This window comes from Corapipo altera, unplaced genomic scaffold (assembly GCF_003945725.1).
Source record: "Corapipo altera isolate COAL_440 unplaced genomic scaffold, ASM394572v1 133, whole genome shotgun sequence".
NCBI lineage: Eukaryota > Metazoa > Chordata > Aves > Passeriformes > Pipridae > Corapipo > Corapipo altera.
Window position 1 is genome coordinate 1,605,984 of NW_020884939.1, and position 69,627 is coordinate 1,675,610.

The following is a 69,627-nucleotide window of genomic DNA, read 5'->3' on the forward strand; positions in this document are numbered from 1 at the left end:
TGTAAATGCCTCTTCCTGCTCCCCCTCTGCCCCCTGCACACACCAGCAGCACAACCTTGGGAGGAGCAGGCTGGCCAGGTAGAAGGGCTGGCCAGGTAACCTCTGGACTAGAAACTACCTGCTGGAATGACATAAAATTGTGAACTTTTCCAGAAGGGCATACAGCCCTGGGCTCTATTGTCCCATTAGTGGGACAAGTTTGTTGGGCCTCTGCATAACATTATTGTTCTCCACAGCAGCCAGAGAGGTGGGGAAGTGGACAAGGAAGATATATCTACTGGTTTCTGTACTGAAACAGGCTTGGGAAAATCATATCCCTGAGTACTCTTTCGGTTCAAGCCGCAAATCATTTCTCTGGATTTACTGCAGAATTTAAGCCTGGAAGCACTTTGTAGATTTACTTTCACAGAGCAAAGGGGAATATTTGAGATAATGATCTTGTTGACATTATAGGAGCTTTTTAATCACTAAGGTTTGGCTCTGTGATATTCTTTACAAACCATTTGTGAGAGGTGAAGGTGATTGTGAGGTGCTACTTATCACACCAGTATTAAATGCTGTATTACTTTTATATAATATTTATATTTCAGCTCCTCCTGTTTTGCATGCCTGCACATAAATGCCTCAGGCTTGGAAGATTACATGTTTCAGCCTTTATTTTCATATCTGAGAAGAGAAGAGCAGTGAGGATAAATATGGGGTAAGTCTGGAAAGAGAAGATGAAGGGACTGTCTGGGAAAAGACAGTGATGGGTCAGGCTGCTGTTAGGACTAAAAGGAGGGGAAGGATTCAGAATGGATCCATGAGCACTGACCAAAACAGTGGGCAGCCCACACCTGGCTGCTGACTCTCCAGAGAGCCTCACTCTCCAAATTAGGCTCCATAATTAACTATGTGAAGGAGGAATCCCTTGTTAATAGGAGTTTAACAGTTTAATAGGAAAATGACATCGTATTTTGGTACAAGGTTATAGAAATCCATGCAATGATGACGTCTTAAGGAACTGTTTCTCTCTTTTTTAACTCATGAGAGGTAGTGCTGGGGAAATTGCAGGCATGAAAATTCCAGAACTCAGAAAATTTTCAGGGCAGGCCTGATTTTTCAGTGTCGAGGTGTTAGTATTTGCCTTTGATATAAACAAGCTTTGATCCACAGTCTTACCTGCCTTGGGGCTGCTGAGCCATGGGACTTAGCTGCCCACACAGCCCTGGTGGTCCATCCAAACTGGGCCAGATGAGCCCCAGCACCTCTGCTGCTGCTCCAGCACCTCTTTTCCAGATTTAAGTGTCTTGGTGGAAGAGAAGGCAGGAGATCACTATGTGGAAGAGAATAATTGCTGTTCCACTGATGGGCACTGCCTCAGGTCTGCTGCTCTTCTGACCTCATGGGCATGATCTCTGTTCTGTATTGCAGTTGTTGATGTATGGGAGAGCTAAACTTACATCCATAGCTGGGTGATATTTGGACCTACATGGACACAAGTATTACCAGCAGGCTGCTTTTAATGCTGATGGCATCTAAAGAAGTCTTGTAGGAAACAGTTGCCCCAGAAAAAACGATCTGCCTTGGGCTTCTGCAAATCTGCTGCCCTGACATGGTGTGTGAGGATAGAGCCAGAACCAGGAGGAGGAAATCAGAGCTTTAGTTGGGTGAGGGTAAATGATATCTTCTCTTTCTCATTCACCTGAGTTCCTGTGTCGAAACTGCTTGTTCTTGACTTCCTGTGGGTTGTCTGGTAAAGGGATGGGGACGTAAGTTTAAGTTTGTCTTTTTCAGTTGCTTTTATGCACGGACACCACCGGAAGGCCAACTTGAAACCAGAACGAAACCTGTCAATGTGACAAAAGAAATTAAGTGGTGAAATGACCTTTTTAATTGCACAGAGAATGAACAAATTCATGACTTGGTTCTACCTGTGGATGACCATGGAAGTAAAAAATTTCTATTGAAATCAAAGGAGAGAGGTAAAGAGCTAAATGTATAAAACCACAGAGGGAGGTGCAATAGGAGTTTATGATCAGATTTCCATATATTTTAAGTAAATATATAAGATCAATGAAATGGCAGGCTGTTTGATGTGCTCAGTAGATGATGCTGACCATGCTGGTAACAGCATTTGAGAGCATCTGAGGAAAATACATGTGTTTACCCACTGGAAGCTTTTTTAAAAAAACATGAATTATTAAATGAAGAAGCTGTCTGCTTTCTGAGAAAGGAGGGAGAGAATGTGTTTGGGTGTTACATGTTAAATGCAGGTTGGCTAGATGGGCTGCAAAACCGTCTTCTTTTGCAAGCTTACAGGCAGGGTGCTGTTTGAAACAGGCCTCTCAGCGTCCCTCTGGAGTTAAGCCTTTGGTTACCCTCAAACTGCATGCAGCCAGGCTGAAGGGAGAGGCGGGCTAGGGATGCAGGACTTGGCATGGAGATCCACGGGCAGCTGGAGCAGCTCCCACGCTCTGCATCCCGACACACCAGCACAGAGCAAGAGGGACATCTCTTGGCACGATGGGGTTGTGCTCTCCCAGCTGCTCCCTCGTGGGGACTCCCTCGTGCATGCCGGGATGGGACCTGCAGCAGGATGCCCCCTGGACTGCTCCTGCTTCCCCAGGACTGTGGGGGGCTCAGGGCTGTGTTGAGGGGCTGGCCTGGGAGGAGCAGGTGGCTGAGCCAGCCCAGCATTAGCTCAGCAGATGCATTGTAGGGATTACAGATTCCTCCCTTGGAAGTAGGATAGTCTGAGTGTGGAACTGGGTGCAAATGTGGCTGCACTGATTTTACATGTGCTTGCCTGCATTTTATTCCGAGGCAGGAAATCTTAAGGGCTGACTTAAAATCTCGCTCAGAGGGTGCCCCATCTCACATTATCAGCAAAGTGTAAATTAAGTTATCCACTCAGCCTGTGGACTGCAGTTGAAAATCACAGCTGTTCTCTCCTCCAGAGATTTATGCTTTTTCAGACTGAGATTTTCATTTTCTCTGTGCACACACAAGCACACTACTCACCTCTGGTTAAGGCAGCAGTATATGATGGGGTTGTACATGGTAGAGCTCATGGCAAGGAGGAAGACTGCAAGATACACCTGCTGAATGTACTTTTGCTGGTAGATGTCTTCCTTAAAGCTCCCCAGGATGAAGTATATGTGATAGGGCAGCCAGCAGACAGCAAAAATGATCACCACTACCACCATGGTCTTCACAAACTAGGAAAACAAAGCCAGGGGTTTATTCTGGGGCCTCTGGGTGGTTGTCTGAGCTTTCTGGGGCAATGGGAAGTGCTGCATTTGTTTTGGGTCTGGTTTACCCTCACGAAGTGCAATGTATGGAATGTAGAGCTGGGCTGCTATGGCAAAGAAACTAGCTGTGGCGTTGGAAACTGGGAACAGGGAGGGAGTTAGAGCAAATGTTTCCTGATACACCAAGTCCTGCAGAGGAATTGCTTGCTTCTACATCAGAGAGATGTGCAGGGAAATGAGAACACTGCTGTTACTTTGAAACCTCTTCACCCTGTCAAGAGTTTTACCCTGGTTTATCCTGCAAGGTGTGGATTCACTGGGCACCAGGCTTTACTCTCTAAGGACTGCTGGGAACTGGACTGCTCCTGTGAGCCTTTGTTCCTTGCAGGCTGGCTGGTGCATCTAATCACCATTTTCTTCAAACTTGCTGGGGGATGCTCTTTAGCCCTGGCCCAAAATATTTTGTTAACTTTTCATGCCCAATCCCACAAGATTTTTTACCCGCCCCAAGCTCCATTTTGGAACTGGAGCCAGCAAAGCTGGTGTGCTGAGGGGAATGATTTTTAAGTTTCACTTCTGACCTTTCTTTTGGCATTAACTTGGTGTTCATAGCGGACTCGGTGGAGGTGGTTGCCTGGAACTGCACTGCTCCACAGAGTGATTCCTATAATGCTGTATGCAACAAACATCACCATTAAAGGCAGCAAATAAATCAACACGATCACGGCAATGTGGTACCTGAAAGAGAAGAACAAGCAGGTTTTCACAGTCGGTATAGCTCTCAGAGGGCTCTTTCAGAAATTGTCTTTTGGACATGTATGGCTGGCTCCCATCAACTTCAACCACAAAGCAGAAATTTTGCCTACAACCGTTGTAATAGAGACTTCTGTAAACAGCAAAACCTCATCTCTCTTGTGGGGCGATGAGGAGTCCTTGGGCTGCTGGATTCACTGCTCTTTCAAGACAGAGTAACATAATTTATCTTTTATCGGAAGGTTACAGTCCGTGGTCATGTGCACTGATCTTTGCTATCTCACTGCAGTCAGGAGAGAGATGGCTGAGACTCTCAGCCTTTAAATCACAGGAATGGAAAAGGAATAGTCCAAAAATTATACAGTAATTTGATGAATGCAGTAGTGGCAACAGTGGAAAAAACCTGGATTGGGGACAGCAAAAGGCTGCTGACAGTGTGCACAAAGATGCAGAGAGTGAGGAAGGAATATTGCCTCTCTTTGTGTAGCTGCCTGTTTTTATTTGTGTGTACAGTTACATATCACCAACAGGCTAATGGTTACTGCTCCAGCTGAAAGGACTGGCATTTCCTGCAGCTGTATTTTACCTCAGCCCTCCCCAGCCTTCCACGTTACCCCACAAACTTCTGCTGGTTCCCTCGTGCTGGGGGTTGATTATTTTAAGCAAGTACCATTTATGGGAAGGGAACAACCTGCTCACTCAGTTACAGCAGCTGTCAAATTAACATAAACAGTATGAAAACCAGGATTAGGCAGGAGGGCTCTGGCACACGCTGCTGGCAGTGACCCCAAAAGGCTGGGTGGGTGGAAATGGTCTTTCTCAGTATGACAAGGCTCTGGGGTTACTCCCACATCAGCTGCTTTGAGAGCACTGTTGAAATGGGTGTTGGGGCCCTCGGTGGTGTTTGCTCCTTGGGGTGGCTGCAAATACCACAGCACTGGCTGCATATAGAAAAATACTGTATTTGTGAAATGTGGCAAGTTTGTCCCTGCCTGTCTTCCACCTTTTCCAGTTGTCCTCAGAGCAGTGCTGGTTTTGAAGGTCTAATGATGTGTGGAGTGCAGCAAAGCCCTTTTAGGGTTCCCATCCAGGGAAGAGGAGAGGATATAAGCTAAACATACATCCTATTGCTAAGCTTGAGCACATGCAAAAAGGAACTTTTAGTCTTGTAGCTTTACTGCTTCACTGCAAAGTTAACCTGTCACCAGAAAAAAAAAATCCTCTGTTGTTAAGGTTCTTCATTCTGGTTAAACTTCTGTGGATTCATTCCCTTCATATCCAATATTTCTCAGGCACTGGCAGTCACAGTGCATTGTTTGGGGTTTTTCTTACTTGTTTCTAATCATAATTACACACATTTTTCCCACAGAAAAGGATTTTCCTTTGCTCTGTTATCTAGAAATCCCGAAGGCTGATTTTACTCAATTGCAAAGGATTTGGAGGACCCACAGTCAACAGTGGAACCCAGTTCTCCATTCTTTTGGGTTTTCTTTGGGTTCTTTAGTATTTCTGTCCCTCATTATTTGGACTAGCACATGAATGGCTGCACACAGCTTTTTCTCCATGGTCTGTGTTGCAGGCATCTGTCCCAGCAAATCCATCACTCAGTATGATTTCTGGGGAGCAGTGCTTCCAACTTCCTTTCTAGGAGAGATGCTGAAACCCGCAGATATGAGGCTGTTCAGGGAGAGTGAGTGAGTGAATGATGTGTTGTGGTCAGGAGCTGCTGCTCTTCAGCTGGGGATCCCAGAAAGAACCTGCCCCTGCTATTTGCCATGTTCAGGACCAGACTTTCCAGCCCACAGAGATTTCGTTGGCATGCTGGGAAACTTGTTTCAATCCTTCCCAAACCATGGATGTGGGAGAAATAAACCTCACACTGTTCATCTGAATGAAATAGCCATCAGTGACTCATCTATTAGTGATTATCTACTCTCCCACCTTCTCAGTTGGCTGGAGCCTTGCACACTGTGCTCCACACCATGTCCCAAGGGGTACCAACCAGGAGGAGCATCACCCAACGTGATGTGAGCCTGATTTTGCTCTTCTGTGACTCTGGAGACTGGCTATCGGTGTTTGAATATGCTGCAGCTTGGCCAAAATTATGTGAAGCTCCTGGAACTTGGCACATATTAGTGTGAAAACCTGTTAGTTTGGTAATAACTTAACCTTAGAAGGCATCCAGCTGTCTGCCAGAGATTAAGACTGAGCAAGGAAAAATGTGCATGGAGCTGGGCAAAAGGATTCAGAGTGCAGAGTGAACTCAGGGAGTTTAGCATGTGGTTTTGGTTTGAAAAATTGTTTCCACTTTATTAATCGATTTGTTCCTTTTCCGCAGTTCTTCCATTAGTACTTTGCATAAATATGTTTTGCTTGATAAATTTCTCAGACTGCTCTGTGTATCACATGCTTTGAATAATGAGTAATCACAGCAGATCCCCTACATGTGGGGTATGGGTTGTTTCATCTGTTTGAACAATCTTGTTTAAAAGCAGGAGGAAATCTCTGTGAGGCTTAGGAACTTCTGGGGGCGCAGATGTGTGCTCAGATAAATCAGGCTATAAAACCTCAGGATGTTTGAAGCATGCTCCTCTCAGGTTTTATTTTCCTTTTCCCCCAAAAAAGAGCAGCATAATTTTTAACTAATTACATGGCTTATCAGCATTAAAGATACCCAGTTTCCTCCTACCCCAGGGAGGAAGAAAATCCAAAATTTTTGCAACCAGCATTTATTGCTTGTTTAGAGACTTTTCACACTCCTTTCTCTTAAATCCACCAAGCTCTGCATTTAGGGTTTCTAGACCTTATGACCAGTTTTCAAAGCAGGGCAGGATGGCACATGGCCTTTCTTTATCCTGAACCATGATCACCTAGGAGCTTTTTCCACAGTTGGCTTAAATTGAGCATAGGTTGGCTGCCCAGCCCTCTATTCCCCTGCCCTCTCTCCCAGCACTCCCCATAACCAACAGTTTGAGATGAAATTAATTTCCTTAGTTAACTTCTGCCTGAACTGGGGGTTTTATTGTTTCTCTTACGTGAGCTGGTGCTTGGATCCAGCGTCGTCAGGCCAGACCACGATGCATTTCGTGGTTCCGTTGTCCATCAGGATCTCGGCGTAGAAGCACTGTGGGAATGCCAGCCCAAATGCCACCAGCCAGATTATCCCAATGATGACTCTGGTGCTTGCAGCAGAGAGCCTGGGCTTGAAGGGGTGAATTATTGCCACATACCTGCAAGAAACACGGGTAAGGCTTTTACAGTTACACTGGTAATCTATACAGCACATAGAGCAACTGTAAAAACTCAGCAGGACTGTATAGTGGGCTTTATTAATACAGAAATTTTGATAGCTTCCAGGCCATAAATCATGTAACTGAATCCTTTCTGAAGAGAATGACTGCAAGTCTTAGGGCAGGATATATTAAACCCGTGGGGATGGACGCTTCTGGTCTGGGGAGGAAGCAGTCATCTCTATCTTCTGCATATGGTCTTTGCAAATATTCCCCGTATGGAATTTTTCATAGAACGCCAGAATGGTTTGGGTTGGAAGGGACCTTAATGACTACCTAGTTCCAATCCCCCAGACATGGTCAGGGACACCTGAGCTGGGCTCCAAGCCCTGTCCAACCTGGCCTTGAACACTTCCAGGGGTGTGGCATCCACAGCTTCTCTGGGCAACCTGTGCCAGGGCTTCACCACCCTCATAGGGGAAGAATGTCTTCCTAATATCCAATCTAACCCTGCCCTCTGTCAGTGTGAAACCATTCCCCCTTGTCTTGTCATGCCAGGCCCTTGTAAAAAGTATTCTCTCTCCGTTTTTTTTTTAAATTAATTTTTCAAATTCTTTACCAAAAAAAGCACAGTCTATTATGCTGTTTCCTCCTAAGTATGCCAATCTCTGATGCCTCATATTATCACAAGAGCAGACGGGGGTCTTGAGTATCCTTTACCCTGAATTTTTTCCCACTGATTTTTAGCTGTGGAAAACTTGTGTTATCCACCTCCATTTGTAAAAGCCCGAGCACTTGTGCTTGCAGTGGAAGGGAAGTGCTGACCCCTCCTTCCCACACCTGCTCAGAGCCCTCACAGCACTTCTGACTCTTGGATTACTCACGAGCCCGGGGCACTCTCTGGTTTTAAGTTCCCTGTGTGGAAACACACGGTGTCGTAACAAGTACATAATCAATTATGCATTTCTTGTCATGCTTCCCCTGTTCTTTGTCATGGTTGTTACAAAGCCAAAATAGAGTGGCAAATGCCTATTGCCTCCTAGTTTTCATAGCAAAAATCATAGCAAATTGTTCTGTCCCTTGGCCAGGCCAGTGAGAGGGAGCTCTGCAGAACAGGGAGTGATCCAGGGCCACACGGCAGCAGAGCCTTATTTAGCTATAAAATTTTCATGTCACCTTGCTTTTCATTAGCTTACTGTAGGCAGTGTTATACAGTGCTCAAGTCTGGTCAGGAAGTGGTGAATATTCTCCAGAGTATTTGCCCATAGAAGTGCCTGAAATGATGATCTGTGGCTCTCGGTGAACGACAAGTCCTGGGAATAAATGATGCCAGTCCCTGTGCTGTCATAGCCCACGTCAGAGGTGTTACAGGGCTGCTGGGTGGAGGCTTTCCACTCAGCCAGGGGTGCACCCCTGAGGTGAGCTGGGATTTTAGGCGAGGTCCTGCAAGTTGGGAGATTTACCAAACCTGCTGAGATCTCCTGGTCGCTTTTGCTGTGTGGCAGCACTGCCTTTGCCCCCCTGCTCCCTGTGCTCTCTCTCTGTGCCCTGCTCCACGTGACATCCCAGGATGCTGGGACCGCAGTAGTGGCACCCTTTCTCTGGTCCTCATCCCATATAGACAAAACACAATTTTGGGCACGCTTGCACACTTTCCAGACAGGTCCTAGGAGCCTTTGCTAACTGGAATGGGAAACCAATAGGCTACTTTTGTGCCTGGAGCACTGCAGTGGAAAGAGCTGCTCCAGGACGGGGAAACAGAGTAATCCTAAACCCTAAACAGCTTGGAATGGGGAAACAGAGCGATCCTAAACCTAGTGGTGAGCAGTATCACCAGGGACTTTTCCACAGGGACAAAGATGACTTAGAGCTGTCACTTCTTAGCCTTCTTCCTTACAATAAACTGCTTCAAAAGACATTGTTTTATCGAAGTTAAACACTGGAGCCTGAGTGGGCAAGTTCTCATAACAATAAATGGAAGTGGCGAGTTTCCAGGAGACAGTGTCAGGGTCTATTTTAAGGCTAAGGAAAGAATAGCTAAATATGGTTTGCAGTGAGGTGCCAAGTTTTCTTTCTGGTCTGTGCCATGTGACTAAAGAGATTTTGGCTGTATAGGTGCTTTCACTAAAAATCCCCAAGGAACAAGAGCAGGGAAGCATGAGGACAGGTTGAAATGGCTTTTTAAAAATAATATCCTTTAGCAGACAACATGTATAAAAAGCAGCAGTTACCAACAACCCTCGATTTAAAGCCAGGAGCAGCAAAAGTGTATTTGAGTCTAAAAGTGAGTTGCCATTGATTCCAAATAGGGATTTGCTTTCATCTGGACAGCTGCAGACTGACAAACACGTCACTCATCCCTATCCCTGTGCTTGTGAGCGCTCCTTCCAGCGGCCGCAGGGGCCACTGTCCTGTCCCGTGCCGCGTCCCCAGCTCCGGCGCGGGTTTCAGCAGGAATTAACCAAAGGGGAAAGCCCTCATTCCTCTCCCAGTTTGTTTGTCTGGTGCGATTTGTGTATTGATTTTTTCCCCGAGGCTGGGTATGCCGGTGTGAGCGAGCTGCGAGCAGGGCGGGAGTTAGGGAAGCGACCCCGATAACTCAGAGAGCAGCGCTGTTTGGATGGCTCCACAGGGACACTGGCTCCCCTCCCGAGGGAGCTGGAAGGGGCCTGGTTGATAAGGAACAGAGGAAACCTGAAGGAAACTGCAAAGTCAACAGCAGGGCTTGATAAAGGACTGCCAGTGTTTCTCGATGCTGGGTTTGGCTGTCCCAGGGAAGACCTTCACCCGTGGGGTTGTGGCAGGGACACAGTATGGAAAAGATAGAAATATTCCTGGCGCCAGGCAGAGAGTGGAAGTAACGGAGGGAAGACAGGAAGGATGGAAGGAATGAGGGTAGAAAGCCTAGAAGGGAGCTTAACCTCCTCTACTTCTTGTACACACCATTGCCTGTAAGGGAGGAAATTCCCACGAACTTTTGGCCACTTTCTATTTAAAAGAAAAACAGCTCCATGTTATTTAACAATGAGCTGTAAACACAGTCAGACTCCACAAATTTAAGCTCAAGTAAAAGTGACTTGGCAGATGGAAGAGAATATTATGGAAGTACCAAATTACCCCAGAAGTCAAACAAAATCGCTGTTATTACTCCCTCTTGGAATAAGTCATTCTAGTGAACTATGGGAGCAGACTGCCATTTCTGATCTAATTCCCATTATTTCTGGTGTTTTGCTGGGCTCACAGCAGGACTGAGGATGCTAATACTTTCAACGTTCCACAGCGTATCCTCATTTCTCTGGAAATATCCTTCTGATGGTTTAAAAAAACGAACAACAAAAACCCCCCACCCCAAAGCCACAGAAGAGTTTGCAGGATGGCTGGGAAACAATTTATGGTCAATAATGTGGGAACAACAAAATACCAGCCACTTCCCCTTGTTACAGATTTGTGTGTGATTCAGGCCAGGGATAAAACAGAAGATCACATCATAATTAGCATCAAACCCCATAGTTTGGTACTTGTCCCACTTTGCTGATAAGACATCTGACACAATTGCACAAATTGTGGGCCAATTGCACAAAATTGGGGGCCAATTGCACAAAATATTGCAGTGATTTTTTATGACTTACAGGGGATTTTTGGACCTTATCTTCTCCATTCTCCTCTTACCTCTCTGCAGCCACAGCTGTCATGGAGTAAATGCTCACAAACATTGCAGTGATGGGGAACCAGTTCTGAAACCTGCAGAATTCCTCGCCAAAATACCAGACGTTGTGACTGGCATAAATAAAATTGAAGATGGTGTTGAAAGCAGACATCAGCAGATCCGAAAGAGCCAGATTCACGATGAAGTAGTTGGTAGTGGTCCTCATTCTCCTGTGTGCAAGGATAATCCAGATAATGGTGACGTTTCCAACGATGGATGTGATAACGATGAAGGAATAGGTGATAGCCCACAAAGCAATTCTCCATCCTGGCTGGGTGAACTGGGTCACCCACGTCCAGTTGCCACTGTCCTCGAGGGAGTCAGCCTGTGAAACGTTGCTGGCATTAAAAACAGACAACATGCCCGTGGTTTTCTTCTTCGTCTAAGTGTAAAGGAAAATCTTCTGGCATCTGCTCATTTTCTTGCAGTAGATGGTGGTGGTATGAATTTCCATGCATGTAACTAAGGGCTGTTAAAAAGACATCAGGCTGAGGTGCCTCATCCTCTCATCCTGTTTTCCAAGTGATGCAATGCAGTTCCAGGAGGAGATGAGTGATGCCAAGGGCGTCCTCCTTCTTCCCTGGCATTTTAACCTCCACTTGACAAGTAAAACCTAACAAACAACTCTCTCCCTTAAGTTTATTTTTCCTCTAAAAAGGAACTAAAAAGATGGAGGGAAGGAAGGTGTTTTCCAGGTCGGTGACAAGCGGTGTCTTCCTTTAGATTACTTTTAGGGTCAAGAAAATATAAGTAGAAGTATCAAGCCATAAAACACTTCAATCCAAGTGGAAATCCTTTTCCAGGGCAGGGATTTTCCAAAGAACCAGGTGTCTGAATCCTCTGCAGCGGGACTGAGGACATTTGCTTTTCTTTTCCAAAGAACCAGGTGTCTGAATCCTCTGCAGTGGGACTGAGGACATTTGCTTTTCTTTCCCTGTGTAACTACTAAACGCGAGGCAGGAGTCGCGCTGGGATAAAATCTCTACAGGTTTTAAGGGGACTTTGAAAGGAGGTGGAGTCTCTTCTGGGGAAAAACTAAACAACCAATTTGACATCAAATGAAATGTGGCAAAGTGGTACTTGAAGTTTTACCCCCTGCCCCGCCCAGTTTTGAATAACCTCTGAAATGGTCTCACTGCTGTATCAGGATTTTACAGGCGTAAGTGCAAGGGTAGTGACTTTGCCAGGTTTACCAGTCCTGCAATCCTTGAGTTTCCAGGACCCTTCCTTTGTTTTCCCACGAGCTCTCACAGCAAGAGAGAAGCTACATTTAATACAATTCAGCAAGGTCCTTCTCTTTGGATGGCTGCATCCCCTTTCCCAGGGTATGCTCTAGAAATGTAGTGCAGAAGTTTCGGGTCCTCACAGGGAAGAGGAACCCCTGACTCTGCTCAGAGCACACACTCTTGCTCGCTGCCAGCTCTAAAGTTCAGAGCAGAAACATAAGCAACACACTGAGGTTGAGAATTCCAAGAGTACTTGGCACTGGCTCGTGCCTGTTCTCCTGGAAGCTGAAAGTGCTTCAGGTATGAAAACCTGCTTTCAGGATTCAGGAAGCATGCAGGGTGCTGGGAGGGCAGTAGTTTTCGAGCTCCTGGAGCTGCAGCTTGTGCCAGCCTCTCCTGTAACAGGGCAGTATTTATCCATTCAAGATCCTCTCAACCAGCTCAGCCTGGACTCTTCATTAATTTCTGGAGGCAACCTTGAGATTACCCATCACCTAACACCTGCAACTCTTTAAAGCAGATATGGTATTGCCCAAATGTTGTTTTTTTAAGAAATCAATACCTGTAGTACTACATATAATATCTCCTTCTCTTCACAGTAGACTTCCTTGCAGGCAATCCCACTCACTTCCCTGCAGGCAATTCCACTCACTTCCCTACCTAGAAACTGCAAAACCACACTTGCCCATATCTTCCAGCATGCATTGCAAGGCTGTTCCAAGCTCTCCTTCAAAGTCTTCCGCTGACACCTCATTAAGCAGCTTATGGACCTTTCACTTTCTGTGCACAGTCCAGGAGGGCTCTTCCTGATTTGCAACATGAATTCAACAGCTAATAGTGTTCTTCAGATTATTTTTTTTCTTCATCTCTCAAATCTCTGCAAATTCAAAGGAGAATCTGAGCAAAACCCTCCATATGTTTAGCTGGGAGCGCAGTTTAAGTGCTTTATCAGTTGTGGAAAGCAAAACATAAGCAAGCACTTGGAAAAAGGGCTGTACTTATTGACCTTTCAATGGTGAAACCATAACCTCTCTTGGCTGACTTTGAAGACAGTCAGAGTGCCCAGGTTTCCTAGGAACCTTCTTCTGAACTGTCTGCCCTGCTTCCTGATCTGTTACTCAGGTGATAATCGGAGAGCAGTCACCCTTTGGTCAATATTTCATTGTACAAGTCAGGAGGGATTTGCTTTCCTTTATCCACACCCACACCTTTTATTCCTTTGCTGGTTGTGCATTGACAAGGTTATCATCCTGGAGCCCTGCCAGTGACTTAGTGTGTACTATCAGCCTTTTGACTTGAAAACTGGAGTGATTTTTGATAAAGGTGGGCCCCAAATTCCTCAGGGAAGTTGCATGTGCCTGGGACTGTGGGTAAAACCCACCTCTCCAATGATTTTGGAGTTGTACCAGAGAAGGAGACTATCTGGGAGAAAGGTTTTTGGGTTTGGCTGTTTTCACAGTTGTTTTTATTATGGGCAGGATTGTTCAAGGCCAAACGTTCCTTGTGCTGAGTCACTGATCCCAGGTCTGAGCAAAGGGTGAGAGGTGCAAACAAAAGATGCAGGTCTGCAAGATTGGGAAGGGTGATCGAGGGATGTTTTGTGTTTTGGAAACATAATACAAGGTAATACAGGCAGTAGAGGCTTTAATTGTATTGCAAGTTGAACTCTGTTTTGGGAGGAAGAACCTTTGTCCAGGGAACAGGTCTGAGAGCAGGACCGTGAGCATCTACTTTGGGTGGGGGAAAGTGAAGCTGGCCTGCAGCTTTATCAGCCAGGCATGGGCTGGAAGAAAGCAGAAAAATGCCTCTTGGTAGCTCTGAAAAGCTTTGTGTCTTTCTGACACACTTTCATGCAGGGCTAACTGTGGGTTCACTTCCTCTTCTGCAGTTCTCCTAATTCCCTGAGTCAAATGTTCTGCAGACTATGGCTTTTTATGACTGTCCTTAGGACAACCCTGGTAGCCCTGGAGATGAGTGAGGACATGTGGAAGTTACTGATCCGTAACATGAACAAAACCACCACTAGCTGAGCTATTGGATGGTCCCGGGAGCAGATGCTGTAATGCAGGATCTGCCTCGATGCTGGCAGAGATGCCAGACTCCTTGTTGGAAAACTGCAGTTCTGTGCTGCCTTGGGCTGAGGGGGAGAGAATGCAACCAAGAAGGACCCTCAGCACCACAGGCAGTTCATAATATCTTACTTTTAACCACTGTTTGCTGCTGAACTGTACTAATTGTGTCCAGAAATCTTGTCATTTCAATATACAGATGAAGTCTGGGATTCAGCAAAGAATTAGTCAATTATTTTCATACAGTTTCATAACAGGAACCTGTTTTGATGCATTGGCTCTGTTCAGAGCGAAAACAACAGGAAAACGGATGCTCCTTTTAATCAGCTTCCCCATCCAGCTGGACGTGCCCTGAAATTTTATTTGCAGAAATCAGCACAAATGAACAGGCAAGGCATTAAGAAAGTCATACCAAAACTATTAATTTAATTAAATACTCAAACAAGGAAGATGTCTAAGTGACAGGAACATGTTTGGATGTGAACGACAGCCATGAGACATGAAGAACCTGTGGCAGACTCTAATTCCCAGCACCTACACGGTATGTGATGTGATTTCCAGCCTGCACACCGCTGTAAGTGTCACGGATATTTGCAAATCTGTCTGAAAATTGAAGTTGTGATATTTTAGAGGATGAATGCTCTAGGGCATTGAATTTTCATCAGAAACGTTACAGGTGAAGAGCTACCGGTTGGGTCCTGGGATGGATTATTTATTTTCCAGAAGCAGAATGTAGCACTGCATGGAAAAACAGAATTTTCCAGGGATATTGTTTAGCCTTTATAAACAAGGTTTTGGTGTATTGTATGACCCAATGAAATGATGTGTGACTGACTGCTTACACAGTTTTACGTGCACAGCTCGGAGGTTTTCCAGTCGCTTTCCTAGGTAACTTAAGGACAAATGCTGCCTCACTTCATCTCCTCTGACACCAGACGCTGATTTTCAACGCCATCTGTCTCTGCTCCGGGCCAGGATGCAACAACCAACTCTGTGACAGTTGTCTGCCACTTTGAATGAGACTTTTTTCCTCGGGGGAAAAATAGCCCTTTGTGGGACAGGAGTGTAGCGCTGCGGGCTCGAAAAGGCTTATTTCATCTCGGAGGCATGAATGGCGTTTTGCAGTTCACGATCGCTGCGTCAGACCCAGCGTTGTCCCACTGTCACAGCAGCGGGACGTGGATAAACCTTGGTGCAGGCAGAAAATGTGGCCAGTGCAATACGCCCATTAACTGTTGTTATTTGCAGGACGTGCTGGACAATCGCGTGGGTCTCACAAGGAAAGGTAAATGCCCTGGTATTGCTCCACCGTGCCGGCGTAGCGCCCAGGGATCCTGCTTTGCCGTGTTTACGGATGCTCGACCCAAAATCCCGGCGCCCACGGGCAGCAGGAGCTTCCCACCGAAGTGTTTTTGTCCGGGCTGTTTCAGTGGCGACCGCGGAGGTTTTGGGGGTGCGCGCGTGGCTCTGGCAGCGCTGGAGCAGCCGGATCTGCTTTTCCTGCCGTCTCCAGCTGCGGGGGGTTAACCCCGGCCGAGCGGCCAGGCGTGTTTGCCGGGGGAATTGAGAAGAAAAAAAAGCGAAAAAAAAAAAAAAAAGAAGCAAGCAGCCGCCGCAGCCGGAGGTCCCCGCTCCCTCCCCGGCGCTGCCCGTGTGTCCCCGCCGGTCCCGCTCCGGAAGCGGCGGCGCCCCCGGGCCCGCCCCGCTCCAGCCGGGAAGGGGCGGGAGCGGCGGGAGCGGCGGCAGGTGCCGCGGGGCGGGAGGGAGGATGGCGGCGGGGGACCCGGAGCAGGCGCGGTACTGCGGGCGGCTCTCCTACCTCTGCCTCAAGCTCACCCTCATCACCTACTCCACCTTCTTCTGGGTGAGCGGCGGGCGGGGGCGGGCGGGGCTGTGCGGGGGGCTGGGCTCGGAGCGGGGAGTCCCGGACCGCGGTCCCGCGAACCCCCGGGCAGCGGGGTCCCCCCGCGCCAGGCCCCGGGCTTTGGCAGTCGGTGGATGTTTCCGCGGCTGAGGTGGCGGGTGTCACACCCGTGGCAGCGCCCCGACCTTCCCTAGGGACTGGCGAACTGGTTTTGGCGGATGGGGAGCTGCAGGAGTTGGAAGTTGGGCAGGTAAAAATCGTCCGTGCGCGTATTAAAATGCGGCTCTTTCCTCCAGGAGAGATGGGCAGATAGAGCCTTTGCCCTACGACGTCACTCACCTGTGTATGGGATAAGCCCTCTCCCGAGCCTTGGCAGGATGAGGCTGCGAGGCTGTAGAATTACAGGTGTGTGGCACTTGCTGTCCTCATCCAGGTGCTGGATAAAGCCATTAAGTCGCAGAGGCCAGGCTACGACCACTGACTTCTGACATGTGGCAAATCCACCCAGACCAGGCACCACCCGGGCTGGAAGGAGCCCTTGGGGCTGTTTTAAAGTACTTTTTGTAAGCACCGTGATTTTAAAAGGTGCTTTTCTGGGCTCTGGGATACTGGGGTGATGCCGGCTCCAGGCTGTACTGATGTCGGAGGTGCTCAGGCGGGGTTTCTTTCTGGCCCGTTCAGTTTAAACGCTGCTTAAGCTCTTGTTTGGCTGGTCTGTTTCTGTCTGACATGGTATTTGCCAAGTGGGATGGTAAAGCTTTTAGTACACTGCGTGGGAGGAGACCTTTAGATCCACCAGGTTTGATAGTAGGTGTCTGATTAGAGATATGATTTAATAAAAAGAGATTGAAACACGAAGCGTTTGGGTGCAGTTCAGGCTTTTGGGGATATTGAATATCTTTTGTCTGTCTTAGCAGACAAGCCAACCCTTGGGTTTAGGCTTCTGACACTTTCCTGCATTCCTCCACAGCGGCTATTCCACAGGTGCGAGTTTCAGGAGAGAGAAATTTGGTGTGTTATTTTCCCACCCGCGTTTTTGCAGCGAGTCCTTTGCGAAGGGCCGCGCGCGTTGTCTGCTCCGCGTTTTCTGTGGGCACCAAGGGCCCTGGGTGGTGGGATGTGAACATTCATCTGGTGGCAGAGAAAGGGCTCTTCTGAAGCGATTCTCGGGGCGTCCGTGGAGGACAAAGCCTCTTTCAGGCAGCCCGAGGATTTTATTTACTCTTTGTAGTTGCTCGCTGTGGGTTTTCAATGCTCTGCCCTTGTTTATAACCAAGAGCTTCCATTTGTCGGCTCTGCCGGGGAGATGGTTTGCTCCGGGAGGGGGAGGGATGGGGGCTGCAGGAGGGGGAAGGAAGGATGGGAATGCTGGCCTTTGCTCGGGGGAAGGAAGGCTGGCGCTGGGCATCATCCCAGTGCTGGGGCCGAACACACCCTGCATTGTGTGAGGGGCAGCCTGTGGGCTCCGCTCCGAAATTCCCTTTTATTCCAGCTTAGCCAGGCAGATCTCATCAGCTGTAAATGCCACTCGCCTGGTTCTCTTTTCAGCTGTGTGATTCTTGCTGCGTTTGGGTGTTCGTTGGGGTTTTTTGTTTGTTTTGGATTTTTTGTTTTCAGGTTTTTTTTTTTTAATTGGTGTAAGTGGAAGTAAAGTTTGGCTGTGCAGTATTGGCTTGCTTAAATTTTGGGTGGTTTGTGATGTTCTGCTGCTGTCTGGGGCTTTGACCTGCTGGATGCTGAGTTCATTCAATTCCCTTCCTGCTGTAGCTGTTTCTCTGGTACATTACGAGTGATGAACGCCCAGATTCGAATCCCCAGGATGGTTTTAAACCACCAGGAACTAAATAATCAGCCTTATCCAAAGCAGAGAGGAAATTAAAACATCACTGGGAGTGTTGGAGGGGATATTTGCTAAAGGCCCTGTGTCTTCTCGTAGGTCTTACCCAGCACTTTTTAAAAAACTTTTTTAACTCTTCTGCTGGTGCATGAAGCTGTAATGTAATTTTTCTTGCCCAGCTGAAAGAGAACCCAGCATTTTAAACAGAAGGTGCTGTTGTTGAGTGGCTGCTTTACTTAAGAATAAGTACTGTATATACAGGGTTAAAACCTCTGCTTATAAATAAATAAATGCTTTTGCTTTCTCTTGGGAAAGCAGCTTCTGTGCATGCAAAAGCCCCAGAGAAATCCCCTGATATTTGCTGGTGGATGCTCATTTAATGTGAGTCAAGGCCAGTTAATTTTCCTGCATACACAGCTGGAATTGCCAAACTGGGAGCTGTTAGGAAGGATGCAGGATGTAAACAGCCCCTCTATCGGTGGGTTCCCTACGTAAGAGTTGTGTTTCCAGCCCCAGTCACAGGAAGGGAGAGCACAGGTCCGAGAGGAGACTCTCGGATGTGTGATGACTGCTGAGTTACCACATCTGCTTGTCATAAATAATTGCTGCTGTTGGCTTGACCATGTTAAAGGTTCAAAAGATTTTTATTAAATGCATAAAAAAAGTAGAAGATAATAAAAGCATAGATCTTGGAGGTTGTGTGAGCAGAAGTGCAAGTGAAAAGGGGTGAGCATATATGTGTCCTAGAAGATGTTATATGTGTCTATACATCTTAAGCTCTTAAAGTGGGAATGTGTCTTGTATTTCACTCACAGGCACCTTTGAATCTCTAAAACAACCAAAAAACTCTGAAATTTAATGTTTTGATGAGAAAACTACGGTTAAGAAAAAGGAAGTTTGATAAAAAGTTCTAGTCTTGAAACAGTGCTCTTCTGAAATTCTGATAATCCTCTTCAAGCTTTAATAGCTGTGGTTTATGTCCAATATTTGGGGTTTTTTTTACTTTTCTAGGCAAGAGTTAGTGTTGATTCTGTTAATGGTATTTCAAGTTTGCAGGAGAATCCAGTTTTGGTTCTTTAAAATAATTTTTTAAAAAATAACAATAATAATAATAGAACTCCCGAGTCATGTGTACAAGTACAGTCCCCAGTTTTATAATCTGTATTAGGTTTGTATGGTGCTGAGACTCCTTCCTCAACTGTTAGAGCTGCATTTAAAAGTTTCTAACTGATTTATTTTGTCATCTGCTTGAAAAGAAATCAATAATTTATTACCCAAATCACCACATTTTTTTAAAACACGAAGCTGACACTACAAATGGACCATTTAGTAATAAAAAAACCCCCCAATTACAGTTTTACAGTAGAAGCATATAAGTGGTAATTTTATTACCTGTTATTTGTCCCGCATGTTTTCTCTTCTGTCATCATTACAGCACAATTTCTGCATTTGTCAGAGGGGGAGTTACTCTCAATTTGCTCCTGTCAAATTTTAAGTTGCTTTTTAAATAGCTTCAGTATATTTATTTTTATGGCTGAGCCCTTCTGAGAATTTTCTTTTTAAATGACAACTTGGTGGCATGCCCCACATATTGTCCTTTGGGGATATTATTCACTCCCTTAGAAAGTAAAGAATTTCCAGTATGTTGTTAATTATTTTAAGATATCCCATAATTAAAAAAGTATTTCAACTGTTTGGCTCGTGTTCTTGTAAATCACGTTGTGTGTTCACCTAGCCCTTTGCCTGGGATATACTGTGTCATATCCAAAATTAAGAAGTGAAATTAAAAATGAAGAAGTATAATTAAGAAGCATTGGTGTGCGGGGAGCAGACCCGTGGAAATGTCAGGTCAGAAAAGGGGAATGTTGTTTATCACATTGCCAAAATGATTTGTATCTGGTCTCTTCCCTGAGGATGTGTCTAACTGTTGGAGTCGGCAGGAAAGTTTTTCCACTGCAATTTTCATGATTACGTATTGTGGGCTATTTTTTATTTTAATTAATTCAGCATAATTCAAAGTGATTTGCAGCCTGCCATAGGCTTAGTACCAAGTGATTTAATGACTTAACTAATTATTTTGGTTGAAATATCTTTACCTTTTTAAACTAAATATGTTTCTTCTTATTTCACTTCTGGCTTTATCAGGTACTTGCTCAAGAATGTGACATAACTTCAGACTTGGATTTTTTTTGTTTGTTTTTAATCCAGTGCCTCTCTCCTGATGGCAGGAGTGGAGGTACAGGATATACCTGGCTGTGTTTACTGAGCCTAAATACAATAGGAGCTGGTATGAAGGGATGGATAAGCTGTTTGCAGATGGGCTTAGAAACTGTGTTATATTAAATATATATATATTTATAGATATATATTCATACACAGAGAGAAGGACAGACAGACACGCAAAGGAGGATCATTAATGCCATGGCAGTTGCTCATATATGTCATACATGTGATCTCAGATGAGTAATAAATTACATTTCAACCAGTGCTGTATGTTTCAGTTTGTTTAACTTCTAGCATGCTAAAACATTATGAAATATATTTTTGAAATAAACAAGTTTGATTTGTTTTTTTTCTACCACAGCTCCTTTTCTGCCTTTGTCTTTGAGTTGTTTTTTTTTCCTTTCTTTATCCAAACTTCTGCTTTGTGCGTATCGCCGTTTATAATGTATCCTGAAGTGAGCAGTTCCAGGCCCCTGTGTACTCACAACATGTCACATCAGTGTTTACTGGGAGAAGGAGTAACATCCGTGCTCTCCTGTTTCTCTTCCAGCTCATCGGAGCCCTCGTCCTCGCTGTGGGGATTTATGCAGAAATCGAAAGACAAAAGTACAAAACTCTAGAAAGTGCCTTTCTAGCCCCAGCAATTATTTTAATACTTCTGGGTGTTATAATGTTCCTGGTATCCTTTGTGGGTGTGCTGGCTTCCTTAAGAGACAACTTATGCCTTCTGCAAGCAGTAAGTGCTGTGATTTTTATTCCTAATTTCCAGTGCTTGTTGCTTCCGCTCTTCAGTGCCCTCTGAATTCACACCCCATAACTATGTCTGCATTGAAAAATATTTTAATGAAGTTGCTTTATTTTAATTAAATCTGAATTTAATGGCAGTGATCCCTCCATCAGGGAGCAGTAGCCAGTGACAGGACCGGCGAGGGTCTGACCCCTGTGCTGAGAAAACCAGCTTCCCAGTAGTTAAGGTTTTTATGGAAAATACCCAGGAATGTTTATTATTGTCAGTCAGTGTGTATGTTGTGCAAACTCAGCTGTTGACATACCATTTGACACTGGCTCGCATTTGGACCTGGAAGAAGGAAACCCTGGCTCAGGCTGATATCTGATGGTGGCTGGAGTCTGACTGTCCTCCCTGGGAAGCAGAATGTAGGGGTAGATGTGGAAATGCGTGGTACAAGGTTAGCTGAGTAGCTTGTGGCTTTGAGAGAAGGGCCCTGAGGGTGAAATGAAAGGGACAAGGTTTTTCTCTCCAGTGCCTCTGAAAGAGTAAATTTTAGGGGAATTCCTGGATAACGCTGTGGTTGCAGATGGAAGTTGAACATGCGACTAATTAAAAATAAAGTGTGAAAACGTGTTTTTCACCTCCATAGAATCATAGATGGTTTGGAAGGGACCTTTTAAAGGCCATCTAGTCCAACTCCCTTGGAATGAGTAGGGACACCTTGCACTAGACCAGGTTGTTCAAAACCCAATCCAGCCTGGCCTTGTCATACCAGTTCAGTCTAATGAAATGCTGAATACATGGTATGTTGTGGGGGACCACAACATACAAAGCCAGAAGTAACGGTGGATTCTGAAATTATGCTGGAATTTTGCTGAGATCCCATCCTTAAGCTTCTCTCACACTGAGTGTGGTGATGTGTCTGATGCCAAGAACATTTTCTGTTCCCATTCTGGTAGCAAACCCAGATGGGTATTTAACAAAGCCAGTCCCTGATTCCTGCTTCTCAGGCTGATTCCAGATTTAGCAGGAGAAAAGATACCTGTCTGGTGAATTCGTGACACTGATACTGGGCATAGAGGTCATAGAAGTTAAACCAGCTTTCACAGGGGAGCATTGGGGGTTATTTTCAGACGAGGGATCAAAAAACTCCGCTTCCGATGAAGTTCATTGTTCCACAGCAGACCCAAATTCACATAACAGCCATCTTTTATGCCTGAAGCGTTGGAAAAACATTTCAAGTGCTGGTACCTTGCAGCCATCTCATAGTGCTGTGGATTTCTTCATGTTATTTGTATTTTGCACATGCTTTGATGAGCAGCCACGAGTGCACATGTTGTGTGAGTGCATCTGTGAGTATCTGTAGGTACACACACAAATACATGTGTACAGCAACACACTAAAAGGTACTGAGCCTGGAACTTTGCTTTGATTTAGCACTGGCAATTTAGTAGAAGGTAGTTTGGATTATCTTAAGGTGCTGTTTCACCCACTAATTGAAAGCAAACAGGCAAGCACTGGTTTTGTAGGAGACATAAAAACATGAAGTTTGGTGTGGTTTATAGCAGTCCATCAGTGTGCTTCTCTGCGATGCTGTTGTGGAAAGAAGTGTCTTGGCATGATAAATACATCTAATGGTTTTGAGTCCATTCAAAGCAGACAAATAACATGTTTGCCAGTTGGGCAAAACCCAGAATAACTGAAGCGAGGAAAAAAGGCTTTCTCGTGACATGCAGAGTTTTATAAGAACAGACCCATAATTTCATATCTTCTTTTAAAATGCCATCTCGTTTGCTGAAAGCCAGATCTCTTGGCAACTGAATGTTAGACTTAGGGGCATTAATTGAAGGAATAATTGGGATTTGTTCTGTCTAATGACTCACTTGCACTTGTTTTTCTGCAGTTCATGTACATCCTTGGTATCTGCTTGCTGATCGAGCTGACCGGTGGAGTGGTGGCCCTGATCTTCAGAAACCAGGTGAGCTCCTTGTGTTTAGGTTTTGATCACGGAGAACGTGGCTTAAGATCCATGAAGTTACAGGTGTGCAATATAAAAGGTGTTAAAATTGTCAGTAATTGATGGAGGTCTGAAGAAAGGTCCAGGCTTTTCAGAGCCTTCAGGGTTCAGTGATGGTGGGATCTGCCATTCATCTGCTCTGGAGATGAATTCCAGATTAAAGAATTTGAAGAAAATCTGGTAACTACGAGTGTGCAATACAGGCAAAATGGGTTTCCAGCTCTTTGTGTATTACAAAGTGCTTTCTTCTGTTTTGCCATCTGGGTCTGACTGCTGATTTGGGAAGTTTCCAGATGGATTTGGAGACTTTATTTTTTAGTGGCCAAAATGTTTTACCTTACCTAAAGGACAGCTTTTCCCTGCCCACATCCATAAGCAACGCAACTAATTTATATAAGAGACTCCATCATTCACAAGCATGCTATTACTATATTAAAACCTTGATTTTTCTAGACAGAAAGCAGCATACTATTCTTTTCAGTTAGAAATGCTTTAAAACATAAATGTATTCGCTATGGCAAGTACTAGATTGCTGTGCTTTGACTTATTTTTCTAATCTGGCAAAATATGAGCATTAAAAGGAGATGCTGAATAATAAGACATGTTCCCTCCCCAGCCCAATCCTACCACGCTCATTTTCCACAAAAGCCATGTGGCTTTACCACATACGTACATGTGATGTTAAAAAAAAAACAAACACCAAACTTAAAAAAAGATTTTTAAAAAAAAAATAATAACTTTGTATTTTGAGGTAGTGCTATGTTCTCTCTGGCTGGTGCTTTCTTCTTACTCCATGCTGGACCAAAGCAGGACAGCTGTGCTTAGGGACAGGTTTCTTTCATTGTTTTTCAAAGTTAATGGAGATGTTTGCGTCAGTATGGGGAGGACAAGGAGGTATTTATAGAAGCTTAGGGTAGCAGCCTTTATTGAGGTGCTGTTTGTCTTCCATGTCTCACTGATTTTTTTTCCCAGTTCTTTCTCTACTGCCTTCTCAGATCTGTAGGGTCTAAATGAGGTTCTTGGCCAGTTAGGATGGTCCTGCAAGTTGTTATTTCTCATCACCAATGTGCTAATGCTTTTTGTTCTGGTTTGCCTGTAAGTGTTGCAGTTTGTAATACTGAGAAGACGAGTAGATGTATTTCAGGTTTTCTGACCTATAAGGATTTTTAGGTTTGGCCATTTTAACAGCTGGATTGAAAGGGAAGTCATTACATTCTGGTTATGATTAGTCCCTGTTTTTGCTGTGCTGTGATTGTACTGGGTCTTGAAAACCAAATACTTCTTTCTTTGTCCTCATCTTCTGAACTTTAAAGATGTTTTATTGCTTTAATTTCTGATTTGCCATGCTGAGGAGATACCATCTTATATCTGCCAATCCACTGCCATATTTCCCAAAAAACCCACTGTAAAATGTACAGATACACTTTTTTTTCCTGCTTAAGGTGAAATAAAGCTCCTTATCTGGCAGTTATGGACTCCTCAGAAAATCAAATTAGTGGAAAGTTCGCAGAAAATAAAATTTATGGAAGGTGGTGTTGTTGCTCGGAGTGTGGTGCAGACCCAAGATCCACTGTTCTGTCACCCAAGTGGTGGTGAGGATTCCCAAGTGCCCAGAGGGAGGGATCCTGCCTGGGTATAACGGGACCATGTCTGGGAGATGCTTGGAGAGTCTCAGAGAAGAGAAGTGTTGCACTGTTGGCACTTCCCATCACAAACCCAGCAGTGTGGCTGCTTCCATAAGAAAGAACAGATGGTTGGTCCCTGCAGGGCTCAGCTAAGATTTGTTTTTAACTAGGGTTTGTTTTTCCTTAAAGAAAAAAGCCTTTTCTTTTGTGCCCATCAGTTACACTTGTCACTTTAACCTGCTCTTCTAATTTTGTCTCTGTGTGTGCAACCCACGAATCTTGTTCTCCTTTTGCTTTTCAGACAATCAAGTTTTTGAACAATAACATTAGAAGAGGAATTGAGAATTACTACGATGATTTAGACTTCAAGAACATCATGGATTCTGTTCAAAAGCAGGTTTGTTGTTGGGTTTCTTCCCTGGGACTAACTTGGTGCTGAGATGCAGCAGGTCCTCAGCGACAGCTTTGAGTTTTTCCAGTGACGTGATAATCAAGTTCTCACTGATGAGGGGGGTGGGATCTTGTGTGTCTCTGTTCTGGTGTCGCTGAGATCAGGGCTCATCCAGCATTCCAGCTGGCATTTAAAACCCTCTACATCACTGCAAAAACAGGGGGCCAAAATGCAGCTTTTGCCTTGGCAGGTGCAATTCAGATACTCAGGGTCAGATCCTACAAACACGTGGGCTTATGGAGGCCCCACAGCTGGATTCAGACAAGCTCAGCCTAAATTCCACCCAAGGCCTTGCACTCAGTGTTTCTGCTGGTCCAAGAGATTCAGAAGCATCTCGTTAACAGGAGGCCCTGGATAAAGAGAAATGAGGTGGCATTTAGGCTGTTAGAACACAACATGTTGTGTTGTCACTTGAGGGCATCCAGAGAGCTCTCTAGCAAGGTGGTTATTGGATGGAAATGCCCGTGGAAATGTATATACCTGTAATTAAATTTCAGAAATGCTGTTGAGCCCAGCTGAGCATTACTTAATGGCATGTGAAGTTGACTCATAGCCTTTTTTTTTTTTAATAAGGCTGGTCTGTTGAAATGTTTATTGGGTTATTGAAGAGTTCTGCCATGCAGTTCAGAGACTATAGAAGAAGCAGAAAATGTTCAGAAATGTGATGTCAGGGCCCATGTGATGTCCGTGACGGTGCCAAATAATGATTAAAAAAAAAAATTAACTTAGGAAGTGTTACATGTATTTTAGGACATCGTTATGGAGATGGCAGCCTGCTTTGAAAAACAAAGCACGGAAAGTCTGTCAAAAGCAAACCATCCCGAGGAAATTTCGTCATTAGACTTCATAATGCTTTAAAGTTTCCATGCACTGCCCAAAATTATGGATACATACAGCCAGTATACATCTTACTGATTAAATGAACTGCTGCTTTTCCCTTTGTTTAAATTATAAAGTGAATATTTGTATGAAGTCAGCATAAACTTACAGTATTTGTTTGTCAGATTTCAGTTCTTCTAAATTACACTCACAATGTTTTGGTGAGATTGATTTATGCCTTATAGCAATGCTTTTGTCTTTTAGACCCAGTTGGAAATGTAGTCATAATCCTTCAAGCAGCTGCAGAAATTTATTACAGGTCAAGATAGAATGAATTTAAAAACATTGCTTAGTGATGTCCAGACCTGGAAAGATAATTTTTCAGCTTGGAAAAGATGGGAAGTGGAACTTAGACACCGGTACTTTGCTCTGGCACCCCGGGTTACAGCTCAATGAGTGATGGAGGAGTGCCACCTATATCCATAATTCTTTTTAATTCTGTCTGTCATATACATTCATATGTGCCTTGCTGACAAAAGGACAGATTTTTTGGGTGGCTCAGGGCTTTTTAAATTGTTTTATTCTAACTTCGTTTTCTACTTATTCAAAGAGTTCCAGATACGATTTTTTCCCCCCCTTTTACCTTTCAGAATCACAGAACCATTTAGGTTGGAAAAGACCTTTAAGATCATTGAGTTTTGTGTTGGTTTTTTTCCAGTTTAAGTGCTGTGGTGGGGAAGATTACAAGGATTGGTCCCAAAATGCATACCACAACTGTGGGGCACCGGGCCCGCTGGCCTGTGGGGTGCCCTACACTTGCTGCATCAGAAATAAGGTAAGTCCTGGCCCCTCAGCATCACTGGGGTTTGCTTAGAAAGGTACCTTACTTTAGGAATTCTGGGGTGAGAAGTGAAGGAAAATGGGTCCTTCCCTCCCCTAATGGATCTGTGGGTCTTGACAGCTTGAAAAGGAGAAAATAAAATGAGTTAGATGTGTTGGCTCTGCTCCACTGTACTGACCCACCACACAGCCCCAGAAGGGATCTTGGGAGCAACTCTAATCTCATGGCGAGCCTGAATGAGAGCTGCTTAAAGTTAAGTTTTGCTGGTGTTTTCCGCAGGGTTTGCTGTTCCAGCTTTGCCAGGAAGCCTGGGCCCTGATTGCTTCCGTGGGTGGGGGTTGGAGTGATGTGCACCAGCTGCTGTGTGAGTTAAAACCCAGAGTGACCTCGCCATCCAGATTATTCCAGAAATGTGGGCAACTGACCTCAGGGTCAGGGCATGCTTGTGGGCACAGGTCTGGACTGGAGCTGCTGCTCTGCCCTAACCTGTCCTTGAAAACTACCTGCCTTCCCACTCTCTAAAATCCTGGAAGGACTGGGGTCTGGACCAGTTTCTCCATCTATGATGAACTGGTATTAACTGGTGCTGACAGCAGGAGGAGCAGGCATTGAGTTTCATATAAATATGTTTCAATCTTATAATTCATTGCTCTTTGAGGGATATACAATGCTGAATTTGATAAAAAATTATTCCTCAATTTAAAACCAGTCCAGGCAATCCCTGCCTCGCTGGGTTTTTGTCTTTGTTCTGAACACAGAACAAAGAGAAATCGAGGCAGAGAAATTGAGTGTGTGTAATAGGAGACACAGTAGAGCTCGTGGTGGAGAGCCTGCTGCTGCCTGCTTTGGGCTGCCCTCTCAACATCTGCCTTGAGCATGGCTGTTTAATTACAAACAGGGAAAATAAACGCAATAGCTGCATCAGTAGGTGTTCCTGAGAATTGTGTCTCATATGAAGGTGTTTATTACATGTGCTTACACATTTTTGGTGCATGAGAAAGGGTCTGTTTAAATCTGTGGTGAGCTTCTCAGGAACCAAAGCTAAACAGTTATGCTTTGAGTCTTGGGTGTTTGAGAGTAAGAAATTTGTGTGTATGAAGATAGTGTCTGCTGATCTGCAGACAGAACTGCATGGAGCAGAATAACTCAGGATTTTGTCCACAGGAAAGGGAAAGCACTAAAATAAAAACTTCTCAAAGGGAAAATATACTCTCCATGTGCTTCACTGACAGCTGGAGATGGGAGAGTGAGGCTACTTGTAAAGTGGTAAGCTCAGGGAGGTTAATTGAAAGGCAAGGAGAAGCCCCCAAATCATAAACAAGCTTCATATTTAAGCACAGGCTGTTGATCAGGATGCTGCAGTGCATTAGGGCTCATGGCTTTGCCACACTCATGGTGTTGCTGGGCCTTGTGGAGTCCGAGCGGCGCGGAGGCTGCTTGGCAGGGTAACACCAACACAAGGCTGCAAGGATGGCTGCCTCGGGGAAAAGCCAACCAGGGGATGCATAAATCTTGTATGTTTGACAAATGCTTCCAAATACAGGCTGGTTTCTCTCCTGGAAAGCCACAGATATGGTTTGTGATTACTCACTGGCTTTGTAGTCATGGAAAACTCCTGCTAATGTTTGAGGTTGGATTCTGATCCTCTAAAAAATCCTTCTGCTAAAACGAGCCAGGCTCACACTGGGGAGGCTCTGAAGGAACTGTGTTTAAGTCAAAGTATTTATTAATGACTTACACTAGTGTAGCAGATAAAATATAGTCCCAAATGCCTATAATCCTCTGTTTCTAATGCATTTATCTCTGTTGTGTGTATTTGCTTGTGCCACGATGTGCTGTTTGCAAATGCTGTTTCAAGTGAAATGATGCAACTGCATTCCTTGTGGTCATGTATTTTGGGGGTTACATGTTTTGGGGGTGGTCCCAGGGTGCTCTAGTGGTTTGGGAACGTGAAATCACTCACAGCCAACACAACAACACGCTGGTACAAACACTGACTTCCAAGTGTATTTATTCCCTGTGGTTGGCAGATGGGTGCTCCTCACGGTTTCCCAACAGCCCTGTGAAATAGTTGGAGCTTTTTCTTCTAGGATGTTTGTTGACCTTGATTGTCAGACAGTTGGGTGTTCAAGGTGGGAGCCCAGATTTTAGGGGCTTAAGAACTTTGACCCTGGCTGGTGTTTCTGCCGCTTCGTAACATCCGTCTTTTGCAAACATCCCTCTTCCTTCTTGGGAAGGTGACCTGGGAATCCCAGGCTACCACTCAGAGACTACCAACATTTAGAATCTTCATTCCTACATCTTATTTTAATTTTGATGAAGGGGTATTCAGTTACCCAGAGTAGCTGTGGCTGCCCCATCCCTGGAAGTGTCCAAGGCCAGGTTAGATGGGGCTTGGAACAACCTGGGCTAGTGAAAGGTGTCCCTGCCCATGGCAGGGGGTGGAACTGGATGGTCCAACCCAAACCATTCTGTGATTCTCTATCAGTAACACAGTTTGTTCTGCCTTATTTTTGTCATTTACATATTCTCATTTTCTTCCATGTCTTTGGCTTTGTTCACTGCTTTCTTTGATGCTGGTGGGCTTTATGTTGGATGATTTATAAGTGAGGGGGGGTTGTTTTCAGGTTAGCTTTGCCAGGCCAGGTAGAACTTTGGAACCCACAGAGAATATTACATGGCTACAGAAAATGTGTTAGTAATTTGTGGTGAATGCAAGCACTCAGTCTTTTTAAAATATATAGATTTTATATTCATATATATAATGGTATATAAAATGATATTGTAATAAATTTAGTCTTGTAAAATGTTCACACAAGCATTCATAGTATTGGACATTATTTGAAGCTTAGATATTTCTGAGCTTAAATTTGTCATCATGATGGCATGAAGGCCATTTTATGTTAACCACTGGTTTTCTTAATAAGATGTGTTAAGTTATTAAGGCTTTAAAATGAAACCCAACTGTTCGTTCTGTGGAACTGCTGTGTCATAGCTCGCTTTGGTTGCTGATGCCACGCTGGTTTTGCTGGATAGATATGGCTCAAATGTGTCATGACACACTGACAATACTCATTTCTCTGAAATGAGCTACTAAATCTGACCCTGGGCCTGCTGGAAGAAACTGGTGTTGGACTGGGAAATAACCCTGTCGCTGGTTTTGTATGGGCTGAAAGAGTAAAAATAACGTTTTTGTAATTTTTATTTTCTGCTGCAGTTTGTATTTGTTGTTTTCTTTTCAGACAGACATTATCAACACTATGTGTGGATACAAAACCATTGACAAAGAGGTAACGTAACCAGTGTCCACCCTTCCATGGCAGAGGGTGCTACTTCTCTGCATTGTTTTTGGTCAGTTGTAAAGTTGTCTTCTGCATGCTTCAGTCTACCAGACAGTTAAATCAGCAATTAAAATGTTTGTGGGTTTTTTTCTGAAATAACTTCCATATATTAAAAAAGCTAATCTTGTTTGATTGTGGTATCTTCCCTTCTTTGTATTTTCCGTGATTCCTTGTTTCATGACAACTTCCCCAAGCTAATTGCACAATTAATGCACAAGAAGCTGCTTTCATACTTTTAAGCAGTGACTTGACTGGGGGAAAGCTTTTAATACTTAAAAGCCAAAGTTTCTCACTGAGTAAAATCGGTGTTAGTAAAGCCAACTTAGCTGTTTCTAAGTATTTTGTAACCCCATAGTGGGTTTTTTATTTTTAGGCCTGTAATAGTTATTCCTGGAAGAAGAGCGGGGCTTCCCAGGTTGTGTTGGCAGCCCTCTCCTCCCTCCAGGAGCGGGATGGGGCCTCCTCCTTCAGCCTTCCCTTTTGGGAATAGCCCTAGTGACTCCAGAGGAGTGACTGTCAGCTCAAGGCAGTAATTGCAGAGTGATTAAGAAGGGAAATCAGTAATTGGATCTGCCCTGAGTTCTCCACTCCTGGCTCTGGAGTGCTGGTGTGGGGGCTGCTCCAGGAAAGCCCCTCTCCCCAGCTCATTTGAGGCACTTGGAGCACAATGCCAGCCTCGGTTGTTGGGTTTTGGGATTACTGGTTATCTTTACACACGACTTGTCTTCATTTAGGTTAATTGATTTACGGCTTAATCACCTGAACGCTCCAGCCTGGCTCCAATGCCCCAAGCACTTAAGCATATGCTTAACTTCACCCCATTCATCTGCTTAGGACCCTTTGCAGCCTCAAGTGCTTTCTATATTATGGGCTGGGGTCACGGAGCAGCACAGCTTGCAGGACTGAATCTCAAACCCTCTTGTTCCTGCCCTTTTTAGAGTCTATTGCAAAGCACTTGGTCCACAATTTATATTTTTCCACTGCTGTACTTCCAACTTGGAAGAAGAGATGAAAGCCAAAGGGAGACTGCTCTTCTTTCAAAGTGGTCTCAAATCAGAATTGGATGCATTTCTTGTAGAAAAGTGGCTGCAAAACCAGATTTAAAGCAATAAAATAACTTATTTAAGTGTGGAACAACTTAAAAAAAGAAAGGTTTAAAAAAAATAACTTTTGTGGGTGTGGAGCAACTTAAAAACAGATGGAAGGATTAGCGGTGAGGTCTCTGTTAAATGCAGTGGGTTTAAAGAGGTGGGAAGGCGAACCAGATTTGCCTCCCTGAATTTTGAGTGACCACCATGGGTGTCGCACAGCAGTGGAACTGCCTGTTGAACGCTCACTCCCTTATTTTGCAGCGCTTGAGTGTTCAGGATATTATTTACGTCCGAGGGTGCACGAACGCAGTGCTTATCTGGTTTTTGGACAACTACACCATCATGGCTGGAGTGCTGCTCGGCATATTGCTACCCCAGGTAGGGAGGGGGCACTGCCTTATCCACTGAAGGGAGCATCTGATTTGTTGCTACAGTATGTGAAATCCCATTTGATGTAATGTAATTGATAAGCTGAGGCGGCATTCTGGTAATTTAGTAGCATTACTGCGATATGTTGCAGGATTTGGTGGGGTAATTTGCTCTTGCTTGGGGTTTTTTGAGTCCTCTCCTCCTCAAGCTGCATCCACTGAGATTTTCTAATGCTCGAAAGGACAGGGGTGCTAATTCTTCTGCTGTTTTAGTTCTTCACAAAAATTATCCATTTATACCACTACATGAAAAGTGAATTTATATATGTATATTTACACACACTGCTGCCCGTATATCCAACGTGTGTATACACAGTTTGTAAAGCCTGCTGTAAGAAGCACGAGATAAGCCGCCTGTGAGCTCTGAGTAGAGATCCCTTCCTTTTGCAGTTCCTGGGCGTGCTGCTGTCCCTGCTGTACATCACCCGCGTGGAGGACATCATCACCGAGCACAAGCTGAGCGAGCGGCTCTTCGAGGACCCGCAGCACAGACCCGTGCCTGAGCTCGGTGGGGCCGGCTGCTGCATGTGCTACCCAGGGTGACTGCGGGGACCCCGAGAGCAGTGAAAGCCAGGCGAGCCCTCCTGGTCTGGCATGTGCTGCTGTCACAGACCTGCGGCGGTGCCACAGTGCCCTCGGTGTGTCTGCGCCCACAGACGCCCCAGAAGGGCCCCGCGCTGCCGCGGGATTGCGGCGCTGCCGGAAGGTGGGTTTGTGGATCATTAAATCTTCTTTTTGAGTGATTGCTGAGTGATACAAAGCCAGAGCAACTATTCTGGGAAGATCGGAACGTCGATTTCTGGGGAGTGTCTTCACGTCTTGGGATGTCGTATTTAAATGTGTGTCGTTTCCAGCCTTATTTTCTTACTCCTTCCAAGAGAGATTTCTTACCGATCTACGTGGTGATTATTAAACATACGTTTAATAAACGTGTTTTGCTAATCTTGATGACTTTACTGACAATAATGGATGTGATGCTGATCGCTTTCATTGCTCAGTTTTCTGTGCCTTTTAATAATGGGGCAAATGCCAACGTGGAATTAGTCAGGAAATGCTTGATATATTTTTTTAATGCAATTTATTACTGTCTGGCTTTTGTATTAAACTTACAAGATGTTTGAGTTTTGGATATATCTTTCCTCTTTAGTAAATTAACTAGGTGATTTATGACTTTCTGTTTTTTTGGAGTTCTGTGTGTCAAGATGTTTCTAAATTTTATTGTCAAAATAAAAGCAGTAAGTTGTTTTTCTTAAAAAAACAAAGAAAAGAAAACAAAATAACCACAAAGATTTTGTGTAATATGCTTTTCATTTTCTTATATAAGTTAAACCTGTCCCTCAAATGCTGAATCCAAAGGTAGAAATAGGTGGAGCTGTGATTCTGGCTTGGGTGCTGCCTGCCTGGGCTTTTGGAGAGGCGCTGAACATCTGTGCCTCACTTGCTTCTGTTAGTGAATTGGGGACAATACTTGGGAGTCACCAAGAGCTCTGGGGTTTTTGTTGGTGTTCCTTTGTCCTGAGCATTTCTCTGCAGTCTCTCTAGCCCCAGCCAGGCTTGCAGGCAAAATGCAAAACCTAATTATCACAATACTTCAAATAAACCCAAGATGGGAAGAGAATAAAGCAGGTTTATATCCTGAATCTAAATCTGTGCTTTTCTGAACAATCCACAAAGACAAACAGAGCAATATCTGATATTATACTCCTTGCTGGTTTTTGGTTTTGTTGTTGTTGTTTGTTTTGGTGGTTTTTGTTTTGTTTTGTTTTTTAAATTTCCTTGTCTTGGACATTTTTTCTGCTTTTTTTTCAAAACTCAGTGTTTTCTGTTTAGCTCTCTGCCTTCACCAAGAATTTCTGAGGAAGCTTTATGCATTTCCAGGAGCCAGAAGGGTCTCATCCAGTTCTTTGGTGTTCCTGCTGGTTTCTAGGGAGAGAGGTCTCACGGCGTTATTTCCTACAGCACACTCTAGCGTCGGGTCCTGCACGTGGTTGTTACATATTTCAATTGCTCCATACCGTTGTTGCCTAAATCTTCCTGGGGTCTGTCTTGAATAACATGCTTTGGTAAGTTAGGAAATGAGGTGTGTTTTAAGGGTGGGTTTATGTATAAAGAGAGGAAGGGGAAAAGGAGGAGCAGCTTGGGAGGATGGAGCAGACTGCTGGAGAAGCATGGGAAAATTAAAGCTGAAACTGCTTTGTTGTAGACAGTGAGCTGGGAAGGTGAGAATTCTCCTTTGATGACAGAAGTAATTTTTTTTTCATTACTATTAGTGTCTTGTAAATGTTGTGGGGGCTTGAAATACGAGCTGTCCAGGAAAGCAGGAGGTGATGGAAGCATGGTTAAACTTTGGGTGGTTTAAATGACACCGGGAGAGTCTTTGGGAATACCAGAGAGTAATTCTCCTTTAGCAAGGAAATTTGTGGGCTGTACTGAATTTTCAGCCATCCCCAGTTTTCATACACAGTGTTTGCATGGGAATGGTGTCTACCTGACAATTACGAAGTCAACCTGGATGATTTTGTTTAATAAATTGATTCAAAGAAGTTTAGTAAGTTGATTCAAAAGCTTGACCTTTCCCATTCCCTCAGATTTGAGGAAATTAACTCTTGGCTTCACAGGCCCGTGGTGACCAGAGGGAAGGATGATGCTTATCGGGAGGTGGCTGGAGGGAGATGCAGCAGTTCTCTGCTCAGCTGCCTTTTCCAGACAGCTGATGTGAAAGTTGGCTTTAAATGGGTGAAGAATGCTGATCTAATTCAATCCCTGTCCTCCTGGTTGGGCTGCTCCTCACAGATGCATCCTTAACCTGATTTTAAAAAAATGCTCCTTGCCTGCTGTTGAAAAGGCTGAGGCAATTCCAGAACTATGGAATTTTTTTGTGTGTGTGTAGTTTTAAAGCACCTTGACAACTGTGAGCTTCCCGGGGTTCATCATCCGTGTGCTCCTGCTTTCCATCACCATTCAGCTAGAAACAGAGGTTTGCCTCTATATTTCAAATAATTAGAGGCCATAGAGGCACACACTTGGGGTGCCTGGCTGGAGCATCGTACACAGTATGTGCTGTATATGCTGCTGCTGGAACATGATAAAAACCTTTAATTAGCACGGATCCGGAGGAGAAATGCCGAGCAGCTCTCCCTCTGCTGGTGTGGATGTGTCATATCGCAAGACACGAGTTAAGTCCCTGCTCGCTGGAATTAAATCTCTACTCAGTGCATCCATACAGCACAAGGCTTCCTCCAGTGGCCCCTTCCCCTGCCCTCCTTCAAGAAGCCCCTTTGTGCCGGCACAGCTTCCATGGGAATCCCTCCATAGCCCTGAACCTCTGCAGAGATTATCATCTGTTTGTGAGGGACACTCGGGATACGGCTGCTGGTTACAGCTTCACCTGGAAAACCAGCCTCAGAGGTGGGATGAGCTAATTTCCTCTCGATGAGGAAAAAAAAAAATCAGTGTTTAAGGTCTAAAAAACATTTAGCTAAAAGTTGATTTGCAGATTTGTGTTCCTAAAGCCCTTTTGTTCACTAGGACTTCCCAGAGTTCCTGACATTTCTGCACCAGCTGATCATTCAAAGGTTCTTGTGTGGGTTCAGGAATTGTTTTTTGATAAGAAATAATGTGGGTGTTCCACCACAGGGAGCAGGTGCTCCCACTCATGGGGATCCTGTGGGCTCTGCTGGGCCAGGGAGATCAGCCCGACCCCAAGGACATGAGTGGCATGTGAAGTTGCTTTGGGTTGACGTCCTCATTTGATGACTGTGCCTTTTTGGAGAGGGAGGGCAGCATCTTCATCTGTGGTGGGAGAGCAGTGCTACTGTTTATGTCAAATTGACTTTCAGTCTATTGTGCTGCTTAAAACTGATGCAGCTCCATCTCTTTTTGCACTTGGGATAGAAGTACTGGTTGGGAAGTTCAGCTCCTGGCCTGATGGGTGTCTCTGCAGCTCTAAGGGATTACATCTGGACCCACAGCAGCAGGAAGAGCCCTTGGCAAAAGCAGCTGTTAAATCCACTCGGGAAAGTGAGAGCCCTGTCCGTTTCCAGCCTGTTTCCAACATGCTCTTTGAAGGAGGTACTTTTTTTCCATGGAAAGTTTTGTCCTTGTTGAAGAGGTGAAAGCTGCCATCCTGGAAAAGAGCCAATCTGCCTGGGATGTGCACACCAAGGCAACGCCACCTCATCCCCCTGGGCATTGGGTACTGGTTTGCTGATCCCAGCCCCTTCTCAGTGCTCAGCCCTGCTTGGACATTTTCTGTGGATCAGCCCCATGGGCTCTGGGGTGGGAGGTTTTGCCTGGGGAAGCACAAGGAGCTCCTGGCACTGGCTGAGCATCTCTTGCCACAGTGCTCCCAGGGATGCTCAGGGACTCCTCAGTGGGATCTGTGCAGGGCTGATCCCTCGGCTGGAGCAAAGCAGGAGCAGCACCATCAATTCCAGCTTGAGGCTACAGCTTCCTGGGTGAAAATAAGCATAGCAACTCCCTGAGGGGTTTGGAGGGTGCTGGGGAAACAGACTGGGGTGTCAGATGAGGAAGGAGCTCTCTGGGGTGCCTGGAGCTACGTGCAGGCACTGGCAGAGCTGCTGAGCTGCTGTGGACTATTGGTTCTTGGAGACATCTGTGTGCAGGACTCGAAAGTTTCTGTGTTTTTTCAAACATAACTGGGTTTTGCTGGGTGGGACAGCTGACTCCTCCCCATCTCTCCCAGGGTGGGTGTTGTGTGCTCTCGGGTGCCGTGCAGCACACTCCTTGGCTGGGATGGGTAAGTACAAATTCAAAGGGCCTCATGCCGGGGCTGGGAAAAGTGGCTGTGCCAGAGTAGCAGTGCAAACCGTGCCTGAAGCTTGGCTACAGGCTGTGATGAGTCAGAGAACGTGGTCCTCTGGAGGGATGGCCAAATCCATGGCAGAAGGGGAGAAGATGCAGGTAAGGAACTTCAGTGTGAGTTCTGAAAGCCTTGATCTTTCCCATCACAAGCCTGTAGGAGGTGACTCTCAACCTCAGACCGCTGCTGCTGGTGCTCATGGTGAGTTTGGCAGCCCTCACGTTGGAATCAGGCACGTGCAGAGCTGCTGTTGGGCTGTGCCTTTACCTCTCTTGGGTCTTCTCCTTGCCCTTCTTTTGCTGGTGAGGCACTGTGCAGCTGCAAGCCCTCTTGGCTCATCCAAGGAGTCCTCCCAGGGTCCCTCTCCCTGCACATGGGGGTGGGAAGCATGTTGGGCACAGCTCTGGGAAGGTTCCTGTCCCAGGGGAGGGATGCTGGTGCTGTGCTTGTGCTTCCCTCAGCTGAGACCATGGCTCAGGTAGAAGTGGTCCCCAGCTTCCCATAATTTGGTGTTTCCTAAAATAGTGTTGGTTCTTCAGGAAAGAGAGGTGAAATATCCAAAGCCCCCAAGACAGTTCCACATCTGGGCTTCGTTCTGTTCCCAGCCAGCTGTTAGGTTATTTCCGTATAAAATGTATTTGTGCTGCAGAAAGCATCTGATCCACCTGAGGAAATGGGCTCTGTTAGGATACTCTCTATCTCAGCCCAGGATATATGTGTGTGTCATGGGGTCATTGCACAGCCGCCATCCCAGGAGCAGGGACAAAGGGACCAGGATGGATGGGATGTGCTGCTTGAGCATCCCATGGCAAGCAGCCTCATTGCCCGGCAGTGGAAGGAGAGGCTGTCAGTGCCCACGGGGTGCCTGCAGCACCCCTGTCACGCCTCATCCTGCCATCCCCACCCTGGCACCGTGTGAACGGGGCAGGATGTTGCCCACCCCCAGCCTGGTGACAGCAGCAGCGGCACGCCAGCCCCCCACCCCAATTATTGTTGGGTGTCGAAAAAGACATTGAAAAGCAAGGAGAAGAGCTGTGAAGAGGGTCATTTTAGTGGTTCTTTCTCTCTTCTTTCCCCCCCCCCTCCCCGAGGAGGAAGTTAGAAAAGCAGAGCCCTCAAAGCCGCATTGAAAGGGTGACAGAGACGGGATAATGCGTAAGACTGAGGGAAGGAATCTCAGAGCACTCGCCACGGTGTTTTAATGATCTGTTAACAATTACCCCTTTCAGGGGAGAACATATGGTAGATGGTTTGCTTTTTTTTTTTTTTAAAAAAAAAGGACAAAAAAAGAAAAAAGAAATTACTTCAGAAACTTAAATGATGGTGGAAAATGGTGGGTATTGTGGTGAAGAGCTGGGGGAGGGAGGTGTAGCCCTCGGAGGCAGGGGATGTCAGATGATTAGAGGATGTCAGATAACGTGTCCCTGAGCACGGGGGCCTTGCTGGAGCCAGAGACCCCCTAAAAATGCTGGTACCCTGGAGCTCCTAAGCGTAGCTGGGGCTGGGTGCCTGGAGGAGCCATAATAGGATTGAAGAAGTGTAGTAATGAATGAAAATGATTAGGCTGCTAATAAAAGTCAGGAAGCTGCTGGGACCCTTCATGACATTGGCTGGAGCATCCCCCTCAGCTCGTTCTCAAGACCAGCTTTGTGGGCAGGGCTGGTCCTGAGCTCCCCTCCCTGCAGCTGGGGTGGGCAGAGCCACCCAGAGGGCTCCAAGGCTCTGGCTGCACATGGGCAGTGAGTGCTTGGAGGTTTCCCTGCTGTTACCTGCCTTGGGATCGTTGCCTTTCTTCCACTGAAACCTTTTGGCATGAGTTTAGATTGTGGTTCATCAAAGTCACATGTACAGGTTGATGGTAACTTGTCTTGCAGAGCTGGGCTGCAGCTAAAATTCTGGGTCACAACTGCAGTGTTTTGTGTGAAAATACATGGATATCTTTTTTTTTTTTTTTTTTTTTTTTTCAAATACATAATTTCTTATTGAGATACAGAAGTCAGGCTGGCTGCTCATCTTTGCAGGGGTCCTGGCATGGGCTGGCAGGAGGAGGTGTGCTGTTTGTGGGCTTCCCAGGTTCATTATACACCTGGACTCAAGGAAGAAAATGGTCCTGTATGGATATAAACTTGTCTTGTCACCACCGCAGCAGTGCAGGGCAGGAGAAAGCTCCAATTCAAAGGTGAGGAATTTGGCAGATTAAGCCACGTGTTAGATGAAGAGCTGGGAGAGGGTTTGTGCAGATAGGCAGGGATAACTGGGGAAAGCTGGGATGAGGAAACAAGGCTGCCTAGAAGGGACGCCAGTGCAAGGTGTACCAGGAGAGGGGCACAAAAATGTGGGGAGGGGAGCAAGGGGATGGCAAGTCTGGGACAGAGGAAGGGATGATGCTTCCTGAGGCTGAAAGAAGGGAGGAGATGGGAAGAGACCAGGCTGGCACAGGAATGGTCAGGGAGGGGATGGAGTGTTGCTGGGATTGCTGTGGGGGCTGCAACCACATTCAACCCTGTGGGACAGTCAGCACAGCACTGTAGGCTGCCAGGTGTGGATGGCACAGCTGAGAATGGCGACAGGAGGATCATGAACTGGTTACCGACAAGTATGTGGGGCCAGTGGGCAAAATACCCACCCCACAGCTTTGAGTCACATCCCTCCTGGCAGCAGCAGTTTGGCTTGAGCCGTGACCCCTGCACCACGCTGGGCACATCTCCCAGTGGTGGCAGCAACCTGGCACCAACTTCAGCTGGCAAAGAAAGGGTCTAAGCCCCCCCATCTTGCTCTGTCTCATGTTGAAGGCTTCAATGAAGCTCTGGAGAGGGGTTAGTTTTGTGTGAGTCCATCAGGGCACCTCTGCCCTTTTTTTCCAGACCAGATGGGGGGATTTCCTTCAAACTCCTGGCTTTTAGCAACTTTTTTTGCTTCTCAAAAGCCAGGTCTCTGGTGCATTCTGCTGTGTTCGAAGTCTGACTGTATCTCTAAATCAGAGAGAAAAGCATTTTTGGAGGTCAGGAAGCACCATCTGTCTGTTTGATGAGCAGCTGGGGATTGATGAGTTTCAGAGAGAGCCAATATGACCAGTGCTTATAACCTCATCTTGCATCATGCCAGAAGTTAGATTTTTATCCTTATGGGAATGAAGCACTGATCAGGAAGGTGGCAGCCTGAGGTCAGCATATCCATGGTCTGTAACTATTCATTGGTGACTGAAGGAGGGTTGGTGCAAATGAATACTGAAGCCTCAAGTCTGTGCTGTCCAACTGGTAGCTGAAAACAACCACTGCCAGCTGATGAAGTCGGAGTGCTGGGGAAATCTTGTCATGAAAACTACCTCCTGTTCAACTGTAGCTGTGGAGACAGTAAATGTCTGATTACAATTCTTCTTTGAGATTTCCATGCAGGCAGATACACAGCTACGAGCTTTCTTTGGGCCTCTGGAGCTGCTGATGGGCCTCTGGGCTTGAATGCACGTGTTTCATTCAGCCATCAGAGGAATGTAGTGGTGGTGGTAGATTCAGCCAGATCTCACCAGAAACTTGGTGTAAAGATTAAAGCACTTGGAAAACCTAAGTGAGGGAGATGTGTAACCCGTCCTATGTGCCCAGGCTGTCATCAGGGCAGAAGAGAAACCCTTTTCTCTGTCAGGAGAGACATGCTGGGGCAAGGAACTATTGTCATAAATGGGGAGGAGAGCAAGCCTGGCAGAGCTGGGAATGATGGGAAGAGACTGGCTCCCAGAGAAGTGAGGACTGTCTTTCTCTGCCTGGGCAGGTGCTTGGAGAGTTGAGTAAATACTTTAATGCACAGGATTCACAGCACCCACCTGTTGGCATCACAGCCCAGTATCCAACTGACTCTTTTCTACTTGGCATTTGTTCCCTGCCTTTCCTCTCCATGGTATTTCTGTTCCTTTCCTCTCTCCTATCCAGAGGTAACCCAGGTTTTTGCATTACTAAATATTGTTGATTCTGACCCAAAATGTCTCAGTGTCAGAACAGCTGTCTGCTCTTGCAGCCTTATGAGGCCATTTCCTGTTAGGCTGTTTTAAGGACACATAAGCATGGAGAGAGGTTTATTGCAGAGTGGGATTGCACACTCTTGGGCTTTCTATCAGGGCTTCTCCTCCTCTGGTGCAGTGACAGCATCCCTGACCCCAGGGCTTATTTCTCCTTGCACAGAAACATAGAATGGTTTGGACTGGATTGAAATGCTAAAGATCATCTAGTTCCAACCTCCCCTGCCATGGACAGAGATGCCACTCACTCAACCAGGTTGTTCAGCCCCATCCAGCCTTTGAACACTTCCAGAGATGGGACAGCCACAGCTTCTTTGAGCAACCTGTGCCAGGGCCTCCCCACCCTCACAGGGAAGAATTCCTTCCCAATACCCCATCTAACCCTGCCCTCTGCCAGTGTGAACCCATTCCCTCTTGTCATGTCATTCCACACCCTTCTCACAAGTCCCTCTCCAGCTCTCTTGGAGCCCCTTAAGGCACTGGAAGGTTCCCCAGAGCCTCCTCTTCTCCGGGTTGAACAACCCCAGCTCTCTCAGCCTGTCTCCATAGCAGAGGTGCTCCAGCCTTTGGAGCATCATCGTGGCCCCAAGGAACATTTTGATGCACGGTGAGGTTACAAGTGCTGAGGACTTGTCCCACTGGCTCGATCTGGAACTTCTCACCCCTCAGCTGCCCATCGAAGGGACAGACGGTGCTCAGTTATGCACAGCTCAGCGCTCACCACGTAAGGGATGACTTTCCGAGGAGGCTCTTTGCGCCTCTGCAGGCATCCCTGGCCCTCGCCCGTGGCCGCCTCCCTCCCCGGGGCCGCGCCCGGTCGTGCGCACAGTCAGGCGGCTCCTGGGGACGCGCACCAGCCGCCGCTTGCCAGGGCTCCCCTTCCCTCTCCTGCTTGGTTTGGTGCTTTATGTATTTTTGCGCCTCTTCTCCTCTCGCTCTTATAGGAAGAGGCGGAGGTGGGGGGGGGGTGGTGGAGAAGGGAGAAATATTGTTTGAATTCACAAAGGGGGGCATCTGGTGCACCTTGCGCCTGGCATCTGTGCTCCTTGTGTCCCGAGCCGCGCGCTCGCACCGGGGCGAGGGGCAGGAGGGGCCGGCGTGCATCTGTTGGGCGCCACAATAAAGTCACAAAACAGCGGCGCGGGCTCGGCCCCGCCGCGCTGCCCTCTCAGAGGGGGACACGGGGCTGCGGCTCCCAGGTATTATGCGCCGGGTAGGTAGGGCCGGGGCAGCAGCTGCTCCGCCGACCCGCCCGACATATGGCACCGCAAATCACGGTACCTCCTGAGCAGCCCCGGCCGGGGGCAGCGGGGGACGGACGGGGCGGCCCCGGGGCAGGTGCCTCCACCGTGCGTCCGCCGCTGCCTCCTCCGCATCACCGGCCCCGCGGGCGCGCACCGCTGGCCCCGGGTGGGTGGAGAGCGCGGAGCGGCCGGCGGTCCCCCGACCCTACAGTCACCTCCAGGATCGGAAGAGGGCCCAGCCTTATCTGCCCTCCCCTCTCCAGAGCAAACAGCCCCCGGCGGGCGGGCGGGCGGGCTGCGGCCGAGCCCCGGCTCGCCAAACGTCCCCGACGCCTGGCAGGCGAGGGATGCACCGGGACCGCTCTGGTTACCATATGTTTTCAATAAAATAAGACAAATAGGGCCGGGAGATAGGGATTGCAGTAAACCTGTTATAAAGCAGCATAAACCAGGCCAATGTAAACGGCAGCAGGGCCCCTCCTGGAAGGGCCGTTGGGTGCCAGCTCTGCGCCGGGCGGCCCGGCCAGGTGTGAGCGGGAGCCCGCCGCGGTGCCCCCGCAGGTTTTTATCACGTTCGTGGCATTATGGTGCTTGTTATGCTAACTATGAGTAAACATCCCCGATCGGGCTTTGTGGCGACGGGAGGGAGTTATCGGAAAGTGGCGGTGGGAAGGTGATTTAACAATAAAGTTGTCTTGTTTGCCAGCAGGTGATGTCTGCCCCCAGCCCCATGATTAATGCTTCCCAAAGCACTCCACTTTACAATCTCTTGTAATTATTTATTAAACGAAATCTATTTATTATTATTTTAGCAAACAGCGGTACCAGGTGGGGCTTTCTTTTCCTCTTCAGCTTTTGTTTGAAGGACGTTTGAAGTGGGTAGTCTGAGGCTTGGAAACTCGCTCGCCAGATTTTTTTGTCATCCAATTGCACAGGCACAAAAAAACACCCCCAGCCCCTCCGAGCCCTTTCTATTCATCCTCCGTTGCCCTCCGAGCCGCCCCTCGAGAAGGGGCGCCTGGCCCCCTCTGCACCGCTCCCCCGCCCTCCCAGTGGGGCTGCTCGCCGCCGCACCGCGCTCCTGGAAAGGCAGGGCGCACAGCCCCGCACCGCCTCGCACCGCGCCGGCCAAGGCCACCCCGCGGGGCCGAGGACCGACCCGGGCTGAGGAAGCTGTCCTCCGCCCCGCCGAGGCCCAATGGGGCCGCTCCGGCCGCTCCCGGCCCCAAGATCCCCGACCGGGATCCGCCGCACCGCTTTGGTGAAGGAGCGGGGGGACTCCCGCCCCGGCGGGGCTGCGCCCTCACGGTGGCCCTGCCCGCACCCCCGGGAGCGCCGCGCCGTGCAGGGGGAGCCCGGCCCCACTGCTCCCGGCCCCTCGCCCTCCTCCGGGAAAAGGTGCCCCGGGCCCGGGCGGCTCCCCGCCGCCGGCCTCAGCCGGTGCGCAAAAGTCCCCGGCACGTTTGCGCACCGAGCCCCGTGGCCAGCGCGGCTCCCCCCGGGCCCAGAGCGGGGCCGGCGGCGCGGGGGGGACCTCAGGGCTCGGGAGGACCTTTCCTCTACGGGACCCAACCCTCGTTTCCCCTGGGGAACCAAAGTCACGACGCGGGGGGGGGCTGGAGAACGGCGTCCCGTCCCCTCCGGTGCCGGCGCTCGCCGCCCGCAGAGCAGCACCCGCAGCTCTGCCGGTCGATGCGCGAGGGGCGCGGGGATGTTCCCGGCGCTGCAGGGGCGAGGAGAGGCGTGACGGGAGGCGGCGAGGTCCACTCGCTCCCCTAAGGGGTCAGAGGGGGTGTCTCGGGAGCGCGCCGCGGGGCCAGAGCCGCGGGCAGTGATTGTGGCTGTGCCGAGGGGAGCGGAGCCGGAACGGGGCCGGGGGGGCCCTCACGGCCGGCACCGGCGGGGACCCCGCCTGGCCCAGCCGTGCGTCCCCGGCCACCCCGGGGCCCTGCGCTGCCCCGCGGCAGTGTTGGGTGCTGGGCTGAGCCCTGTCACCGCCGGGGCCCTGTACCTCGCCCCGACCCCCACCACATCCCTGCGGAACCCGGAGCGTGCGGGCGCCCCGGCTGCGGTGCAGCCCCTCTGAGCGGGGTCGGCGGCTCGGCCCGGGGGAGGTCTGGGGGGCGGGGGCCGGCCCGGGGGAGAGGGGGCGAACAGGGGGAGAGAGGGCGGACAGGGGTGGGGGGCCCCGGCGGGGCACTACGCGGCGTGGGAGCCGGCGGGGTCTCGCGTGGCGGGGCCGGGCCGGCGGGCGGTGCCGAGCCCGGCACGCTCCCGTCGAGCTGATAAGATAAAAGCGTGCCAAGGGGTGGGTGCGGGCGGGGGGGCGCACACGCCGCCCGGCCGGGAAATCCCCATTGTCTGCTGGCCCTATATATAGGGGCTTAACGGCAGTCGTGTGCCGGCGGAGCAACCTCTCCTGCCCGCACTCGAGGGACCGCGGGAAGGGGGGAGCGGCGCGGGGCGCGCAACCAGAGCCACTCTCCTGGCCCCGCAGCCTCGGCCGGGCTCAGCAGGCACAGCCGCGGGGGAGAGGGCTCTCCCGGGCCGGCCAGCGCAGGTTTGGCTTCGCAGGATGGCCCCGCAGAGCGACCGCTCGCCGGACGAAGGGCAGCCGTATTTCGGCGGGGCCGAGGACCCCTCCCCGGCGGCCGATGGGGGCTCCGCGGGCAGCCGGGACGCCTCGCCGGCCCGCACCGCCCTGGCCCCGCGGGAGGGGGCGGCCCGCAGGAAGGGGAAGGCGCGGCGGGGCCGCGGCAAGGCGCGGAACGAGGGGCTGCTCAGCAAGCAGAAGAGGAGCCGGCGCATGAAGGCCAACGACCGGGAGAGGAACCGCATGCACCACCTCAACTCCGCCCTGGACGCGCTCCGCAGCGTCCTGCCCACCTTCCCCGACGACGCCAAGCTCACCAAGATCGAGACGCTCCGCTTCGCCCACAACTACATTTGGGCGCTCACGCAGAGCCTCCGTCTGGCCGAGCAGAGCCTGCCCGAGCCCACCCCGCCGCCGCCACCCCCCGCCACCGCTTCCCCCGGGCCCTGGGACTCGCCCTGCCCCGCCGCGCCGCCGCCCGCCGCCCTGCGCCGCGGCCCCGCCGCCTTCCCTGCCTTCCTTTGAGCCCCCCGCCCGGCCGCTGTCCCCCCGCTTGTGGCCTTCAAAGGGCCGGCGGGGCGGGGGCTCCCCGCGCTGCGCGCCGGGGGGCGGCGGTGGCCCCGCTTCCCCCCGCCCCGTCCCGTCCCGCTCGGCTGAAAAGCGCAGCGGGAGCGGGCGGACAAAAACAAATCACGGTTTTGTACTCGTTAACGGTAAATTATATTAATTTGTCGCTATCGGTATTTATTGATTATATTTCGTGACAAATATGTATTTTGTATATAAGAGTATTTTTAGCAGCGGTGGTCCAGCTGTCTGTAGCCGCGGCTGTATTTTGGGTTTTCTGAAGAAGAAGAAGAAGAGGAAAAATAAAGCGTGTCGCGGTCAGACCTGTGCAACGCTGTGTTTTTTCCACCGAGGGCTCTCCGGGGATTTCCCAATCGAGCGCAGCCCGCGCCAGGGAGGGCAGGGCCGGCCCTGCGGGGGCTTCCTCGGGGCCCCGGGCGGTGTGCTCGGAGCAGCGGCGATGGAGAGCGGCGCGACGGGGCCCTGTGTGCCTGTGTACACTCCGGCGTGTGCCCGTCGGGGCCCAGCGCAGATTTAAACCTTGCCTCTCTCTGCAGGTGCCCTTTCCCACAGGGCTGCGGCCAGTCCTGTCCCACCGCCTCCAGGTGAGGTGTGCCCGGCTGCGGGGCTGTTTGGAGCACGTCCCCGGGGCACAGAGCTCCAGCGCCTGGAGCGGTGCGGGTGCCCGGGGCAGCGTCTTCACAGGCCGACCCCATCCTGCCGGGGGGTGAGTTTAGCCAGGGCAGGCGCGGGATCGGGGGCAGCCGACGGAACCTGCAGCCCTGAGAGGGGGCTGGAGCGGGGAGGTGGGGGCTGCGTCAGGCCTCTTAAAAGCTCAGGAGGTGGGAAAGGCACTACCTCCCACGGCATGGCGAGAAGAGAAGCCGCATGAATCCCCCGAGCCCTTCCTGGCCCTCTCCTGCCGGGACTCAATTTGTAGCTGGTAGATTTACGGCCGGGCCGCCTCCCCTCTCTGCGCTGCCCCGGCGGGGCGGCCGCCGCCAGACAAAGCGGCCCGCGAGGCCAAAAGCCCATTGTGATGCTAATTGTTCTTCGCTGAGCCCGTTTGCCCGCGGCAAAGAGACGCTATTGAGGCAATTTGTAGAACAAAAGAAATTTGGTTACTGGAAACAACGACGCACGCACAAACAGTCGTGTCCCCCCCCCCCCCCCAACAACAACCGCCCCCTCCCGGACCGCAATAAAAGAGGCGAGAGTGAAACCTGACCGGGTCCAACATCCCGGGGGTCTTGTCCCGCCGCTCCTCCACCTCCCGCCCCGCCGATGGGGCGGCAATCGCGAGGCACCCCCTCCTTCCCCCCTTCCCCTTCCTCCGCGCTCTCCCCCTCCCCGGGAGCGGGGCTGGAGTGGGTGAGACCCCCGGCGTGGGGAGGGCTGGGTGGTGGTGGGTGCGCAGAGCGATGCGCGGAGCGGTCCCGGCGCCCCGGCCCGCACCGGGCTCTGGCCATGGTGCTGAAGGCGGCGGCGGGCACGGGCCGGGCCGGGGGCGCGGCGCTGTGCTCCCCTCGACGGGGCTCGGCCTTCGCGGTCTGCCCTTCGCGGCACGGCGTGATGGGGAACCCCTCTCGGTGCCTCTCCCCTAGGAGCTGCTGGAGTCAGCCTGGGGGCAGGCCGGCGGTGGGGTGCTGCGCATTCGGGTGGGCTCTGGGGGACATTGCCAGGTCCTGCGGCAAAGGGCATCGCCCTAGTGCTAACAGGAAACTTTGCAGCTCAGAAAACACATGGAGCTTGGTGCATTTTGGAGAAGCAGTGACCAGTACTTGTGCACTTGATCCAGCCTCGGCCAACAAACTGTCCCACGGGGAGGAGCTGCAGGTGCCTCACGCCCCCGGGAGAAGGGAGCAAGGGCAGCCAGTGCTGACAAGCAAGGTGAGCAGATCTCACTTTTTACTTCAGCTTTCTGGAGATCTGCTCTTTCTGCTGTCCCCTGAGACCCGTCCATCCATGCAGAGCCCCCTTGCTTTGCCTATTCACTGCTTTGAGAAGCTGTGCCCACTTTGCTGGAGCAACATAGGCCATGGGGCAAGGTTGAGGACTAAGAAAAGGCTGTGTATGCCTATCGCTGTGTGTACTGTTATAGTCCTGAACGTGATCTATCTGTGTCGTAGATCAGATAGGCAGAATGAAAGACCTAATAGTATTCCTCCCCCTTCCCCCATTTCTGGCTGAATTGTGTATTGTTTTCGTACTCTAACAGTCTGCAAAGTGCCCCAAGGTCTCTGTGTGTGGCCACAGGCGAAACACCGTCATTATTTGGGTGATAAAATCATTTAATGTTTTCCCTGCTAGTCCAGTTCCCCTCTGATATCTCCCTGCAGGAGGTATCATATTGCCCTCTCTATCTGCATGTGCCGTGGGACCGAAGTGGATCACAACACACTCACTTACCTGGAAAAGTAGCATTTTTGCAAAAAATTGCAAAAGATAGCTCAGGGTCGGTATGGGCAAGAAAAAGAGCAAGAAGAGCATGAGGGCTCAGTGAAGAGCAGGTATTACAGAACTCCACAAAGATGTCTGTACAGCTGATTTTCAGAAAGTGGTCACTTTAGTGGGGTTTACTGCATACTGATTTTCTCTGGAGACTTAGGATGCTTCTGGTCTTCCAGTCATAGGGCTGTATGTTGGGGGTAGATGGGGGGGGGGGGGGCAGGCAGATTTACTACCTCTAGAGAACTAGTGACTTTAGGGGCTTGAATGCACTTTTTTTTTCTTTGCCTCCACATTATTAGGTTAATCATTGCTTGAACTGGTTGCTATGGTTTTGGCAAACCCATGGAAACTTGATAATGAAGACTGAAAGACTCCTTTTCCATTTATCTTTTCTCTATGTTTAGTGCATGATGGTCTCATTTCTCTTGACGGGGCTGTCCCAGCGCCAGTGCCTGGCTTTTATAACCACGGCTGCTGTAATGGCCTCTGGACTTTTTGATGTGGAAGAAACAGGTGGCTGCTGGACCTCGACCGTTTCAGAGACACAGGCTTGTGCCCTCACATACTTGCAGGCAACAGGTTGAAAACCAACTTAGGCCGGGCCCTGGCAGGTTTGGTTGCTGAAATTTCACACCAGGTGAACTCAACTCTTATTTTTGCAGCCACAGGAAACCCTTTTTACTACAAACTGATGTCTTCATGCCTCCAATATTCAGTTTTAGGTCTCTGTTTAGAGAAAAAGATCGTCTAAACATCGGTTGGACTTGATGATCTTAAAGGTCTTTTCCAACCTTAACCATTCTACAATTCTATGATTTTTTTCAGTATGTAATAGCATCATTTATTACAGAAATAAGGAGACTTTATATACCTGTCTCCCTCTGGACCTTCTCTCTCCTCCATGGCTGCACTTTACCGCTGAACTCCATCTATAGGGATATTCACCAAACTCTGGCCACGGAGTCTCCTGCAACTTCCTCACCAATGCTCTGTTCTGCTCAAGGTTAAAATGGGGGATCGAGGACAAAAAACAGTTGAAAACAGACGCTGTAAATTATTTGTGTGGCTCAGAGAGGCCAGGCTCATTGTCAGGGCCAGGAAAGGGGAAACACCCAGGTCCTTTCCTCAGAGACAGACTCATCCCCCTCCTCCTTGCTCCTGGCTGGCTCCCTTGTGTCTAAAGGCTGGCAAGAAAATGAGGGTGATTCCCATAATCCCAGGGCAATTCCTTTGACCTCAGGCCTCCACTCTGTGCTCTAAATACGGCTTTAAGTGAGTTGCTTTCTGCCCTCTCACATTGTCTGCCTCTGACATTGCAGTCAGGTTTCCCGGAGGAGGAGGCTGCAAACCACTGCCTGTCCCCTCTATGCCACTGGGAACCAGAGGGGGCTCCTCCAAGCAGAGCAGACCCTCTTGACTCTTCCAAAGGGCACTGGGGCACCCCAGTGTCCCCCAGCAGTGCTCCTGTGCTGGGCCACGGTAGGATGCCTGGCTGTGGCTGCACTGGCCGCATGTTTCTGTGTAGCCGTGCTTGCCAGTAGAGAAAAGGCGAAGAATTGGGATTCTTTCACATGATCAGCCTTCAAAAGTCTGCCTTTCCCCCCCTCCTCCCGGCTATAATGACAATCCAAAGAGTTCCTGATAGGGTTTTAAAAGATGCTTATTCATTCACTGTCCACCAAGCATGAAAATCCAGCTCATTTGTTCATTTGTTGCCATTCTTCGCCCAAACGACCCCACAGGGGCTGAAGCCTGTTGCCGAAAACTTGTCACTCACACTTTTAACTTCTTTTTGTTGTACTTCTCTTTATTTCATTCTTCTGGGTCCCCACCTCCGCCACCACCCCACCCTCTCCTCCGGTCACAAAGGCAAGTCTGGGAAGCTCTTTAAAGCTGCAGTGCCCCCTTTTAAAAATCAATACAAAAAAAAAAAAAAAAAAAGCAATGGCTGAAAGGAGATCCCAAGTTTGTGTAAGGAAGGGGGAAACTCCATCGCATCTGCACTGCCTAGATGGGGAGGGCAGGAGGGGGTATGGCATTGAGTCCCAGCACCCCCAAGCCACATTCAAGCCTTGCCCGCGGTTCATGTGGTGCCCTCACCAAAAGAGCTGGGCCTTTCTCTGTCAGAGGAAACATAACCTGAGGGTTTAAGGGGTTTTTAAGGAGAGGGCAAAAGCATCAACCAAGCAGTGAGCTCTCTGAGGAGCAGCCACTGGCATGTCCCACAGTGTCCTCTCCTCTGCTCAGAGGCTTTTCAGCACAGGGCTGATGGGACAGCACTGCTTTCTAACGAGACCGTCCCACTGCACATTGCTCTTTTGGAGCTGTGGACTTCACAGTGCAGAGGAAAAGTGCAGAAATCAATGTGTATTTCTATTTGGAACTGGGCTAGACTGTGCTAATTAACCTCTGAGCAGGTCCTATCTGCTTGTGAATCCAAGTCCTTGGCTGGCAAGTTAGACTCTTCCCAGCTTTGACTGTTTAGTGATGCTCTTCCTTCCCAGAGGAGGAGGAGGTGCATGATAACACCCCCAGCATCTTTCTTCATTCCTGGACACACAGTGTGCTTGGGTGGGTTTTATGGCAAAAGCTCAGTGTTTCCTTTGCTTGGGTTGCCCTGCCTCCCTGGTTATTCTCTCACCTGTAGGAGTGTGAACTTTTCTGCTGGGAGCTTTCTGGCCCCTCTAAGCTCCATGCACCTCCAGAGTGGAGTTTGCTGGGGCACAGGCAAGAGCAGGGTGCTGGGGGTGAGGCATTTGGAACCACCTCAGTGACCCCTTCATCGTGGGGCTCCTGCCTGGTCAAAACACTGGGCTTCCCTCCCTGAGGGGCACACAGAGGTTTTGTGCTTAATGGCCCCCACAGATGTTTCTGACTGCATTTAACCCTTGCAGCCAGGAGTTGTGCAGCTGCAGCCATGAAGAATCGCTGCCTTTTGTTTTCATTTAAACCAGAGCTATGACGCTTAACTTCATTTTCCTGGGGCCTCAGATGTGATCTTGCCTGGACTTTGTGCAACTCTGTCTGGAGCTGGCCCTGGCAAGGGGAAGCACATCTCCATCTTCAGCCTAAAAGCTGTGGGCAGAATGTAGGTTGCTCGCCCAGGGTCAGCTCATTATTTCAGAGAGAAACTGAAGGGAAATTATTTCCTCCTCCCTTCCCACCCTGTGTTTGCAAGTGGAGCTCACTTTCTCTCTTCCTCAAGGCACCACATCCCCAGTCTTCAGTATTCAAATTTCAGTGGAAAAAGTTGCCATGAGTATGCCCAAGTATAAAGGCACCTGTCCTGCCCACAATCCCCTTGCCAGGGCAGGGGCGATGGCAGGAGCTGAAGGCAAAAAGAAAAGCACTCTCTCTGTTACCTCCCAGGTACCAATCCATCATCCCCACATGCTGGGCACCAGGGCCCAAGCCCTCCCGCTCCCTCCCTGGGCAGGCTGTTTCAGGCACCGAGACCTCATGCCTGCGGGACAGGGGGAAGATTAATGGGGCAGGTGCTGGTGCCCAGAGCTGGCTCTTGCCCTGATAAGGTGGGAGCTGAGATAGCGCTGGGTCAATACTCAACGGTGGCCACCTGGAGCTGTGGCTGGAGCACCTGAGGGGCTCCAGGGAGGAAAGGGCACAGGGGGTCCTTCTCTCCACGCAGCCCAGCTGTGTCCTGTGGGAGATGCAGCTGCTGTACTCCACCACAGCTCCTTGTGCTGTGCTGGTGGAGAGCCCCTGCTCCCGGTCGGACCCCCGGCCTCCCCCAGCCATCTGTTCCCCCTGCCCGCTCCCACCCATTGGCTTTCTCCACACAGCCCAGCTCCTGGGGCAAAGCCAAGGTTCCAGCCTCCCCCACCGTTAATAATTCCCGAGGGAGTGCGACGTTCCCATTTATCACCCTTCCTTTAAACCCCAGCTGTTATTTATGTGCCTGCCCCCCTTGCCTTTCCCAGTGCACTGCTATGCCCTCGCCACAGCCCGTGATGCCCCAGTATCCCTGGATTTTGGCAGGAGGGGGTTTTGCATGTGTGTGAGTGCCACCATAATTCCCCCCACCCTCACTTTAGGCATCAGAGCTTGGAGATAAATGGTACTTCTGGCTACACACATTAAAACCATGAAAAGGCACCTATTGCTGGAAAAACTGCAACCCAGAGTTATCCAAAACCTTTTGTGGTTTGAAAAAGCTGCTCTGGTAATGAACTCTGATGTGGTTCACTCCTTACCTGCTCCTGGAACTTGGTTTTCTTGAACATTTGATGTTGAGTGGGTGCCACGGGAGGAGTCTGCCAAATTTTATTACTCTTTTCTTTGAGGGGCAGCGTGGTCCTGGCTGCAGGTTACTTACCTCTGCTCTCAGACTCTGCATGTGGGAAATGCCCCTGCCCTGCCCTGCTCAGCTCACATTGGGGCACTTTAGCTTTATTTCAGTGACCTGGGAGACTTATGGATGGGACCCTGGGGGCGCAAATAGCAACTCTATAACTACATTTTTTGGGTGCACTTGGCATCCTGCAGTATGGCCTCTGCAATACCAGAAGAGGAATCTTTTGGACGGTTTCCTTGTTTTCCCATGGTCTGTCCCTGCTCTCCTGTGGGATGCTGTGCTGTCCTGGCTGCCCCGCGCCGGGCTGCGCGGCCGATTAGGGACCCCCTTTGTTACCTAATTGGATTTTTCTCCCCTTGTTAGCCTGCAATGAAAATGTCACGGGTTGCAGGGAGGTGCCCATTCATCTCCAATTAAACTCGGTCGCCTCTCGGCCGAGCCGCGCCGCTATTCACCCCACAGCAGGCAGCTGCCGCTCACTGGGGGATGCGATGGGGGGTCCTGCGCCCGCAGCCGCCCCGTGCTGCCGGGGGAAGGGAAAGATGCCCGTACTTGGCCAGACACGTGAAAGTCTGGGGTCTGGGCAGCCCCGGGTCCTCTCTCCAGATGGTCGCCGTGGCTTGCTGGGGGTTTTGCGGGCCGTGCATGGCGGCGCGTTACCAGGAGGTGGTGCTGGGATCCTGCGCCCTTGGCCTTGGCCGGACACGGGCCAGAACGCCGGGCTTTGGGCGTGCTGCCTTTTCCAGGGAGCTATCGGCTGTAGGGGGCTGCAAGGGGAGAGGGGAGGCGATGCTGAGTCATAGGTGGAGAGAAAGGAGCCCTCCACAACGTTCCGATGGAATAGCATGGCTCAGACCGGGAAGGACCCTTCCCTGGGAGCAACACGCCAGGGAAGTCGCAGAGAAGGACATACCACAATTTCTGTCTAGACAGCAGTATTTTGGGGAGGTTTTCGGTCCCGTGCTGCTCTGAGATTGCCTAAGCTTGCTCATGAATCCCCAAGCCCCACTACAGTCCGAGGGAGGGACACCAGGCAAACGATGCTGCAGGCAGCAAGTGTCAGAAACGGTTTCTTAGCTGAGCACCGAGAAGTTTTTTGCACTCCGAGCTGTGGCAGGGTGTTTCATAAATGGCAATTAAAGAGCTGTCAGCCCCTAAATGCAGCCGCAGAGGGATATCCCGTCTGGAAAAGCGGATCTCAGGTCAGGTTGTCTTGGCCACAAGGTGCCGGGAGCGAGAAAGAGACGTAGAGGTGATGGGAAACGGGCTCTGCCGTGGGGTGGGCTCAAGCTTAGCCCTCGGGGCCGGCCAGGAGTGAGCTCAGCTACATAGGTGCTACATAGCTGACTCCTGTATGTGATGTTACCTAAGAAAGAGCAGGGTTTTTTTGAATGCACCATATGACTGGAGAAGGTGAAATTATTTGCAGCAAACAATGGTGTTGATAACTTTTTTCCGTTCCTCACTTTCCTGTGAGTAAACATCTATTCTTACTTTTATAAAAGCCTCCAGCAGCCAGGATTGTTTCTGCCCTGACTGGATGCCTCCCAGCCGGGGAAAGAGCTTTCCTGTTGCCTACCCAAATTCCTCCTCAGTGATCTGCTAAAGCCCAGGGCGCCTTTGCCTTTCCCTGAACTACACTTGCACCCGAAAACCTCCCTGACCTAAACTTAGCAAAAAGCAGATGAAAGAGCTCTGGGGCTCCCCAGGGAGAATTAATGATCTGCAAACAGATGGATACTCACAAAATGGTTTTTTTCCCTTGCTCTCCTCCCCTGTCTGCTGCTGACTTATATATTTGGAGAGATACTTGGAAAAATGTGCCCCTGGGTGTAGGATCCCCAAGAGAGCTTTGGGAGTTTGCAGGGGTTCATTAGCTCTGCAAGCAGGCGATGGACGGGGTGGGGGGGGAGAAGAAGGGGTCCATGGGAGCATTGGGAAGGGAAGACTACTAATTTCCTTACTCAAATGGCTTTTACCAGTGCTGCCTTGGAACTGAGATCCTCAAAATCCACCCTGTGGGAAAGAAAAGCCAAGCAATGCAGGTGAGCTCCCTGCCGCCTTGGCTCACCACATGATTCCGTCACTGGCCAAGCTGCGAAACCAGGCCTCCTGCTCTGAGATATTTTTATTGCCTGGGAACCAGGCTGAGGAAAGGTGTGGCTTGTTTTTATCCCCCTCCCCCCCCCCCCCCCCTTCCCTATCTTTATTTGGCCAAATCCAGGAAAATGCAGGGGATGGCTTACATTTCGGAACAGCGCAACGGGTTCTACTCTGCAGATGGCTCTCTACCATTTACAGGGCCACAGAGATGCTGCTAATCCTCGCCTTTCTCTCAAATTGTCATTTTTCATACCCCTTGTGTGAGAAATGCATGCATCAGGTTCCCTGGACCAGAAGTGGGGGAACCCTGGGGAGCCCTGGCGGAGGCTGCACTTCCCAACTACCGCAGGAAGGAGCCGCCTAAACACAGGCTGGTGCGTCACAGCCAGCGGTTTCTTGGCACACGCTGGGGAACCCCGAATCTGCTACAGGACAATACATCAAGAGGGTGAAGGGAAACAATAATATCTCAGGAAGCAGCCCAGGATACTGCAGGGAAGAAGCCTGATTTAGACCATTTCCTGGCCTGAAGGTCCATGCCATGGCATGGCTATGGCTGTCCTGACAGGACCCATCGCTGGAGGGACTGAATGAGACAGTTTGCAGCTCCCTTCATGCTCCCTTAAGCTACTTATTTAGCTTTACTTTAAGCCAGTTATTTACTACTTCGGCAAGTTGCTCAGTTTTTGCATTTGCACTATTCCCAAGCAGGCTGGCCCAGGCAGAAATGAGTGTGTGGGGAAACCTGAGGGAGGTGTCTGAGGGGGGAAGAATACACATTGCTTCTAGCACAGGCAACCTCCCATGGCCTGAGCTTGTCCTGTGACATTTGCCACCTCTCTTTCCACCCGTCCTGGCTTTGACATGGGTTTTGCCATGGGAGGGCAACGTGTCTGTCCCCTCTGCCGCCGGCTCTGCTCCTGCTCGCTGCTCTTTGCCAACTCCTCTCTTGCTGCTGCACCCAAACCGCTGGCTCAGGTAGGGCCACGGCAGTGACCCGGCCTTGCTGCAGAGGGAGGGATTTGCAGAAAGCAAATTAAAAATCCAAGCAGCTGGGAGGGGAAGGGGCTGCTGTACTTTTCACCTTGGAGAGGTCAGCCCTGTAAAACACAGATGGGGGAACCCTGTGGCTTCTTGATTACTCTTGGTGTAACCCCTCCCAGGATAATCTCACCAGTGGAAACAGAGTTTGGCTAGGCTGGAGGTGGGGTTGGGAAGCAGTGTTTTTGCCATAGGCATTTTGGAGTAAAGCCTTGCTTTCACCCTCAGAGCCCTGTGCTCCTCCAGAACACCTCTAGGACACCTCTAGGACACCTTGGAGGGGCATCAGCCAGGCAGGGACTGCCCCAGTATTTTCATATTTCTAGAAGCCAGATTGTTTTCCCAATTCCTTTTATGTCTTTATACATGCATAAAAAGATTTTTTTAAAAATTTAGGCTAAAAAAAGTCTTGGCCATGGGGCTCAGCTCTCTCTGGGGCCAAACCACATGGCCTCTGTCAGAACAACCTGAGATGGGTTCCCACTATGGCAGAGCTCCCAGGCCAGCTGAGCAGAGTTAAAGCCTTCCTGGTCTGGAAAAAAAGAAATCAGTAAGATGGGTGCATTTCAGCCATTTATGCACAGTAATGTGCTTTTGCTCTAGTATTTGTATTAAAATAGAAGTTAAGAAGCCCTTTCTCAACACTTATTATTCTTTATATGGCTTTCATGATTTTATTAACTCCAGTCAGCATTCATAAGTAGTTTTTTCCTTATTTTTCAGCAGAAAAATTTTTTCACCTGGACTAAATGGCTCTGCTCCTTGCTCTGTGGGAGCCTGGGGACTTGTAAAGGCTCTGATGAACCAGCGAGCTGGGCTTTGGGGGCAAGAAGCGAAGGGCTCCCTGCTGCATTTCTGCTCCCTGCCTTGGGTCTGTGCGGAGGGGCTTCTCTGTGTCCCCAAAAGGCTGAGAAATGCTTATTGGCCAGACAGAGCTTTTCCTGCCACAGTGAGATGGCATGGAAGCTCCTTCGCTGTGGCAGGGATGCGCCCGGAGAGGCCTTGTGCATTCCCGTAATTCCCCCCAATTACTTTAATTTCCATCCCCTCCCCTTTTCCGTAACTCTGCTCTGCTGCGTGCAATGATGAAAGGTATTTTAATTCCCAAAGAAAAAACAGACCATGGAAATCAAAGTCTCTTTTTAGAGCTTCTCGGAATCAGAGAGGCTGGGGGCTAATAAAATCCCGAGTTACGAAGTGCGGCGGGGGCTGAAACCCTCCCGCTTGTCCCACAGCGAGGGAGGAACAGGGTCCCATTCATGGACGAGCCATCTCCTTTGGGAAAGCCGAGAGGGGAGCCTGGTGATATACATGGCACGGTGGGAAGGCAAGGAACAGGCTGGGCTTTGTCGGAGGTGCCGCAGCCCGGGCTGGGTGGAGAGGTGGCTTTGGTGACGCCGGGATGTGCCGGACCTGGTTGGGACCGATGGCCCCGCAGAGGTGCCGGGGCTTCCTGCGGCAGGAAGTGCAGCCAGAGCAGCTGCTTTCCCTGCGCTTCAGGACTCATACCTGAGTTAAGCTTTATTGGCCTGGCAGGGCAAATAAAGAGGCTTTTTGCCCTGAGTCCCTGCCCTAGAGTTACTGCTACAGCTCAGCCTGCCAGTGAATGCTCGGATGAGTTTGGCCAATGCTTTGGGGATGGGCAAAGCCTGTGTGCACTAATCCTGCACTGGATCCAACTGCCCAGAGGGGCTGGGTGCAGGATTAACCAAGGCACAGTAAAACACAATGCAAGGGGTACGTGCAGCACAGCGAAGGCAACTCTCTGAGGCCCCCAAGGATGAGCCCCAGCAGGGACAAGACCCCTGGGAGAGTAATTAGTTGTGTCAGGTCTTGAGGGCACTAATTGGCATTAATGACCCTGGCAGCCTCACCTGGAGCCTGTCCACACCCATGGGCTGGCTCTATTTAGGCCCAGCCAGGGAGCGTTATTCCTTCCTGCAGCTTGGTGTGGAAGGGTGCAAGTTTGGGGAGAGTGTTGAGTTCCTGCTCCATGGAGATGGGTCACCTGCTATGCTGAAGGGCTGTTTCACAACTCCCTCTGCCTCCTACATCCCAGCTGTTTTGGAGATTAAAGCCCCTTCCTGAGTTGTTGGCATCCAACTGATGGAGAAGCAGCTTTTTGGTAGGAAGAGGCTGGGTGGGGAAAAGTCATCATGGTGTGGGAAGGAGAGGGTTTCATCCAGCAAATGTGTTTTCGGGAATGGTGAGCTGTGCCCGATGTGAGGCCAGTGGTGTGGGGGTGTAAGCAGGTGGGACTGGCTGGATCTTTCTTTTCCAGCTCCCAGCTGTGCCTGTGCAGGCAAACCTCTGTGGCGAGGACACAAGGTCCAGACTTGAAGCAGAGTGGCCTCGCCTCTGCTGGCCCTGCTCTGAGAGGATATAGTGCAGGGAGGATGGGAAATAGCTCTTTTATCCATTCCCTGCCATCCGCATAAATACCCCAGAGAGGTTTCCAAGTTATCCTTCCATTTCTGGTGTACTCCTCTGGGTCTTGCCTCGTGGATGAGGAGCTGTACTTTGGAGGCAGGACGTAGAGGTAAGCTAAGGTAACATTGTATAAGCTGGGTCAGTGTGATGATTCTGAAGTTGCTAAATTACTGCAGGTTATGATATCCCACTTAATGCAGGAGATTTACAGCACATCAGTTCATATAACTGTCTTTCCAGAGCCTTCTCCATCTACCTCTCCTTCCCAAGCAAATCCATTCCCATATATGCACTGCCACACCCCAGGCAGTGCATATGTGGGAATGAATTTGCTTGGAAAAAATGTTCTGTGCACTTGAGAGCCCCAGGGGGTATTTATTTTACTTCAATTTTTAATTTTAGGACATGATATTTTTCTATATTCTGTCTTTGGTTTTTGTGTTTTGTTTTGGTTTTTTTTAAATTTGGCATCGGCCAAGGAACATTGCCTGGCCACGCTTTGCAAGGCTGAGTGTGTCTCTCCTGGCACGGGGCTGCTTGCTACTGTGATGCTGGACAAATCTGTCAAGCAGAAGGTGGTAGAGGAGGAATTAACTTTTAAAACACACACACAGCATGCATGCAAAATATTCCTCCCTAATGCAGCACCTGGGATTTGGGCAAATGACAATAACAGAGGTAGGGCTGTGTGGGATGCATGGCCGGTCTGGCCTGAGGGCAGCAATGGTCCAGCCAACACAGGCAGGGCTGGAGAGCTGCTGGCAGCCTTGGAGGAAATGCTGAGAGTTTTTAAACATCATTATTTTTGCCAATGAGTCTGTTTTCCTAATGGTTCTCTCTGCCTGGTTACCTTGTGTCTGATATGTTCCCCTATGGTTGTGCTGGATGTAAGGATTTCATGAGCAAAATGTTAGATTTATGGACTATTTTTTTTAAAATTATTGTCCCTCTATGTATTGCATTTAAAAATATACCTTTGGTAGCAAGTGGGGAACCTTTTCTGGCCCAGCAGGGGTTGCTCTGTGATGTGCCTACCACCAGCAAAGCCCATTTGGCAGAGAGGGTTGGGGGCAAATTTACCTGTCAACACAAAGCTGTACAAACCTCTACCTTGCAGGTGGGCTCAGCCCCTGCCAGACCAGCAGCACGCATTGGGAACTGTAACTTGAGTGGCATTGGGTTCTGGTGACAAGGACGGGAATCGAGGAGCTGCTCTTGTGAGGGGCAGGTGCAGAGAAGAAGCACCATATGTTAAACAGCCCAGAGGAAGCTTTCAAGCCTCAGTTGTAAAAATCCCCCATCTTTCTCCCTGTATTTAATGCATCTTTGTATGGACACTAATTCCTCAAGTATCCACGCCAGGGTTGACTTTTAGTATGTTTGTCCAGGCAGGCTGCCAGCGAGCGGTTCCTACAAGGCTCCCGAGCTCTGACATTTGTTAACGCAGCAGTAAATCACAGCCGCTCTTTGGGCAAGGTTTTTCCTGACAAAACGGTGGAGACGGGAGAAAGAGAGAAGAGAGCACAACAAAATGCAAAGGGCTTATTTATGCCGGAGAAGAGTAACTGTCCTGAACGAAGCAGATGGGAGACAATGAGGGAGAAGTACATCTCTGTTCCCTCCACTCCCCCCTCCTCCCCTGTTCATTAGTGGGCTATAACTGAAAGAGGGAAAAGTCTGAGGTACTTTTGGCTGAGGAAGGTGATGAGGGAAGCCAAGCTGGTCAGGTCAGTCATGGAGAAACTTGCTGAGATGTAAAGGTCTTGGGGGGAAGCATCAGGCTGAGTTGGAGCTTAAGTAATGGTGAGATTATAACCCTCAAATCCCCTGTCCCAAGACACTTTGGTCACTCTTGTCCTTTCCCCACTGTATTTTGGGGGAGGACGTGCGACATGGCCCCCTTGGCAGCTGGCTGTGGTTCTGGGTGGAAAGATGGTTTGGGGAGGAAATAACTCAATGTTATTGAGTGGGGAGATCTCACCTCAAAGCCACTTCTGTGGCAGTGTCTCCATCCTAATGTGGGCTGCATCCCAATCCTGGTGCTTCAGCCCTTCCCCTCACACCTACCCCCAGCCCTGCTGCAGTGTGAGTATTTATTTATCCCTGCCAGCTTTCTGTCTTCCCTCTTTTCCCCATCTTATTTATGGCTGTTGCCTTTCAGCTCCCGGCCACTGCAGCCTGAACTTGGCCATTATGTGTGGCTCGTTGCAGAGGCCATCAATCTACGGGGCCAGCACGCAGCCTGATGGACTTCCCTCATCATCATCAATTTTCCCCGTTGTGCTGGTGCATCCCTTTGGATCTGGGGCAGCTGTACATGTGCTCCGGGAGGCCTCTGCGCTCCCACCCCTGGACACCCGCTTCCTCCTCACAGAAGCCTTTTGTCCATCCAGATGTCCAAGCAGGGCTTGGGGTGGCTTCAAGGTGGTGACAGAAGTGCCTTGCACAGAAAAAAGTACATTATTTTGCTCTAAATAAGCACTGTGGAGTTCTGCTTAGCCAGCCTGACATTTAAACTCTTAAATTCCCTATACTAATTGTGCAGGAAAGTTGTTCGTATTCTGTATCTTGGGTGCAGGTAGATGCTGCCTTTGCAGATGATGTCCTCAAAGGGGCTGCGGAGCTGAAGCTGTTGCCTTTCTTGCCCCCGACAAGACTCCCAGGGTGTTTTGCCCATCACTCTGAGTGTGGGTGCTCTTGAAGTGTCACACCCTGACATCTGTGAGGAGCTGGGGTGGGAGGTGGCAGTGCTTCAACAGCAAATGGCAAAACTCCCCCTGGTTTCAGCGTGATGTCAGGGAGAGTTGTGTGGGTACCACCAGCTGCAGGGATGTGTTTTGGAGGGAAGGTGAGAGACACTGCTGAGCTCTCCCTGCCCAGTGCCAGCAACGCAACAGCCCTTGGACTGCGCCAGTTTTTGAGAGGTGCAAATCCCCCTGAGGAATGGCTCAGGCTGCAGGGAGATGACACCCAGCTCAGCACTTCCATTTGTCCCCCCAGTGTCATGGGGCTTTGGGGTGTCTAATGCTTCCCTAAACTGTCCCAACCACCTCTTCCTGCCCCTCTTAGGGGGCAGGAAAGCAGCTGGAAATGGGAAGGTAATTCTTAGTGACTGGATGGTTTCATCCTGATTTATCCAGAATAAGTCAGAACTGGAAATAAGGCACTGTTCAGTTAAAAAAACCCCCCACGTTAATCACAAGAGCTTCTCCAGCCAGACTGCGGTTTGCTGAGTGCACTTGTCTGGGGCTGAGGGATGCTTTTTTGCCTGGATATCACCTGCAAACTGAGCAGCTTTGCTTTGCATGAGAGAAGTGCTCCCGTGGGAGGTGCTGCTGCCCCATCTCTAGTGAGGAGTGGAGGCTGAGGACTTTGGGGGAGCCAGTAGGGTGCCTGGGGTATTTTGCCAGAGGGATCAAAGTTGTTTGGGCTAAATCAACACAGGGCTGGCCACTGATCAGACAGAAGCATCGCAAGAGCTTATTTTCATTCGGAACACTAGTCAAAACCCCAGTGGTGCCCCGTGGATGCAGAGCAGCTCCTGGGATGTTGACTCCTGCCCACGACCAGTGTGAGTGTGTTACCGTGGCTCTGCTGCTGCCTTGTGGTGGGTGACGCTGGGCTGTCGCCGTCTGACCCGCGTGGGGAGGAGCGAAAGCCCGGGGTGGGTCTCACTCAGCTGCTTCAATTTGCTGCCTCATTTGAAAGCAACCGCGTGGCTGCAGTGGCCTGGCTGGAGGGGTGAGCGGCCAGGGGCATGTCTCTCCTTCCCGCGGGTATTTTTAGGGGTGGCATTTAGATTTGGCAGAGGTACAAGCAGCTGCAAAATGCATGGCATTTCCTCTTCCTGACAGGCGATCCGGGGGAGGCTGGACGATGCCTGAAGTCCTGCTGTGCGGGCTGCCTGCAGGTGACTGGTTTGAAAAGCAGGGGCACTGAAATAATGTCACCCCTGACCCTTCTGCCCAGGAAGGTGCTGGGGTTTGGCAAGGCTGGTGCTTGTGGGTCTGGCCGACATGGAGTGTTCTGCGGTGCTGTGCCTCTTCCCCTGAAGACACTGCTTATTCCCGGTTGGGTTATTGCTTCAAATCACCAAAATATTGCTGATTGCACAAGGTGCTTTTCCAAGGGGCAACTCTAGCTGCTGGGTGCTGTGTTGGGGATTTCTGTTGTTGGTCTGGTATGAACTGAGAGTGCAGAGCCTGAGCAGGCTTCATGCACCCTGTAGAGCTCAACAACCAATGCCATCACGGCTTGAGTGGGAGTAGCAGCCTGGCCACTCACTGGCCCCACTGCCTGATGCGCCTGCTGTGAGCAGAAAAATGTGACCTGCTGTCTTGCCCTTATCCATCTCCCCTCCTCTCCTTCCCTCCTTCTCTCTCCCTTCACCTGGAAAAAAAATCCACCATTGGAGACCCATCTGGAGAAGTCTTTTAGGAGGGGAAGCCCATAAATTTCCCTCTGGCTCCCCCGACCTTTTGTTTCCCAGGGGAGGCATGTGGTGAGAGAGGAAGCATTTTCCCCATGGCAGTGACACAGGGGACTGGAGTCTCCCCTTGCTGAGCCAGATGTTACATAGATCTGTGGACCTGGGGAAGAAAGGTGCCCGGAGCTTTGCCTTGAAGTCTAGGAGAAGGATGCTGGCAAGTGGGCTGTGAAAGCTTTGCTCTGTCCTGCTGGGGATGGTGGTGGGGGAAATGGCTTCGCTGAGCAACACGTATCCCTGTCGTGTGTGCAGGAGGAGCGGCGGAGGTGAACCTGATCCCAGTATTTCCATTTCACATATTACAAAGTGCATCGTTATTCTTGGAATTGATGTAAAAACTGGAAGCGCTATTCTCTGGGGAGGAAACCTGCAGTCCTGTGTCAGCCCCGGCTGTCACAGCAGCCTGTCCTGCGGCACACACGGCTGGGTTTGGCGCAGACGCTCCCCGTGGTGCACCTGAGCCTGGCCTGAACAATACCTGCTTTCTTCCCTGGGAGCTGAGTGGGGCTGCCCTGCTTCCCAAAGGGGAGATTTATGAGGTGTTCGACTGCAGGGGACACTGACACTGATCTCCCCTGCTCGAGAAGAAAGGGAAGGAAAAGGGCTCATTTTCAGTAAAGGTTGAATAGTATTTGTCACAGTGGCACCTGGCTTTATCCTGCTCTGGAGTAATACAGAACAGTGCAGCACTGGGTAACGTCTCTGCCCATAAAAGGTGGGTTTCAAAGCTAAACTCAGCTTTGATTTCTAGCAGTGAAGTATTAATGCTGGGTCAATTAATCCAAGGCTTCCTGTGTGCTTCTCATGAAAACCAGGCAAGCTGCATCCTTGTGCTTCCATTGAACTCTGCTACCCTAGGCCAGGCAGGCTTGAGACACTGGGCTGTTACATTGCTAATCTTAATATCACCCTCCACCTCTGCTAAGGAAAAGTGAGGGGTGGTCAGACAGCTGTGAACGTGATGATGTCACCTGGTTCTTCCCTTGATGTGTTTTTGCGTGGACGGGGCTAGGAGGTGTCCCCAAACACAGCCTGAGCAGTGGCACCACTGGTCTGCTCAGTGAGGGCATTTGACTCTTGTTCAAGTCAACTTCAGGCTGAAAAGCTACTGTTGTCTTCCAGTTGTCCCTTAATTTTGCCTTGGGAAAGTCTGGGTCAAGTTTGTATAGGGTTAGATGGGGACACCCTGCCTGGGATGAGGGCAATAAACTGCCCACCCATGCTTCTCTTCCAGTTTCCTCACAATTGTTTTTTAAAAGGAGATTTCTTTGGGGATTCCCTAAGGATAGGTGCCAACCAACTTCCTCCTAAGTAAAAAAAAAAAAAAAAAAAGGGAAGTATTCAGAGAATCTCAAGTGGGCAGTGCTGATCTGTGTCCAGAAGAGTTGTTTTATCCTGAAGGAGACATCCTCACCTTTCTGCAGAGGAATGACAGATGCACCCCAGCAAACCCCCATGGGACTGCAGGCTGAGAAACAAGGTAAGAGCTGCTGTCCAAGCCCCATGTACACCACAAATGGCCTTTGCATCCTGTCCTGAGCATCTCTGAGAGAGCAGGTCCCACTAAGGCTGCATTCCTGGGGTGGCAATGGAAGGGCAGCAGTGATTTATTTGCTGAAGTAGCCAGGAAGGACCCCCTTGGGCACGTGGGGGTGTCCCCAGCTGGCTGGTGACCCCTCTGAATGGCTGCATGGGCTGAAGCAGGGTGTCTTTTTCAGACGTATTGCTTGTGAGGGTTTAATCTACCCATCAGATCTTTACTGTGTGTTGGTCTGTGTCCTCCTCCCTGATTTTATCCATGATAGTCCTCCCTCATGTGTGTGTCTGTGCTGGTGTATATAACAGCTTGAGGCCTGGGGGGAGCGTTGCTGGCCACTGTTTCATGGACAACTCTGCACCTGTTTCTCCCCACTGGTTTAAAGCACAATAAAAGGATATAAATACTTTGGTGACGCTGGCTGGGGCCAGCTTGGAGCTCCTGGGCCTTCAGCTGTGCTGTGGAAGGCGCCGCTCTTCGGGGAGGGCAATTTGAACCCCTTGGACTGGTGGCTTCAGGAAGGGATGGTTTAGATTTTGTTTGTTTGTTTGTTTTATTTTGTTTTGTTTTTTTGTTTGTTTTTTTTTTTAATGGGAAAAAAGAAAAGGCATCCCAACCCTGTTTGACAGATGTGTTTATGAAAATGTATATCAGTGCTGGAGGGAGGCTTCTGGGACTGCCAGTTATCTCTGTGTGGAGTTGTGGAAGTGGCAGGTTGAACTTTGGTGGGTAGCTGTGCATAGCCCAAGGGGCACTGCAGAGGAAAGGAGACCCAGGGAGTTGCAATGATTTCCCCCTCAGCCTCCTGATGGTGATGGGGTCCTGGTGCCTGGTGTGGGAGAACCATCCTGCACTATTTCCTTCCCTCAAAGGCTCTGATTTGGCAGTTGGGAGATGGAGAAGGAAACCCTGGTGCCCACGTGTTATTTGTGCTGGTTAAAAGTTATTGGGAAGGAGGGTGTTCCTACTCCCGAGGGTGGCCCCTGCCCTTGTCCCCTGCTCTCTCTGCAGCACAAGCCTGTAATCCTGTTCTCTGCCATCACCCTCGGTCATTGGGGTGAGAGGTGTGGGAGGATCAGCCCATCCCCAGAGCAGCAGGTGCCAGTGGCCACAGGCCCCCTCTGTTAAATGTCCCGGTAGCCCCAGCATGCTCTCACCACTCCCTAGGGAAGGAGCATCTTTCCAGGAGATGGCAGCAGCTTTTCGGAGCTGGGACCACATTTCCAGTCTGTTCCTAGGGACAGGCAGCTGGGAGGCAGGAGGAATGAATAGTGGGGAGAGAAGACCCAGCTGGGTGAGAGGAAGAGGATGCTGGGGGAGTTGCAGTAGTGGCTGTTGTGCCTGGGTTGATGGCCTGTTGCCAGTGATGCTCAGTGCTGCCTCTTGGTACTTAGAGGGATTATAAAAAAGAGGGAAGAGCGACTTTTTACATGGGTAAATAGTGATAGAACAAGTGGGGAACAGTTTGAAAGCAGAGAGATTTAGATTGAATGTTAAGAAGAAATTGTTCCCTGTGAGGGTGGTGAGGCCTTGGCACAGGCCGCCCCATCCCTGGAAGTGTTCAAGGCCAGGCTGGATGGGGCTGTGAGCTGGTCTAGTGGAAGGTGTCCCTGCCCACAGCAGGAGGGTGGAAACAGATGATACTTAAGGTCTCTGCCAACTCAAACCATTCTATGATGATTCTCTGCTCCTGGGGGGTGGCCACTCTTCCTACACTCATCCCTGCTGCTGTGGTGGGGTCATTTGTCTCCACCACCCCATTGCCTTCCCATCACCTGGGCCAGAGCACCCAGTTTTGCTTTGCTCCTGCCCACTCTCTGCCTTGGCCATTTTGCTTTTCTGTGACAAACAGCTGCCACCAGCCCTGTTGCTTCCCGTGGCTGCCCTCCTCACCCTACTCTGTCCCCACCAGTTGACTGTGCAACAAGACCCGTGGAGGGAGGGCTCCCCCAGCCCCAGCTGACACTTTCTGGCCTTGTGGCTTTGCAAGTGGCTCCAGAGACAGCTGGAGGCTCGCTGGGGTGCAGAGACATGGGCTGCTCATAAACCCCCGTCTCTCAGTCCTGGTGCCTCGGTGCCTGTCTGCTGCCTGAACCGGGGAAAGATGGGATTAACAGAGGGCTGGTTCCCAGCAGAGTGCACCATAGTCCTTCCCTGGGACACGTCCCCATGTGGTGCTGGGCTCCAGTACTGCTGTGGGCCTCCTGTGTGAGGCACATTGTATCACCAGCCACTGCTGGTGAGATGGTTTAATGGGAAATTTCTCTGGACTGAGTCAAATGCTGTTTCATGCTTGGTGAATGCGGTTTGGTTTTGTTGGAAGTCCCTGCAGAATACAACAGGCCTCAAATGCTGACAGAGAGGGACATGAAGAGACGTAGGTGCTATGTGCATCCATGGGTTAGTCACTGCTGTCCTGGTGCTCTTGAGGTCTTACCAGCTCAAAGGCTTTAGGATCATGGCTTTTGGGTGTACACGTGCACTTTGTTTTCCCTTTTATAAAATGAGGATAATTATATGGAAATGCTTTTAAAAGGGCTTTGAGATCTAAGGCTATGTAAGCAGGGACTCCTAGAGTTCGCTGTGATGAGTATTATTCGGTGCCCTACCACTTTTGCAGCAGGAGGCATCAACTTCTGCATGCCAGGAACGAAATGAAGGCCACGGCTTGGATCTTGGGATCGCTGACAAATCCTTATGCCTTTGATAAAGAAGAGTCAAGCCCTGCCTTTTAACCAAACACTGCAATCTGTGTGCCTTATGATGCCTTTTTTTTTTTAGCAAAACCCCAGTGAGTGGGAAGGGAGCAGCCTCCCCAGCGGCGGCAGGGGTGCGGTGGGGCTGCCAGGAGACAGTTTGCAAAGCGAGGGGAGATAAGACGCCAAGTGACAGCCGCTAGTGAGCTGCTTCCAGAGGGCAGGGTATAAATAGACAACAAAGAGATTTGGTGTCAGAGCAGCTCTCGCACCTTTCTGCTGCCCAGCCTGGCAGGCGCGAGCAGGGAAATGCAGCTGGGGAGCCGGCGAAATCTGCCCTGGGATTTAAGTGCATATGGATAACGTAAGGATGAGATAAGGCATTTATCAGCCTGTTATGGACTCTGTCCATCTGCAGTGGGCTTGCTCTGCCGTGCTGACTGGTCATGGCAGGTGGCACTTGGATGGACCTGGTATCTGCTCACCCCTCAGCTGGAGCCTGGAGCTGCTGGCTCCTGCCTTGCCTGCCCAGACAGCTCTTACACAAGGCTGTTGCTGTCCTAAAATGGTGTCCTGCTTGTCCCAGCTCTATCCCTGGTAGTTTATGGTGATACTTGCCATGTGCTGCCCGAGACTGAGGCTTATCCAACCCTAATCGCTGTTCCTGCAAGGGAATTGGGCTCTGTGTGAGGTCCTGGCTTGTCCCCCTGCCCTCTGGTCAGCCTCACCTAGGCTTTTCCTGCCCTATTTCCCTTCCTGGCTGGGCTGTGCTTCCCTCTCAGGTGCTGCTGTGCCCAGATGCTCAGTTTTTACCCCGTTTCCTACCTTCTCTCAGGGTAGGAACAAAAACACCGGCCTAAAGATGCTGTGGCCACGATGAGGTGTTGCAACAATATTTTGTCATAGCAGCACCAGCAGTACAGGGGTACTTGAGTACTAAAATAGTAAGAATGGTGCACTAGCAGGCAGCGAGTCCTTTCCAAGCTTGCTGACTACTTCCAAAACCACCATAATTTTCATAGCATTGCCCATGGCAGCACTTTGATGCCTTTTAGGCAGCTCTGTGCCTTTTGGGGTCTGGGTTTGTTTCCTACCTTGCTGTTGGACCAGGCAGGTTTTGGCTCCCACGATAAGCACGTCCTGCCCCGAGTAGTTTGCGCGGATGTAAAGTTGCAAAGCACCACCATAAAGACCACATTGACTTGGTGAAAAGAACAGATTTAGGTTGAAGAAGGAAAACGAATGGAAAGACGTGTGTGATGGAAAACCAGCCCAGCTTGTGAGCATAGGAGCCTAGGTTTGTGTATGCCGGTGTAAATCCATGCCGGCTCTCTCGGCAGCAGGGCATGGGCAGAGGCGTCTGCGGGGGCGTGTGGGGCTGCCGGGGCTTGCAGCGAGCTCAGCTGTGGGGACGCTGCAGTGCTGGGCAGGGACAGACGGGCTGACAGCGGCATTCGGGGCACAAAGCAGGGCTGCTCCCCTGTCTGTCAGCCATGTGAAATTCCTGGGATACGGAGGATCCTTTGTGTGGGGATCAGCTGTCGGTCGGCTGCCTATTTTTAGGATGGCAGATCCCGTGCTAAGCAAGGGGAAGGCTGATGGTGAGAGAGGTGTGTGGGGATGCTGGTGCCTCTAGGCAGACCTCACCTGTCCTCCTGTACTGTCATTTATCCCACTCTGTGTCTGGATGGAGGTGCATAACTGAGCAGAGACTCAGTATTTACACACAGTCATGTCTGGTGACGGGTTTGGTCTCCTTCTTGCAGAAATGAAGTGGGATATGACAGCAGCACTTCTGTGTGCAGGTGTCTGATGTGTCTTCCCCACTGGCTGGCTTCAGCCTAAGCTAAGGGCAGGGACGGAGAAATCCCTGGGCCTTTTCACTTTCTCTCAGGGTTTGGGGAAAATGGGTGACCTCGGAAAAAGGTTAAAAAAAAAAAGGCAACCTTTCCGTGTTGTGCTTGAGGGGAACATTGTGTGAGTACAACTTGTATCAGACACCAGAGAGGCTAAGCCAGGTGTCTGAGGATGTAGTAAATGGGGTTTCATAAACTCCACTGCTCCACAGCTGTGTACAACACCACGTATCTTCCTGTGCCAGTTGCTCTGTTCTGCGTAGATGGACTTGTTCTTTTATGTCCAGGTGTATGGAAGTGCATCCATGTGTACAAATACAGATTTGGGTGTTTGTTCACTCGTCTCCAGGCCTGACCTGAAAGCTTTGCTTTCAGTTGAGGACAAGTCATTCATTGAGCAAAACCAGTCTGTGTAACTTTTTTTTTTTAATCTAACATATAGCATAACAAAGTTTTTTCCACCGGCTCACCCCATGGATTCATCATCCACACTGGTGATGCTGAGGGAGAGGGAAAAGAGCCCATAGCTGCTCTTTTTAATATTAAATCCTTGCAAGTGCTCTGACAGAGAAACCTCTCTGCCAACAGCCTGCACACTTTCTTCACATGTGCTAAACTGCTCGAGGTGCAGCTGAATTTCTCTAAACAATAGGCATTTGTTTAAAAACATTTTGACGAAAGTGTTACAAATGTTTTGTGTTGGTTTTTTTTCCATAGGAAGTGAACGTTTATGTAAGTGTCTTTACCTGAAGTGGCGTTTTCAGTTACATGAAATTTGCATGCATGCGTTCCTTTGTTATTTTTCTTACAAAAATGTTTATATTTGTTTTGTTATTTTAAAGAAAGATTTTCTCTGGGTTGGTTTTTTTTTTGGTCCTCTTTCTAGTAGATAATAAGAGAAAATAAGTACAAAGGAAAACCCTGCAACAATCCCTCAGAGAGAGGGGAATGATTTTAAGCTGAAGGAGTATAGGTTTAGATTAGATATTAGGAAGAAATTCTTTACTGTGAGGCCCTGGCTCAGGTTGCCCAGAGAATCTGTGGCTGCCCTATCTCTGGAAGTGTTCAAACCATGTTGGACAGGGCTTGGAGCAACCTGATCTAGTAGAAAGTGTCCCTGCCTGTGGCAGAGGAGTGGAATGAGATGGGCTTTAAGGCCCCTTCCAACCCAAACCATTCCAGGATTCTATGAACAATTACCTGCCTCCCAAGCTTGTTGCTGAACATTCTGGATGCCTTTTGAAGGCCCTTTCCTGTGGAAGGATCCTTTCTTCTGCACCCATCCCTGATTAGAAATTTAGTATTCTTGAAAAAGATTTCCTAAAAAGGAAGACAATTGCCATATCATCTAAAGCTTCTCTAAAAATACAGAACCAAAAGTCTGGGGTGATCAGGGTGTAAATGTTCAGCAACATGCTATTGAGGTGGGGCTTGAAGAGCTGCTTGGTGCCAGCAGGAGCAAAAGCAAGGAAGACTATGGTTGCTTTAATTTGCTAATTGCATCCATCACCTATCAAGGCTGGAAAAATACAGAAATAGGAAATCCTCTGCTCTTAAACTGCTGTAATTGCTGCAGCAAGTGAACCTTTGGTTTTTACCTGGTGTAACAGTTTGTTTATAACAGGAATGACAAATGCCTGTAGTGCTGGGATGCAGCAGTGTTTGGATTGCCAGACCCAGGTGGGATACAGCTCCCTGCCCTCCTGCTCTGGTGGCAGCACTTGCTGTCAGCACTCTGCTGTGTTACAGCTCTTTGTGGGAATCCTCTGGATTTATGGAATGATAGAGAGGATGTGCTCTCCAAAGAGGCAATGTCTCGGACACTCCAAAGCCTCTAACTCCTGTCAGTTTTATGTTCTTACAGACTTCTGCCCCTATCCTGGAATAAACATACACATATGTACAAGCCTGGGAAGAGGAAGCAGGGTCTGTACCTAAAACCTCTCCTACACTGAGCGAGGAGCTCCTGGCTCATGAGTTTTTTGAGGCAACTTCT

At 49.4% G+C, this 69,627-nt stretch overlaps 2 protein-coding genes across 4 annotated transcripts; one reads left to right on the forward strand and one right to left on the reverse strand.

The window, feature by feature from the left end:
- Positions 1 to 958: 958 nt before the first annotated feature.
- TACR2 (tachykinin receptor 2) lies at positions 959 to 11,283 on the reverse strand. Its single transcript, XM_027660999.1, has 5 exons — positions 10,886 to 11,283; positions 7,022 to 7,216; positions 3,815 to 3,971; positions 3,004 to 3,200; positions 959 to 1,829 (listed from the first exon to the last, which is right to left on the reverse strand). The coding sequence occupies exons 1-5, from the start codon at positions 11,281 to 11,283 to the stop codon at positions 1,634 to 1,636; spliced, it is 1,143 nt and encodes a 380-aa protein (XP_027516800.1). The 3' UTR covers positions 959 to 1,633.
- Positions 11,284 to 14,594: 3,311 nt separating this feature from the next.
- Positions 14,595 to 38,730, forward strand: TSPAN15 (tetraspanin 15). 3 transcript variants are annotated; one of them, XR_003530580.1, is made up of 9 exons: positions 15,977 to 16,081; positions 20,692 to 20,877; positions 22,775 to 22,849; positions 24,815 to 24,910; positions 26,502 to 26,618; positions 29,867 to 29,914; positions 31,318 to 31,434; positions 31,875 to 32,680; positions 38,718 to 38,730. XR_003530580.1 is itself a non-coding variant. In XM_027661045.1 (8 exons), the coding sequence occupies exons 1-8, from the start codon at positions 14,717 to 14,719 to the stop codon at positions 32,025 to 32,027; spliced, it is 834 nt and encodes a 277-aa protein (XP_027516846.1). In that variant the 5' UTR covers positions 14,595 to 14,716; the 3' UTR covers positions 32,028 to 32,742. The 3 variants fall into 3 exon arrangements, 2 of the variants coding, with proteins under 2 accessions (XP_027516846.1, XP_027516845.1); XM_027661045.1 differs by lacking the exons at positions 15,977 to 16,081; positions 38,718 to 38,730 and adding an exon at positions 14,595 to 14,758 and having other exon boundaries at positions 31,875 to 32,742; XM_027661044.1 differs by lacking the exon at positions 38,718 to 38,730 and having other exon boundaries at positions 31,875 to 32,742.
- Positions 38,731 to 69,627: the final 30,897 nt, after the last annotated feature.

What these genes read in the sequence shown, in the direction of transcription:
- TACR2 (XM_027660999.1), bottom strand. Translation starts at nt 11,283, where the DNA reads ATGTTGTCTGTTTTTAATGCCAGCAACGTTTCACAGGCTGACTCCCTC. An exon ending in GGATCCAAGCACCAGCTCAC is followed by an intron (nt 3,972 to 7,021) that starts GTAAGAGAAACA and finishes CTTCTCTTTCAG; the next exon opens with GTACCACATTGCCGTGATCG. An exon ending in TACTGCTGCCTTAACCAGAG is followed by an intron (nt 1,830 to 3,003) that starts GTGAGTAGTGTG and finishes TCACATTGACAG; the next exon opens with GTTTCGTTCTGGTTTCAAGT.
- TSPAN15 (XM_027661044.1), top strand. Translation starts at nt 15,986, where the DNA reads ATGGCGGCGGGGGACCCGGAGCAGGCGCGGTACTGCGGGCGGCTCTCC. An exon ending in ACTTATGCCTTCTGCAAGCA is followed by an intron (nt 20,878 to 22,774) that starts GTAAGTGCTGTG and finishes GTTTTTCTGCAG; the next exon opens with TTCATGTACATCCTTGGTAT. An exon ending in CTTGCTGCATCAGAAATAAG is followed by an intron (nt 26,619 to 29,866) that starts GTAAGTCCTGGC and finishes TTTTCTTTTCAG; the next exon opens with ACAGACATTATCAACACTAT.